General features: G+C 39.9%; 1 protein-coding gene across 11 annotated transcripts; it reads left to right on the forward strand.

Moving 5' to 3' along the window:
- Nucleotides 1-12360: 12360 nt before the first annotated feature.
- Nucleotides 12361-32466, forward strand: LOC131218885 (70 kDa peptidyl-prolyl isomerase-like). 11 transcript variants are annotated; one of them, XM_058213749.1, is made up of 14 exons: nucleotides 12361-12919; nucleotides 13855-13938; nucleotides 14481-14738; nucleotides 14922-15002; nucleotides 15185-15265; nucleotides 22316-22510; nucleotides 24359-24448; nucleotides 25345-25520; nucleotides 25854-25979; nucleotides 26241-26387; nucleotides 26830-26957; nucleotides 27404-27524; nucleotides 29574-29731; nucleotides 32342-32466. In XM_058213749.1, the coding sequence occupies exons 1-13, from the start codon at nucleotides 12706-12708 to the stop codon at nucleotides 29694-29696; spliced, it is 1824 nt and encodes a 607-aa protein (XP_058069732.1). In that variant the 5' UTR covers nucleotides 12361-12705; the 3' UTR covers nucleotides 29697-29731; nucleotides 32342-32466. The 11 variants fall into 11 exon arrangements, 10 of the variants coding, with proteins under 10 accessions (XP_058069732.1, XP_058069733.1, XP_058069731.1 ...); XM_058213750.1 differs by lacking the exon at nucleotides 32342-32466 and adding an exon at nucleotides 29979-31292; XM_058213748.1 differs by lacking the exon at nucleotides 32342-32466 and having other exon boundaries at nucleotides 29574-29899.
- The last annotated feature ends 39623 nt before the right edge of the window (nucleotides 32467-72089 follow it).

Consider the following 72089-nt stretch of genomic DNA (forward strand, 5'->3'; position numbering starts at 1 on the left):
CAAAATCAGGCTGATATTTATGAGTTTCCAGCAAACAGTGTAGCTGGACAGTCCAGAAAAATCTGGACCGTCCACCCTCCTTGGCCCACCCTTTTGGGTGATCAAATAGGGACATTTGAAGCTGAGGTTTAGCATACTTTTAGGTGGGGTCCATACCTCAAAGAGAAGTCTAAGAAATCAGGAAAAAGGAGACCACAGACAAGTCCTACAACACATACATTACAGCATAAAAAAAAATTCCAGCAATCTGGACAGCAACATGTTGCTGTCTAGATCAGCCCAAAAATTTAATAAATGGGAAATAAATCATAGATTCCACAAGGTGGGGTCCACCCTGATGTGTCACACAACTCCCAAGCCCAGCACCTCCCCAAGAAAATCCATAAAATCAGGCCCAAAGGCTGTCCAAATCAAGCAGCAAAACTAGGCAGCACAGTTGGGCCTGGGTGTCCAACAACTTGGGCCTGGATGTCCAAAAAATTTAAAAATTCTGGTTGCATGGCACATCAGGTGGGCCACATAATCATTACATCCAAACCATAGAAAGTGGAGAAGAGAAGGATAAAGGAAATCTCATCAAGATGGGGTCCATGGAGAATGGCCCCATCAAGATCACATGCATGCAAGTGATGGCTAAAAAAAACCTTATCCAAGGAGTGGTGGACCTTCACCATTGATGTGGTGAGTCCTACACTCTCCATATGAAGCAACAAAAGATCTATGAAAATAAGAACCATGCAATCTATCCTACATGCTCACCCACTTGTTGGATCTTCAAGATTCTTCAACCACCATGCTCCTTAAGCTTCAAGGAAGGAGGTTCAATGGTGATGATGGATCTTTGATGGTTAGATCTAGGGGGAAAGAAGAGGAAAGAGGGCTGGAAAAATTCAGCAATGGAGGACATTTGCAAAGAGGAGAAGAGAGAAATGAAGAAAGAGAGAGGGAGATGAGAGAGTTTCTAAGGTTGAAATGATTGCTTTCTTAGAAAAAGATGAATTTTTGAAAAGAGAAATAATCATTGCTCATGGGATAGGGTGGCTCATCATTGCCTAGAGAAGCTAATCTCATCATGGTTTTCTTGAGAAAAGAAGCCATTATTGCTAGGCAAAAGGTGGCTTACATGGGGAATAATGCACATGGGGAAATGTGCAATCAGGTGGGTCCCACCAAAAATGCAATCAACGGTCCAAATAATGTGCGGCCCATAACTTTTGATGGACATGCCGGATTTACGCATGAGAAGCGGCGCTGGAACCGCGGCGACGATGCGGTCACAATGGCATAGGTCTTGGGTTAATCCGAGTCGGGTCTACGTGACTAAACTCAAGGGTGACCGCAATCACTATCCGAAGGTCGCGGGTCGCCGAAATTTGACCGGTAGGACCGCAGGACCAAAATACATGAGATGCATACTCACACACACAAATGCACACATGCGAACTCAGGACAGGTCTCACAGTCGGCCATTAAAAACATTTTGGGGGCCATAGAAGTTTTAGATCAAGCTGATTTTTGTTTTTTCCTTTAATCTAGGCCTGTATGACCTAATCAACAGATTGGATGTCAAATAAACAGTATAGTGCCCTTAGGAGGATTTTAATGGTGGATATCCAATCACTATTGTTTTCATGTGGTGTGGTCCACCTGAGATTTCTATCCCTCTAATTTTTTGGATCAAGCCCTAAATTATCAGTAAAAATGGATGAACGGAATGGATGAAATACATACATCATGGTGGGGCCCACAGATGGCTGGTGGTAGGGGGAGTAGCCAATCCGTTTCCGAGAGGGAGAGAGAGCACTGACGCTCCGCGAGCTCCGAGTTGCACGAACGGTTTAAAGGAGATCAAAGTTAAATGGGCCTCACAATGATGTATTTATCATATCTACACCGTTCATCACTTTGGAGAGATCATTTTAGATCGTGATCCCAAACATGAGTAATTTATAATTATTAAATGGACCACACTAGCATTATTGTCCCACTGTTTTCTGTGTTGAGGTCCATTGGAACTTTGGATTTAACTCGTTCTTTGGACGTTGCCATAAAATGATCTCTCCAAATGGATGAAAGGTGTGGATACAAAACATACATCATGGTGGGGCCCAAAAATGAGAGGTATATAAATCTTAGGTGGACCACACCACATGAAAACAATAGTGATTGGATATCCATCATTAAAATCCTCCTAAGGCCCACTTTACTGTTTATTTGACATCCAATCTGTTTATTAGGTCATACAGGCCCCAACAGAGCTCTTTGTTGCCCAGCTCCTTTAGCCTGACCTCAACCAACCTGATGCCAGACTTGACCTTGGGCCTACTTTGATTTACATATTATATATCCATTATGTATGTCCCACTTGGATGAGGAGTCAGACTAAGTTTCATATGCATCAAAATTTCAGGTGGGTCCCACCAAGTAATTTTATTTGTTTAAGGCATTTCTTCACATGATTTTAGATGGTATGGCCCACCTTGAGGGGCTTCATGGGGCCCATTGAAATATTTGTGTTTGATCTAAACCGCCCATCAATTCTAATATATAATTTTAGTGCATGAGCCAAAAAATTATATAAATTAAAGGTCTAAGTAGACCACACCATAAGAAATAATAAAAAAATAAATTTCTATCGTTAATATGTTATGTAGTTTTCAACCAAGCTAATATATATGTTTTCCCTTATTCCATGTCTATATTAACTTATAAACTGGTTGAATCTCAAATAAACATCGCAGCGGGCCCTAAGAAGGTTTCAATAGTGGGTGTCACTATCCCACTCTTTTCTATGGTGGGTCCACTTGAACTTTGGTTCTGCCCTGTCAGTCAGATGCACCATTCCATGGTGGGCCATGAGCTTAAAAATAAAGTCAATCCATGACTTGGGTGGGCCACACCACATACTATAGTTGAGAGGGTTACCCTCCCATTAAAACATTCATAATCATTTATTGGGCCCACCTAGATGTGGTTCATAGATCCAGCCCATTCATTATGTGTGTCCCACTTGGATGAGGAGTCAGACCAAGTTTCATACACATCCAAAACTCATGTGGGCCCCACCAAATTCTTTTATATGTTTTAGGGATGTCTTCACATAGTTTTAGATGCTACGGCCCACCTGAGTTTCGTATACGACTGATTTTTGGACTTAAAGGGGACACATCAAATGCATGGTGTTGATGTTCTACACACATCATGGTGGGGCACACACAGATTAACCTCATGGGAAGTTCCCATGAGGTGACCTTATAGTACCACTTCACTATTTAGGTAACTCCTTCATGGGTGTTACTCTAACCGTGTAGGGTCCACCTTGATATATTTTATGTATATCGACACTGTCCATATATTTTTCCATCATATTTTAGGATGTGATTTCAAATCATAAGAACTCAATAATCTCAGGTGGGCCATACTAATCAAAACAATGATGAATAACTATTAAAAACCTTTTGAAGGCCACAAAAGTTTTGGATCAATTTGATCTTTGTAGTTTACCTTCATCTAGATCTTCTTTACATTATCAACAAGTTGGATTGCAAATAAACATTACTAAAACCTTACGATGGGCTCTTTATAATTTTTAATGGCGAGGTACTATATTATCATTCTTTCCAGTGGTGTGGTCCACTTAAGATTTAAATCTACACAATTTTTTATACCCGGCCCAAAAATGGGTTGGAGAAACATAGGGGCGGAAAGGATATATAACACATCATCAAAATCTCACTTTTGTTATGTTACTTTTCAATTTTTCTTGTCAAAATGCAAAATCTAGTTTTCTTTTTTAAAAAATATATTTTTTTACAATTTGTCAATTTTTTCATAATTTTGTTTAATTTCTTAAATTTTCTTTTTCAAAATATCATTTTTTTTTTAATCTCACTTTTGTTATTTAACTTTTCAATTTTTCTTGTCAAAATACAAAATCTAGTTTTCTTTTTTTAAAAAATATATTTTTTTTTTACGATTTATCACTTTTTTTATAATTTTGTTTAATTTTTTAAATTTTCTTTTTGAAAAAATCATTTTTTTTATCGAAATCTTTTTTTTTTTCAAAATTATCAACATTATTCAAAGTTCTTTTTTTTTTTTTTTTTCCAAAATCTAGATTTTTATAAAATCACAGTTTTTTTTTTCAAAATTTAAAATTTTCTTTAACGTTGTTAATTATTTTTCTAAGCTTCTCAACTATTTTTTTTTTTTTTCAAAATTCATATATTTTTTTAGCATCTTAATTTTTGACTTGAGCATTAGAGACGGTTTAGGACTATCTCTAATAGAGACGGTCATTGATAGTTTCTAATAGAGATGGTCGTTGACAGTCTCTAATAGAGACGGTCTTTGACAGGGTTATAAGACGGCTAAGGATCATCTCTAATAGAGACGGTCTTTGACAGTCTCAAATAACAAGTAAAAGACGGCCAATGACCATCTTAGATGACCACATATAAGACGGTCAAGGACCATCTCTAATGCGGACAGTCTTTAACCGTCTCAGGTGACCACATATAAGACGGTCTTTGACCGTCTTAAATGATTTGTGGACGTTCAAATTTTTAAGACAATATTAAGAACGGTCAAGGGCCGTCTAAAATTTTAGAGAGGGTTTACAGCTGTCTCTAAAGCATCTTTAAACCAAGCAATTTTAGAGACGGTCCAAAACCGTCTCGAAATCCGTCCTTTTTTTTTTTCCATTTTTCACGTAGTGCCTTTTTAGACCCTTCGAGTACCTGCACAGGAAGAAGACAAAGAAGACTCTGACTAAATGCAATATCAGGACAGCTTGCAGTTAGATACAACAAACTACCTATCATACTGCGATATAATTTAGGATCAATTCTCTTACCTGTAGAGTCTTTTGAAAGTTTTAAGGTCGTACTCATAGGAGTATCAAAATTCTTCCCATTCTCAAATCTGAACTTTTTAACTAAGTGCAGAGCATATTTAGTTTGGGAAATAAAGAAACCAGCAGGTTGCTCTTTAACTTGCAACCCTAGAAAATAATTCAATTCCCCAACCATGCTTATTTCAAACTTAGATTTCATAAAATCTGCAAACTCAATAGTCATGTTAGCATAGGTAGATCCATAAATAATATCATCAACATATATTTGCACTATTAAAATGTGATCATTATGTTTCTTTACAAACAAAGTCTTATCAACACTTCCCATTAGAAAATTATGACTTAGCAAAAACTTAGTCAATTTTTCATACCATGCCCTAGGAGCTTGTTTCAAACCGTAGAAATCCTTTTTTAGGTGATAGACATGATCAGTATTCTTAGGGTCTTCAAAACTCGTTAGTTGTTCAACATACACTTTTTCATGTAAATCGCCATTTAAAAAAAAGCACTTTTTACATCCATTTGATATATTTTAATTTTTTAAAAAACAAGCAATGGATATAAATAGTCTGATTGATTCAAGACGAGCTACTTGGGCAAAGGTTTCATCATAATCGATACCTTCAATTTGAGTGTACCCATGTACAACCGATCTAGCCTTGTTTCGAATTATATTACCAAGTTCATCAAATTTATTTTTGAAAATTCATTTAGTTCTGATAATGTGTTTATCTTTAGGTCTATGAACTAAGTACCAAACATCATTTCCAACAAATTGATTAAGCTCTTCTTGCATCGCAACTATCCAGTTTTTGTCAGTAAGAGCTTCTTTTACGTTAGTCGGCTTTATCTGAGATGTAAAGCACATGTAGTTACATATATCTTCAAGTTGTTTATGAGTGGGTACACTAGTGAGAGGGTTTTCAAGAATTTGATTAGTTGGATGGTCTTTAACAGTTCTCAGTTTATAATTATTTTGACTTGATGAAGAATCTGGTTTATCAATTAGAAGTACTTCATCATTATTTAAACTCGAGATAGGTGTATTCAGGTGATCGTCAATAACCACATTGATAAATTCTTGAATCACACCGGTCCTCTTATTAAGAACTCGATATGCTCGACTATTCAGAGCATACCCTAAAAATACCCCTTCATTACTTTTGGTGTCAAATTTTCTTAGATTTTCTCGGTCACGTAAAATATAGCACTTGTTGCCAAAAACTCGAAAGTATTTGACAGTAGGCTTTTTATCAAACCACATTTCATAAGCCGTTTTAATATTTGATTTTCTTGTATAAACACGGTTAATTATACAACATGCAGTATTTACGGCTTCAGCCTAAAGATTTTTAGGGAGCTTCATACTATTTAACATTACATTCGCCATTTCTTGAAGCACTCTATTTTTTCTTTCTACTATTTCATTTTGTTGTGGTGTTTTGGGCGTAGAGAATTCATGTGATATTCCCTGATCACTGCAAAACTTCTCAAAACTGCTATTCTCAAATTCTGATCCACGATCGCTACGGATCTTACAGACTTGAGTCTCTTTTTCAGTTTAGATACGCCTAAGTACCCTTTTAACTTCATCGAGAGTTTCTGATTTGTCTCTTAAGAAGATTACCCAAGTATATCTGGTAAAGTCATTAACGATTACCAAAATATACTTTTTGCCACCTCGACTCTCCGTTCTAGTTGGTCCAATAAGATCCTTATGGAGGAGTTTGAGTTGTTTAAATGTGGCATTGGAGTCCACTTTTTTGTGAGAGCTCTTAGTTTACTTGCCAATCCGGCATTCATCACATATGTTATCTATTTTCTGTATTTTGGGTAAGCCTTTTACTAACTCTCTTTTGTTCAATTTATATAAGTTGCGGTAGTGTACATGTTCAAGGCGTTTATGCTATAATTTAGTCTCATCGGTATGGACCATGTAACACGATAAATTAGATGAGCTAGAATCACTTACAATATAGCAGTTTTCAGAAGTTCTACGACCAGTTAATATTACAGAACCGTCTTTATTTAAAATTTCACACCCTAGGTTGGAAAATTTTATGCTATGATTTTTATCGTATATTTGAGAAATGCTTAATAAGTTATGTTTTAAACCTTCTACATATAAAACATTCTTAAATAAAGGGACATTAGAACGTTGAACCGTACCTTAGCCAATAATCCTGCAGATGCTACCATCACAAAATGTAACTGAACCATCAATCATGTCTTTAAGATTGGTGAATAAACCTTTGTCACTAGTCATGTGCCCGTAGCATCTACTATCTAGGTACCACTCTGAATGGCTTGAAGCTTTGAAAGCAGTGTGGGCAACCAAGCAAGTAACCTTAGGAACCCATTTCATTACAGTTTTGGGTTTAAGAGTATACTTGGTCTTCTTGTATTTGTAGTTGATATAAGACCGACCCATTAAGTTAGATTTTAAGAGCTCCTTAAGTAAATCAACAATTTTCTCAGCTAAAGAATTACAATTCTGATTTTTATAGTTGATATGGTTGCTTTTAGGTTTTAAGGATTGAAAATTTTTAGCATTTTTAGGAAAATTTTGATTAGAACTTTTCCCTTTTGAAGTTGAAGATTCTCCTTTCACAAACTTAGGAGGAGTATTTTTATGTTTGGGAGGAATATTTTTGTCGTAGCCCAAACCCGATCGGTCGCTATATTTTCTTGATATAGATAAAAGTTTTTCTACTTAGGATCACCTTGGGCATACCTCCAAACTCAAAAGAGAAGAGACTTCAAGTTTTAGTTTTTCATTCTCAGATTTAAGATTTTCAATAAGAGAGGTTTTTAAATCTAAATCACACTTAGATTTTTAAAAACAATCTGAAATGTGGGATTTTTCTAAAACAAGAATATCAAAATTTTCTTTAAGTTTCAAAAACTTTTCATTCTGAAGCTTTAGTTTTACCGCAATCTTACAACTCTCCTTGTATAGGGCATTGTAAGCATATTGAAGATCTTCTTCATTTTCATGATCATTATTCAGATTTTCTTTACTAGTTGAATCATCACGATCTGAAAAAGTAAACTTGGCTAGAGTCATAAGGGCTTTAACTTCATTGCCCGACTCGATTTCAGAATCTTCTGATTCAGAATAGGCTTTAGTTCTAGAAGATTCATTCCAAGTAGCCAACATATCTTTCCTTTTAGGTTTGTCCCTTTTAGGACACTTGTTCGCTAAATGCCCATATTCATGGCAGTTATAACATTGACTATCTTTTAAAGATTTTCAAGTTTTAAATTTAGATCTTTTCTTATCATTAGATTTTTGAAAATCAACCCTCTTTTTACTTTTAAAATTTTGGTAAAACTTTTTAGCTAAAAGGGCCATATCATCTTCAGAATTTTCTAAATCAGAATTACTATTTTCTTGAGAAATACATTTAGAAGATTTAAGGGCGATAGATTTACCTTTAGGAGCTTTAAAAGTTAACTCATAAGTCTTTAATGACCCAACTAATTCTTCTACCTTCATATTGTCCGTATTACGAAGTTCCTGGATCGCAATCACCTTTGAATTGAACCGTTCAGGTAGTAAGCGTAGTATCTTTGCACAGACTTTACTTTATGGAATTTTATCCCAGAGACTCCACATAGAGTTGACAATGTCATTGAATCTAGTATAAAAGTCCATGAAAGTTTCACTTTCCTCTATACGTATTTCCTCAAATTTGGTTGTGAGGATTTGGACTTTAGATTTCTTGACAATTGTTATTCCCTCTGTGTCATTTCTAAAATATCCCAAGCTTGCTTTGCAGTATCACATGATATAATTCTTTTGAATTCATTCGGTGATAGTGGGTAAGTGATTGCATTTAGTGCTTTTGCATTGGCACTACTCTCATTTTTTTGAAGTGTAGTCTAAGAGAAGTATGGTGTAACTTTCATAGTTTTGGATCCATTGATGCCAGTTACATCAGTGGTAGGAGGGGTCCAATCAGTCACTGTGGCTTGCCACACGCTCTCAACTATGAATTTTAAGAAAATTCTCATCCTGGCTTTCCAATAGGCATAATTGGAGCCATCAAATGGTGGAGGCCTAGTGACTGATAGGCTATCAAAATTTGACATCTTACAAAGCTCAGATCGATTAGCTCATGAAATAAATCTAAATAGAATAATTAAAAATGAGCTATAAGTCTCTGATACCACTTGAAAAGGCCGAGCTATATGTCCTAGAGGGGAATGTTGAATTTAAAGACAACTTCCAAAGAACGATTATTGAGAGGTTAATACAATTGTTATTCTAAGGACAACCTTGCACTATAAAAACCAAAGGTTTATGGCAGGACAACCTTACTAGAACGGTTTGTGTATCAAAAACTCAAACTGATATAGAGGAATAAAGAAATAAATAGCAAGGAAGGAAATCTAAGCTATTACAACATTCTCCACAATTGCATAAAAGAAATTACAACATTCTCCACAATGCAAAAAGGGAAATTACAATCATTCATAAAAAGAAATAAACATTCAAACCACAAGACCAGAAATTATAGTAGTTCGCTTGTGTGTACACCAACTATTTAGAAAAACAACAACACAACTACTCCACTCCTAATATCCTCACACAGTAGATATTAGCATTCACTATGAAAATAGGTTTTTCTAGGTTCACCTAAAACCCTCACAATTGTGTTTTTCAAGTGGGCTTACACAATTTAAAAACCCCACACTTTGAGTTTTCTGGATCACCTCGGACAAACAAAAACAGAGATTTTTCTAGCACAATCTCAAAAACCAAAACAGAAATTTACAATAATGTAAAATACCTGGATATTCTCTTTTTGATGTCGCCCAAAAGAACCAAATCGAAGTAGAATTTCAACGTAGAAGTTCAATGTCCAAACTCACTTATGAAATGGTTCTAGGTTCGAAATTGATTTTAAATTAAATCAAGTTAGGTTAGCTCTATTTGATTTTGATTCCAAGAAAAGGGCAATCTCAATCCTTCTTCAAATATGATTGGAATATAGAATACAAAATCAAATATAATAAGGCTATAATAAGAGAATATTAAATGAGCACAATAGCTTAAAAAAATGACCAACTTATCTCTCAGAGTGACGTATTGATTTAGCTTGAATTGAATGAAAAACTCTGAAATTCGTGCTCTATTTACAGGTGAAGAAATCACGTTCATGAATGGTCCTGTGGACACCACGACTGGTCGTAGGACCAACAGATTCTTGAAATTTTGAGCGAGATAAGATAAAGTCGTTCCACGACTGGTCGTAGGACCTTCACGACCCGTCGAGAGATCTCCACGACTGGTCTTGTGGAACCTGAAATAGTCGATGGGCTTTGAGTCGTGGGCGCAGAACTGGTTGAGCACGAGTCGTGCACTGTTCACACGACTGGTCGAGTAGTTTTCAGGACTAGTCGAGGCTTAACAAAAAAATTTCAAAATTTTACAACAAACTTAGGACTGGTCGAGCCAATGGTAGGACTAGTCGAACAGAGTCCAAAACTAGTCGAGAAACAGTCTATTCACTTATAAAATGAGTCAATTGAATTATGTATTCAAAATGACCTACCCTAAGGTCAATTTAGGGTCATTTATACCTTGTTAGTGATGTATGAACACTGAGTCTTCTTTTTCTTCAGTTGATAGTCATTATATGAAGTTCGCGAAGCTTGAGATCTTGTCATGGGATGAAGCTTGAACTTGAGACTTTTGAAGCTTGAAATCGACTAACATTGAAGCTTGAACTTGAGTACCAAAGTCTATGAACATTGTCTTGACTTGTACGAAGTTTTGGAAATCTTGAACTCTTGAATCTTGAAAGCTTGAATTCACAATTGATGTTGTACATAAACATGAACTAGTACACTTACCTTTGAAGTTCTTGAACAAAAGACCCTTGTTCTTGAGAGATGCATAACTTCATTACGTAGATGAGCTACACAAGACACAGATTTCAAGAGAGGCATTACAAAATTTGATAATTATAAGAGCTAAGAACCATAGCACTTGCACAACCCCTCGAGAACAGTTCCGAGTAATATGTAACACCGAGCTCCTGCTTGGAATCACCCATCAAAGGCCAAGTGGCTCATCAAAATTAAGAAGCCGCTTAAAACAAGCAGGCCAGACAAAGAACTGCACCCGAACTGAAGTCCCTGCTAGTAGGGCTGTACATCGAGCCGAGTTGAGTCGAGGTGGGCCAAGCTCGACTCGACTCATCCATGCTGTAGTAGAGTTTGAGCTCAAACTCAACATTAAAGCTTGGCTTGTTTGCCAAAGTTGTCGAGTCGAGTTCGAGTCGAGCTAGTGGTTCGAGTCGAGTCAAGTTTACCTCGAATCAAGCTTGAGCTTGTTCATATGTTAAACCCATCGCTTAACCCGACCTAAACCCATTGCCTAACCCAACCCAAATGACCAAACCCCAACCCGACTCAACCTATTGCTGCTGCTGCCCAACCCGACCCAACCCATCGACCATCATCGCCCAACCCGACCCAATTAATCATATTAAAAAAACAAATCTACAATCATATATTCATTATATTAATATAAATAAATAAATAAATATTAATCAAAATTACCTATCTTTGTGTTTTGTGGTGGCTGAATGGGCTGGGTGGGTTGCTGGGTGTGGCCGTGTGGGCTGCTCAAAGTCGCCGAGTTGGGATTGGGCGTGGCCGTGCAAGTTGGCTCGGAGAGATCAGGACTTTAGGAGAATGAGAGAAAGAGAGAGATAGAGAGGGGTAGAGACGACGACCGACGGGCTGCTAGGTGCGGCCGTGCGGCATGCGGGCTGCTGTGTGTGGGCTGCTAGGTAGGGTTAGGATAAGAGTAAGGGAAAGAAAGAGAGGGAGAGAGAGAATGGGTCGGGTAAGGGTTTTTTTTTTTTTTTTTAAAGTTATATATATATATATATATATATATATATATATATATATATATATATATAATTAAAATATATTACTCGAGCCGAGCCGAGTTGAAATGCCCTATGGTCAAACTCGGCTCGAACTAAACTCGAGTTTCAAAAAATTAGCTTGACTCGGCCCGAATCGACCATTCAAGTTAAGTTCATCTGAGCTGACTTGAGCCAAGTCGAGCAAGTTTTTCAAGCTAGTTCGACTTGTGAACAGCCCCACCTCCTAGTCTCATCCTGACCAAGTCAGTTTGTGCTGTCCTCAGTCAATTGACGAAGCTCGGTGTGTATAAGCTTGGATTGGGTCATCCTCGGTAGCTCAACGAAGCCCGGTTGAGGTAAGCTCGGCTCGGATAATCCTCAGCCAACTAGCGAAGCTAAATCCACTCTAGTAACACATGACGAGAATAACTACCTTACACATAATTATAGAGTAACTGACAACATCACCGCTCACGCATTTCTCACCTAATGGTTGAGATCATCCCTAAATTCAGGGCCTTTCACGTTTCATCGGCACTATAAATAAGTAACCATCTACTCGAGGAGGTACGCATAATCTCTAACCCGGAACACCTTTACACGATTAGACCGTGTTCCAGGCATAACTTTGGCATCAGAGGGTACCCGCCTATGGCCAGTGTTTCCTCTGTTCTCCTGCTGTGCAGGTGCTCCGAGCTCTGCGAAGGTGAACCGGATTTTTCATCAACATTGATCATGGCCCCAAATATTCGACGGCCTGGATTGGCGTTCATGTATGCCACGTGTATAGTGACCGGAATTTAATACTTGCCGTCGCTCTTAAAAACCAAAACACCTCTCTCTCTCTCTCTCTCTCTCTAAAAGGCTATTCAATTCAAATATCCAAATTCCCATCTGCGAACATCCCAGAAAAAAAAAAAAAAAAAAAGCTTTTCTGCTCGGGGATTGAGATTGAGAAAAATGAAGATTTCAACAATGGAAGCCAGACGCACCAACGTCTCAGAGATTGTAGACTCAGACGAGGTGGAAGAAGAAGCAGGAGAGGAGATTGAGTCAGCTCCCCCTTTGAAAATAGGAGAAGAGAGGGAGATCCTCAGCTGCCCAGGACTCAAGAAGAAGCTCCTCAAGACCGGCCTTGGCTGGGAGACTCCCGAGCTTGGTGACGAAGTTACCGGTCAGTATCCAAGAACCGAATACTGCCCAGAAATCCAATTCCATGTTTCTCTTCCTGCTTTTTCTGCCTGATTTTCGGTTTCCTGGGGGTTTTTGTTTTGTGTTGGGAAATGGAGATTCTGGTTAGTAGTGTGCCGGACATGGACCGTAATTGTTGTCCATTTTGGCTTCTGCTGCGCGTGGGAATGACAGAAGCGATTGGAACTGGTTATTTGGTGAGCCCCATCTTGGACTGCCTAGTGTGAGGAAATGGCACTGATTGGAGAATCCTAGTTCCTAATCATCCAGTTGATTGAATGCTGCTTCTAATTTTAGTTTTAGCCGTCGTTTTGACGACATGGTGCAGCATGCCAGATGGACCAGTCAATTATTTTTATTTTTTCTTCACTATGATACATCAATGCGGTGCCACCGGTTGGTTTTTCATCAGCAAGTGTGGGACCCAAGGATGGCAGAGGGCTCAATTGGGCAATTTTAGTGATCAGATTTGTTCATCTGCTAGACCTTGTTGCAGATGAGCCAGTGTGCTAGTATCCTGATGGTTGGGTGATTCTAACCATCTTACTGTGAAATGTTGCATTTTTTTTATTTTTTATTTTTTGGCATTTAGTTTTAACCTTCTATTTGCATCATGTGGTGGGTTCCAATTAATTGCCTAATGGATGTTGATTTTGCACCACCATAGGTGTGGGGCCCATTGGATGAATGGTTATTGATCGGCAAGTGTCGGTCACATGTATGGTGGAGGCCTGTGTGTACGGTAATTTAAAGTGGTCCTGCTACATGTCTCACTCCTTGAAAGGATTATGGATTAAATAAGCAAATCTAAGACGACCCAAGAAATTCAATTCCATGTTTCTCTCTTCTTTCTGGTAAATTTTGGGTTTTCTGAATTTTTTTTTTTTTTCTTGTATTGAAAATTCGATGTGAATGCAGTTCATTCTGTGGGCACTTTACCTGATGGAAGCAAGTGTGATTCGAGTCGAGACAGGGAGCCTTTCACTTTTAAGCTTGGGCAAGGTGAGATTTCACTTATGTTCTTGAACTTTTTTAATTTTCCTTTTGGCGATTTTTTCAGGATTTGTTACTCTACGGGTTTGTTTGGATGCACTTGTTGAATTGAGCTTGAAATGGATGCACTGTTGATTTAAACTGTATGATTGTAGTTCAATTCACCTGTGCATCCAAATGCAGCTTTGATGTTTACTCTCATGTGTTTGTTTGGATATGTGGATTCACCATTTGGATTCCGTACCCAATGATAATTTCCATGGTCATTGTAGAAAATAGGATGCTGAAAATGGGGTGCCTGTTTGGATAACAAGTGGAATCATCAAATTCATTAGACAATGGTCACCTTATTTCTTGTGCCAGAGAATTATGATCATAGATTAGTCATTAGAGTAATGATAATTGTGTGGAATTCACATCCAAACAGCTCAACTGTCTTGTCAGTGGAACACAACTTCCATTTCTGCATGACTTCAGTTATCCAAACACGCCCTTCTGTGTTAGTTTGTTCTTGTTTTCATTTGTTATTTTTGTGTTGTTGGGTTTATCAGGTGAAATTGTTACTGGATTGGATCATGGGATAGTTACTATGAAAAGGGGGGAGTGTGCATTATTCACTATACCTCCCGAGTTGGGTTATGGAAGTACCGGTGTGAATGGCGTTCCGCCTGACTCAGTTCTCCAATTTGAGGTTGAACTTATTTCTTGGATTCGGGTGGTGGATGTGTGCAAGGATGGCGGGATTATCAAGAAGATTCTGTCAAAAGGGGAGAGAGATGAGCAGCCGGGTGATTTAGATGAAGTCACAGGTATTTTAAACAACTCACAGGTATTTTAAACAACGGTTTTGCATTTCAAGTTTATCTGAATTCAGTTGAATTGAACATAGTGCATTGATTTTGGTGAAATTGGTTATTATTGACTGTAGTTTGTTTTGCTTTTTTCTATGGAAAATTCTTTTGGATTGAGTGATCTTGTTGTTGTTCATTCAGTGAAATATGAAGTGAAGCTGGCTGATGGGTCGGTTGTTGCTAAAACACCTGAAGAAGGACTTGAGTTTTATATCAAAGATGGTAACGTGCCTTGAACTGTAATCTCATAGATATTTGAACTATGAAGTCCATTCTCATTCATATTCAAACTATGCATTTTAAATCTCATTGATATGAAACCGTGAAATATCTCTCACTGATATTTAAATCACATCTTGCATACATTATTTTGATTTCACAAGAACGATTCTTGTTTTGTGCAGGTCATTTCTGTCTGGCATTGCCAAGGGTTGTTAAGACGATGAGACGGGGAGAGAAGGTCATTTTAATAGTTCAATCTCAATGTATGTCTTGTTACTATAATCACTGACCTAATGTGCTGCTGGTTTTGATTTTGAGGGTCTACTTGTTTCACCAATTGCCCCGGTAATGCAAAGGAAATGTATCATCATTATGATTTTACCACTGCCAAACCAAACACTGGAAGCATTAGTCAAATGTAGATATATTTAGGAGATAAGTAAAAGAATGTGTTATCACTGCACTTTTTCATGGTATCACTATGAAAATCTCCAATCCAAACAACAACATCAATTTATTTTGATGATGATTTGATATTGAAGTAATGTAAAAATGTCATCATTTCATTTTTACTGTAGATAAACCAAACATGGTAATCAATAGTCAAATGCAACCATTGTTAAGAGACAGATAAAGTGATTTGTAATCATTGCCCATTCCCTTTATATTACTGTGACAACTGGTGAAATAAATAGACCCTTAATGTAATTAAGTCATTTTTCTTTTAAAGATATTCAGCTGTCGAACTGCCCATTGCTTGTTTTTAGTAAATCGCATTACTCCCACTTTTAGGTTACTAACTACAACAATTTGGATGCAAAGTTTTTGCATTTCTTGAGAAATTGCATTCCATCCTAGATATTTTATTGATGAGTTTTATGTTTTCTATTTGAAGATGGTTAAGATACTATATATATCTACTTATGTCTTTGAAGCTGCCACATATCTATGGGGAGAGCTTAAATGGTTCGGGTATCTAGATATTGTGGAGTGTGCATGACATCCAACCCATCCAACATGTGTGACCGTAGATGATGTGCGCCCAACACAAAAGTCAGGCCAACACTGAAATTAGATGGGCTTTACCGCAGTAAACAATGTACCACCACCCGAAAACCACCAAATTTGAGTGGTGGGGCCAACTTTGTGTGTGCATGATATCCAACCGTTCCAACAGCTGTGCCTCACCATGATGATGGTATACCCCAAAGAGCAGGCCAGTCCAATCATCAAGTGGGCCCTAGTAATTGAATTTGGAGGTTTTCTTGGAAGTTTTACATCATTTTTTATGGTGTGCCCACCTCATGGTTGGATCGTCCTGATATTTGGGGTGTCTGCCCATCATGATGGGGTGCATCTTTTGGACGGGTTGAATGTCATGTGCTCACCATGCTGGCTCCGTAATAGCTCGGTAACACCACTATTAGTGGTGGTACTGGTGCTATGTGATCGTGCCCCTATATCTATTTGCTTTTGAAGTTTTTTTTTTTTTTTTTTTTTTTTTTATAATAATCCATCATTCTCATGTCTACCACCAAGAAACTTCTTCGTACTCAAATCGTGAAAGACACTAATCATGGTAAAAGATCAAATTGCAATTCAGATCCTTCGTAACCTTATTAACCAATAACAAATTAGACAAAATATTGGAAACCAATAAGACAAAGGACAATGAAAATGACAGAGAAACATAAACAATACCGTTTCCTCCAATAGCTGTTAGGGTACCATTTGCTAATTTCACATAACCTAAATGTGGATTAGGAGTCAATGAAGAAAAAGAACCAGGTGTACATGTCATTTGATCAGTAGCCCATGAATCCATTACCCAAGGGCTTAACGCATAAGTAGTGTGAAGAGCAGTGGATGGATGACCTGTTTTAGCCAAAGAAGTGGATGATGAAGCCTTATTCTAAGTAACATTTCTTAACAATGCATTATACTCAGTTTTTGAGAGATGAACCATATCACCATTTGATGGAACCACAGGTGAAGTTGTGTAAGATATCGTGTCCCTGACAATAGTTTGAGAATCTTTACTATTAGAGGCAGCAAAATTGTCCCCTTGACCTAGAAGATGAATATGAAGAACTCAACAATAGTTAACAGTGTGTTAGTGTTTGCCATAATTAGTACATAGTGGATCCATTCTACAATTATGACTAGGACCACGTCCACGACCTCTACCACCATCATGACCACCTCTTCCTATACCTCGTCCATGGGCAACAACGGTATTATCAAAGTATCTAAATCCTATCACTAAATCTGATATCTCAACCACAAGTGATCCCATAGCTGTTCGATGCTTTTCATCACGTAATATTAAGGCATACACATTGTTAAGTGATGGTAAAGAGGGTGATCTAAGAATCTGAGTGCAAACAGGTTTGAATTTAGTATTAAGACCTGCCAATAACTTAAAGATCTGTTTCTTCTCCTTTATATGCCTTTGCATCTGTAGAACACACAAAGTGAAGATCATCTAGAAAAGATAATTTCTACCACAAACCATGCATCTTGGTATAATAATCAGACAAATCTCTATCACTGTTGCAAATGTATAATCTCTTGGAAGATATTATAAATGCGGGCTATATTGTTCTAATCATCATATAATTCATAGGCCGTCAACCAAATCTCCCATGTAGTGGATAGCAAAAAGAGACCTCACTAACTTATGGTTTTATAGAGTTTAAGAGCCAGGATGTAACCAACAAATTGTTTTATTTCCAATCAGCATACGAGGGACCGGTTCTAGGGATTTTGATATACTATCATCTATATATACTAGGTTTTGTTTGCCTCGAACAAACATTTCAAATGTTTTAGACCACAGAAGATAATTGCTAGACTTCAATTTATGTGTTGTAATTTTCAAGCCAGGGTTCTTAGAATGAAGAACTAACCGCTCCATTTTGAAGTTGATGGGGTCTACAATCTCAGTTGTGGATGATGAAGCCATTAACAATCTCAAACAATTAGGAGAATATCAAGTCAATGTTATAACCAGCAATAACAAGAAGTGCGAATATCCTAAAAAAATCGAATGAATGCCCAAACCTGACCGCATTGACTCTCAAACTAAACCTCCAAAAATCTATAGCACAGTACTATAGTAGGCGGTATAGCACCTACAAGAAAATGAGAAAGAGAAGAGAAGAGGAAAGAGAGATGAAGAAGAGAGCTTTTCTTGCTCTGATACCATGTTAGAGAAGAAAAGAGTGCTTAGGGTTAGATATCTAACCCTTATTTATAATAAGTGGTACAATTACATGTATGCCCTTAAGACAAAAGAGACTAAAGAGAGGATAGGGCCAATAAGGAAATAAGAAATAAATTACCAAAGCCTAAAAAAGCCAAGAACTAAAGGCCTATAGCTCACTAGCCTAACAAGGCCACACATCGGCCCACGCATGCATAGGCCTACAGGTCCTAAGCCTAGCATATGAATATTGGCAAGCTTGAGTAGCACTCCAGCTTGGTTGAAGATGGGACCTACCTTTGGTCATGGCTCAGACTAGGCCCTATTTGTTCAAAATGTGACATTAAGTTGTGCACGGGCCAGGCTGGGTCACACGGTCAGGCTCGGGTCCATCTAGTTGATTCCTTGACTTAATTGATTGAAATATCAAGGACTTGTTGGATTTTGAAAAGGCTCTAAAAGGGCAAGGGAAAGGCCCAAAAAGATGTGACTGGAGGTGGTAAGAAAAGACTTGATGACCTATGGTCTAATTGAAGTTATGGCCCTTGATAAAGTGGATTGGCCAAATGGGATTCATGTAGCCGATCCCAATTAATTAGGATAAGGCTTAGATGGTGACGATGATGAAAAATTTAACCTAAGCCCAACTAACAGGACCGTGAACTAATCTTGGCCCTAAGACATCAATCCATGAAAGCTTGACTCTATCTGTGTGTCTGTGTCTGTCTTTGTCTATTGTATTTCAAGTCTCACCAATTCACACTTCTACCAATCTTTCCTTCTATAGATACTACCACATCTATCTTTACATCCCTTTCTCACCAATTATAAACTCATCTCTATTAAGTTGAATGGTTCGATAATCACTTATGGCTGCAATATTCATCCTTTTAGTTATGTGGATGGTGATGTGAAGCCAACTCATTCCTGTTCCTTCCAATCCAGAGAAACATACAACCCTCAGTCATAACAATTTTTGGTGGCTTGAAGTAGGCCAACCTAACCTCAGTTGAATGATTGCCACCTTCACTGAAGATATTCCATGGTCAACTAGTTTAGTTACTTTTTGTTGGGAGGTTTTAGTCTCTTTGAAGGAAATCTTTGCTCAATAGGCACCTGAACTTTAGAGTGGTACTCAAATACAACATTGTGACTTGTGAGCATGGGTTTAAGTAGCAGTTTCGAAGTGTGCATCACTAGGGACTGAAAACGGAATTATTTGCCCATATCAGTCAGATTCGGTCCTGTTTCAGTCCTGTATTGGTATGGTCATGTGATATGGGGTGAATTGTTCTGTTTCAGGAAAAAAGAAAAGAAAAAGAAAATAGAAACGAAAGAAAAGAAAAAGGGCTGTATCGGCTATATACAGCTCGTATTGGCTGATGCAGGTTGTATTGTTGCTGATATGGGGTCGATACAGGCTGATACGGCCATAAAGGCTTCATTTCAAAATTTGTTTTCAATTTGTTTTTGTTTTTTTTTTTTTCTATATTTTTACTTGTTTCTTCATGTCAACTATGAAGAACAGTAGCCAATTTAAATGAGGATGATGAGGTATTCAGAAAGGAGGTGCCAATGTTTTGAATTTGCAGACTTGCACCATTTCCTACAAGAATTTGATCCGGACCTTGATATCTGTGGAAGAAGATTATTCAGATCAGCAGTGACATGGTGTGTAGCTCCAGAATCTGGATACCGATTGAGATCGGGTGGATTGGAAACATGATGAGGGTGAGTAGCATGATTCACAAACACTGATGCTGAGATTGCATGGACTCAAATCTCTTTTTCGGAAACTTGGTGTTTTTCTTCAAGATCTACCAATTCTGTGGTGTGATAACTTGAGTGCCACCTATATGATTGAATCTGGTTTTTCATGGCCTCAGCAAATGTGTTGAGATTTACTACCATTTTATAAGGGAAGGAGTTGCAAGAAAGGAAATAGATGTTCGTTATGTCTCAAGACAGGATCAAGTGGCTGCCATAGTCACCCAATGACTTAGCATTAATGGATTTTGAATGTTACGGGACAAGCGCACCATCATTGATAAGTCGGTCTGCTTGCAGGGGAGTATTAAATGATACCCACAGCTGTCATCATCCTTATCTGTTTGTAACCAAATGAGCTGCTGTAACTGTATATCCTAGCTGCCATAACCGTATATCTTGGATTGTTGTAACTGGGACCGTTTCTCTATCCTTTTGTATACTTTCATATGTTATGTATATGTAGACATCTCCTCACCATGATTAAATGGGAGAGAAATTCATTCACTCAAAGTAGTTCTGTTACATATGAGCATGATCATTAATTGTTGACATGGCAGACTTTGTTGTGCTATACATGTCATTATTTGCACTACCCTGGTCATGCCTATTCACTTGAGTTGAGGAACTTCATCAAGTTCTTGCAGCCACATGCATCACTTGTTTCATTGGGCCCCAACGGTTGTCCTGATATAGGTACCATGACACCAGGAGCCTCAGGTATGTTTCACATATGTTTTTATACTGGATATGATGCAATTCATGCTGACGGCGACTGTTCTCTTTGAAGCATGGATTTAAGTAGCAGCTTCTGAGTGCGATTTTGCCCGGGGATTGAACCTAGCACGACTCGCCCTGTATCTGTCCTTGGCACAGTTTCCCATAAATGTTCTTTTAGTCACAAACAAATATACTACACACATATATATGTATATATGTATCTACACGCACAAACCTATATGTATGTGTGTACGCACATATACGCGCACGCACGCATGTATGTATACACACATGCATGCGCGCGCGCACACACACACCCCTCTTAAGTCTAACCAGTTGGAACAAGTTAGTCCACCCAGATGATAACTTCCAAGCTATTAAATGCATGTGACATCCAACACTTTCAATAGTTTGGCCTCACCATGAAGATCTCCTAGTGAAAAAGCTATCCCTATCTACTCATCAAGTGGGCCACACCATTAAAAAAAGTCCAGCCACTGAATATATAGCAGGTCCACCCAATGAGTGGCTGTTGCTGTGTTTTCCAAAAAGATGATCCTCATGATGGTGAAAACCTATTGGATGGGTTAGATGTCATATACACATGAGTTGGAAGTTATCTGCTGGTTGGACCATAACTTATAGTCCAACCGGTTGGAATTTAGACCTGCGTGATTGTATGGGCTAGATGTTGTATACAAATGAGTTGGAAGTGACCCACTTGTTGGACCGTAACTTATAGTCCAACCGATTTGAATTTAGACCTTTGCCAAATATATTTACATCAAAGGACGGTGCTTGTACATACAAGCTTTGGTTCCTGTCAGGATGTCTAGTTCTTTCATAAGAGGCAATTTTTGGGTGCTAATGCATCAGGATGTGGAAGTGTCCCACTGCACCCATAGAAGCAGGAACCATTCACTGATTCAGACCACGAATGCTATAAATGGACAGCTACCGGCACAATGCAGATGGGGTCGCCCAATGACTTTCTGGATTGTGAGATCCTAACACTTTGGTCAGTGACCTACAAATGGACCACACGGATAAAGCAACGGAAACAATCCAGTTAAAAGGCGATGGTCAAGGCTATGATCTTCCAAATCTGGGTGATTTTTGGAGCATCCCATCCATGATGAGCCCCATCAGATTAACGGTTTGGGTCGCGGAACGATGGGTCCAACTTGTACAGAATAGGTCCTTCAGTGGCTTGATGCAACGACAGCTGGCAATTCCTCATCACTAGATTTCCATGAGAAGTTGAGGAATTTTTATTTTTATTTATTTATTTATTTATTTTAAATTGAAAGTTGTGGATTTATTATAGAAGGTATAATTTTTTATATACTGCAGAATGTCACTCAGATATCTTGTGTCAAACTACTCTTCAAGTGTGAATTTTTCATTAAGTGGCATGGAGTTCTCATATGAACCCATTGACTAGCTCTGAGTTACTGCAATTCCAGCATGCTTCTATCTCAAGAGTTTAAATTGACATCTTTTCATCCTTCTCTGAAACTGGTTTTACAGTACCTGCATTCATTTATTTATTATATTCGTTTGTCACAAGTGCTCTCCACCACAAGTGCTACACTCATTGTATAGCCGTAGTTGCCTGCAGATGCCTTAGGGGAGCATGGGAGAGATGCTAATGATGGATTTCCCTCAATTCCTTCAAATGCCACATTAGATATTGATCTTGAATTGGTATCCTTCAAGCCTGTCATTGATGTTAATGGAGATTTGAGTGTCTTGAAGAAGATTCTGAAGGAGGGTGAAGGCATACGTAGTCCAAATGAAGGAGCTGTTATTCATGGTATGGATGTTAGTATTCCTTGCAATGAGGTTGAAACGTGCTCCTGGCACTTCTCATTTTGATGCTTGAGATTTGATTTCACATGGAACCAATTCACTAAACCCAGACTCGACCTAAACTCATTTTGTGGGTGGTTCAGTTCAACTGCTGGTCCAAATGGTCCAACCTGTTTGACCTGGGACATCTACTTTGGGGTGCATTAGGTTGCACCAAATATCATGAAATTTCAAAATTCATGATATTTGGTGCCACCAAACACATAAGGGTATTACTGAATAAAGAAAGAGAAATAGCGGAGATGAGCAAACAAAAGGGCTTGGCATGATAGATAGGACATCTGATTTTTAGGAGGTTGTAGGTTTTGCTATCTGCTGAGCAATGATACATTTTATCATGAGAAACACTAGGCCACCAGTGGATCCTGATTTTTGATGATCCAGCCTGTTGTGGCTGGTTCTGTCCAAACTGGCCTGACCATCGGGTCTGGTCTAGGTTTTGAATCGCTGCATGCCACTCTAATATCTATTTTACTGCATGTAGCCTTCTCAATATTATAAAAATAGCCCCGCGAAAATTGCCTGCGGGAATCCTACTTTTATCACGTGGCAATATGGGTGTGTGAGAGATCCAGGACAGGGCTCCACTGTGTGTGTGTATGGTCGGTGTCATCAGGTGGGCCACGTATATGTCGTGTCACATGTGTACCTTTTTTCAATTGGTTTTAACCATCTACTTATTTTGCACAAATGGCCATCTGACAGCTGGACCTTAGTTGCACGATCCTTCTAACCAGGTGTCACTCCTGCTTTGAATAGTGCCTTTGCTCCCGCTTCCTAGCTGTTATATTGCTAACATTTTGAAATAAATGCTTCCACACTCCCACACCAGAACCTGTTGCCTGTTCTCTTCTCATGTAACTAGGGCTGTGAATGGATTGGATTTGGAGCGGGTCTGTGTATATCTGAATCCGATCTGATTAAGAATAACAAGATCCAAATCCAATCCGATATCCAATTGATCTTGAAAAACCCTATCCAAATTTGATTTTGTTAAAGATTCGCAAATCTGAATCCAATCCGAATTAAATTCAAATACATTGTTAATGCATTTTTGTTCCTTTTTTTATATATAAATCTACCCTCACTAATTTTCAATTCCCTTTGCAATTTGCATGGGTAAAATCATCATGATATTATCTATATTAGAGATATGTCGGGTCAGATCTTTATTGAATTGAATACGGGTAGATCCAAATCTGATCCAATTATAGACGGATCCTGTTTTCATGACCCGAATTTGATCAAATAGATCCGGTTATTGATCTGAATCTGATTTAATCAGATCGAATTCAAATCAGGTCTTTACCAACTTCAAAATCCAAAGATTTTAGGGAAGAAAAAAGAGGCAAGGTATTCTTCATTCTTCATTCAAAACTAATTAACATTGGGTCGGGGTTTTCCGTCTTGTGATAAAAAAGGGGAGGAGTTGGGTAAAGCAAACAAAGGAATGAGACACTGCCCAGACTCCTAGGGGAGGGGCAGTGGGGAATATTTTACAATGGGAAAAAGCCTGAGGGAGAATTGCCTCATGGAGGTAGAAGGCCCATGGGTTGTTGAGTGGGAGGTCGGGTGGAGGGCTTTTGGGGATGCATTCCATTGACAGCCCTACATGCAACTATACATTGACCAACCTTATTTTCAGATCATGCCACATAATTGGTGGCTCCCAACTGACAAATGCCCTATCTCTCACACACACACTGGTAGGCTTGAACTAACGTGTCTTAAAAGTTATGAACTGGGACACATTTATTGATGTCTGATTCCTTGAATACAAATCTTTTTGCAGTTAGGTATACTGCTATGCTAGAAGACGGCACTATATTTGAAAAAAAAGGTTTCAATGGAGATGGGCCCTTTGAATTTGTTGTAGATGAAGGTGAGCTCTATTCCATTTTATTTTCCGTTGTGTATTTTCTTTGAACTCTGATCAACCAAAGTTTCATAATATATTGATATAGGAATCTCTGCCAATCCCAGATGCATGTATTGCCCAGATAATGCACATGCCGGCACCAGCAAGGTGTTCTGTAATGGTAACAGTGGCCGTAACGGCCACCACCGTTACCTTTACAATACAGGTCATAACGGCTGTTACGGCCCCCATAACGGCCATTACGGTCTCTCTCTTTTTTTTTTTTTTGAAAAAAATCCTGAAAAACTTGTATTTGCCTCGTAATGTTGATTAAAAAGTATGGAAAACCTATATCTGCCCCATAACAGACAATTACGGGGTTGTTATGACCTTTATAGGGGATGTAATGTGCCATTAATGGTAATTACTGGTTTTTTTTTTTTTCCATAATGGTTATTACGGTCGTTACAACCCCATAACGCGTAACGGTTGCCACTGTTACCTTTTCATAACGGCCTTTACAGCACACCATGGGCACCAGTGCCTTGTGGCACACACATGAAATCCAATCTGTCCATAGCTACTGTCTAAATACCCCCCCAAAAACAAGTCCAGCCTCTCATCAGGTGGGCCACATCATTACAAACCAAGTGGATTGCTAAATCTCATTTTTGCTTTCCATGTGTTATGTACACAATGGCCCACTGATGTCTTGAAGAGTCTGCTATCCAGCATAGGGCATATGCAGCATGGCCCACCTGATAGACAGATTTGATGTTCACCATATGTGCTAGAGCCGGTGAGTCAATTGTCTTGGTTTATACACACATTTGAGATTAGCAAACCTCTTAAGATAGAAGCAGTGCCTCCTATTTAATTACTCTCCATTTCTAATGGTGTTAGTTTGTTTCTGTTATCAGAACAAGTAACTTCTGGGTTAGACCGAGCAGCGGCTACAATGAAGAAGGGCGAGGTGTCTATTTTGACAGTTAAACCAGAATATGGTTTTGGAAACATTAAAGTTGAACGGGATCTTGCAATTGTTCCTGCAAATTCAACTCTAATTTATCAAGTCGAGATGGTAGATTTTATTCAGGTGATGATCCAAGTCTGATCAAATTGTAGAACTACAAGATCTAGGGACTCTGAGGATTTCCACCCTGATTTTGGGGACGGTGATATTGTTGCTTTTGGGTTGATTCGGAAATCCAAAACTGCGCTGGACAGGTTTTCACCTTTCGTCCCTTTCCAGCTCAAATCAACATCTGTTGCATTACGGCTCCCATCTGAAATCATCCCACCTGCCCCACATTACCCGGGGTGTCCAAATGGGCCCTTGAGCTGGATGTGGCAATTGGATTGGCTTGGATAGATTTGTGCAAACATACCTCATCCCACAGTTATTCATTTCTTTCTGCTATTATTACAGGAAAAGGAACCGTTTGAGATGGGTAGCAATCACGAAAGAATTGATGCAGCTGGTAAGAAGAAAGAAGAAGGAAACAGGCTATTTAAGAGTGGAAAATATAAGCAAGCTGCTAAAAGATATGACAAGGTAGTTCAATCATGGGTGGCTGAAGTAATGTTCTCTTGGTTTATGGTTAATAGAGGAATGATAATACACATGACCCATCACAAACCTTATTACGCATAAGATGCCATGATCCAAATGCTCAATTGGTGGGGCCCAACCATGAACTGGCCCAAATGAGCAGTCTGGATCTCGTATATGCTGGTCTAAGTCTGCAATAAGATGTGCTACTGACCTCCTATAATTATGATCTTTGATCTTATGTGTTTATATCTCTACTTTCAGGCTACAGATTATGTTAGTGAGGATCGATACTATGAGGATAGTGAGCAAAAGCTAGTCAAATCTTTAAGAGTGTCTTGCTGGCTGAATAATGCAGCTAGCAGTCTTAAGCTAAATGATTTCCAGGGAGCGATCAAGCTATGTTCGAAGGTATGGTAGAAACAGGCATGCTACTTGCATTACATCAGATCAATAGAAATATACGAAGACTCACAAGTGCGAGACAGAATCCTAGTTCCGGTGTAGGTGCCAATGTGGCACAAGTTTGTGTCATCTTGCTGTTCAGAAGGATGGGCCCCACCATCTATGTACGTCGGCCAAAACTTCACGCTGATCTTCTTATCAGGTTGACTATATGTGTGAAGAAAACGGACAGTTAAAAGAAGATTGATCAATGGCGTACATGCATATGCCATAGGCCTACTAATGAGCCTACCAATGTGATTTTTGGCCTCGGGCATCTGCATGATGGATCCCTCCTAATGAATGGCCCACATCTCACAGTCACGGGCGATGTTTGTATGTGTGGTATGAGTTGGATTCTCAACCTTACTTGTTGCTTCATAAACTTATAGCAGTTGAGCATTTTCAGGTGTTAGACGTTGAGTCGCACAATGTGAAAGCATTGTATAGACGAGCACAATCTTATATAGAAACTGCAGATTTGGACTTGGCTGAATTGGATATCAAGAAAGCCCTTGAGGTTGATCCACAGAACAGGTGAGCTGGAATTATATCAATCCAATAACAAAATTCTAGAGTGATTTTGATGTGTTGTGGCACTCGTGCCACCTTGGCATGCACATAAAAATTGGAGCCACTTATCAGGTGGGTCACACTGGCGATGCCCTGCTCAAAACTCAGGCCTGTTCCACTCATCAAGTGTGCCACATGTGTATTTTGAATTTAGACTGTTGATCATCCTTTTTGCAACCACCAATTTATTTAATCATGCGTGATACATGTGTCCCACCTGATGAATGGACCAGTCTGATCTTTTGAACCCATCTGCTGTTTGGCTGGATCTTGCACATGTGCTGCTTTTCTGCAGGGTCTGCCATGAATTGCCTTTGCACTTCCAGAATCCGATTGTAGAGGACTTATCTGATATTATTGTTAGCCATTTTAAATTTCACCTATGTAAAATGATATGTTTTAACTTTCAGGGAGGTGAAATCAATACAAAAGACACTGAAACAACATCAGGCAGAAAGCAATAAGAGAGATGCCAAGCTCTACACTAACATGTTTGCACGGATGAGAAAGGAGATGATGGTAGAAGCAAAGGTTAGGGTTGGAAGTTCTTAGTTGTTAGCTATAACTATTCACCAGTAGGATCTTGTGTGTTAGTCCCAAACACTTGCCAATAAAGCAGGTGTGTGGGATCTAGGTTGTTCGTCACCTATACTCCACTAGTGTTCAACTTGGTTTAGGCTCAACCAGAACCTGACTGGCTCAACTTGACTTTAGATGGGGTCAGATTGGGTTGGGTTGAGGTTGGGCTTGAAATCCTCAACTTGACCCTAGACAAGGTTGGGCTTGGGTTGAGGCCTGTGGGCAACCCGAACCCGACCCCATATCTCTACTACATACAACTAAGGCTGTCAATGGGTTGGTTAGGTGGGTCCTATAGTACCTGTACCCAAGCTAACTGCGTTTCAGTCTTGTCAGGTCTGGGCCTTGCTCTTGAAGACATGACCCGGACCCGATTGGGTCCTGGTACCCATCGGGTCTTTAGATCCTGGTTTTGGTTATTTGGGGTCAATTAAGAACATTTTCATGGTTAAGCCTGCTTGATGGATAGTGTTAGGTCACACATGCATGTGCCACTTTTACACATGTGTGATGTGTTAATGGGATCCCTTATGTGCGTATGGCTTGGGAAACTCTTACATGCGTTTGTCTTCGGAAACCTTGTTCCATTGCTAGAATAAACTTTGTCTGTGTGCGTGTGCGTGCGTGCGTGTGTATGTGATGCTGACACTTAACTAATTGTACATCCAACTAGTTCTCTAATTAAAAACTAATTAATGCTAGTAAGTGCATGGCAGAGAATTCACGTCACTTTGCACAAAACCAGTGGTCGGCTTGGCTTGGATGGGCCCCAGGTTAGTGTTAATGTAAAATCCACCCATCCATCAAGTGTGTCACCATATGTTAGACCTAAGGCCCGGAAATCAGCCCCATGCCTGGTTCAGATGGGCCCCATGGTTGGAAATGGTGTATATGGAAAGCTCAGCCTCCAAACTTTTTTCCTTGGTGTAGTCCACTTGAATCACATATGGGCATGCTTTTTGGGACCCAAGCCTAGACATTGCTGTGGCATCTATTGGTTGGAGTGGATTTTACATACTCATCATGGTGGGCCCTATAAAAAATCAAGGGTTGACGTTTCTCTCTTAATTGTTCCATTGGGGTGGCCCACCTAAATCACAAGTCAGCCTGATTTTTTTTTTTGCTTCGGGTCTAGAATGAGATTACACATCTAATGGACGGAGTGGACCTCACATACATATCACAGTGACCCCCATAAAAAATCAAGGTTTGGATCCGTCTCTCATGTCTCTCTTACATGTTGAAACAGAAGCTTCCCCGCTCTCGCACCTGAATTTGTTGCTGCTTTGCTTCACGATTTGTGCAACTATCGTTGGGTCCTCTTGAGGTTCCACCTACCTGAGTTGCACACCAACACTTGATTAGTGGACCCCGCCCCGCAACTACACAAGTTATGCTTTGCGTTTTTTCTTTGGAAATGACTGAAAATTTCCTTTTTCTTGGTAGTGAGTAGAATGGAGGGGTCCTTTTGTAACTTGTACTAAGAATGAAAATAACCTACGGAAGAAAATTTCTAACCTTTTGGTTTTAGAAGCTTTGAGAACTTTTCTTCTGTTGTTCTTGCCAACTGTTTTAGATTACCCCTTATATAAATATATATTCTAGATTTAACTAGCAGCCAATTAGAGGTATAATGGGGTCTATGATGCTTCTTGTCTTAAAGGGTGGTCCTTAATTTGGTGATCCAGACCATCAATCTCATGGGCCTCAGCATGGATGAGGGATGCTCCAAAGCTTTCTAAGAGTGGAAGATCCCAAGTCTTCAATCAGTGGCCTACAAATGTGTGGTTAAGGGGGAAAAAATGAAGGAAAAGCTGCAGAAGTCATGAAAGAAGTCTAAATATTGGATGGCTTGGATCTTTCAGGCTGGAAGACTTTTGGGGCATCACACTTCCATGATGGGCCACTGAATTGTAGGCCTTATAATTCCTGGGCCATATATTTGCAGGAAGCTACTGCTTTCTTTTCTATCTCAAAAACTATTGTTGGATTTCCTTGCAGAGAATGAAGGTTGAGAAAGCTCCGGTAGAGAAGAAAGAAGAGGATGTTAAGGCATTGGATGTGGAAAACCTTGTGGTGAATGTGGGTTCCACTAACAATGAAATGGTGGTGGATTCCTGTTGATGATCACTTGAAAAGTCACCATCTGAGACGCACAGGTACTTCATCTGGGCTTTCTAAATATTCTACTATAAATAGCTAAAGCTCATTACTAAGCTGCCAACTGTAATTTTACAGACTAGCCATGCAAAGAGAAAAGTGGGCCCACATCAAATGGTCCCTTTTTTTAAAAATAAAATAAAATCATGACATAGCTTTACACAGCATTAGTCTTTGGCTGATGGTTTTGAGAGAATTGGAGAATGAGAAGCACAAGGCTTTTGATTTTAGTTTTTCTTCTCACAGCTTAGCATGGTTGGAAAAAATTAGGCTCCCCATTAAAGATCGTCTCATCAGGTCTTCCACTTGTATATATTGAGTCAATCTCTTGACTGTCTATTGTTTGATCCACCTGCTTCTTGCACTTGGTGATCATTATGATGGCGCCAATGTTTTGACGGCTCCAATGTCATATACACGGCACATGTCGGCTGTCTGTGCCAAGGTAGACCCTTTGAGATTTATATCATTCCTAATATCCAAGAGATCCATACATGGGATGATTAGAGCTGTACACGAGTCGAGCTTGGCACAACTCGACTTGGCTTGGTTCGGTCAGCAGCTCAGGCCAGTTCGAGCCAAGTTCGAGCCCGTGTGGCGTTTTCTCAAACACATGGAGTGCACCTGCAATTTCTCATATTATGCAAAACAACAGCAGCAATTTACAGGTATTTCATCAAACGCTCAGTTGGCAGCATCAAAATCAAGATACAAGGGTAGTTTTATCATGTAATGTTTTTCTTTTTTTGGTAGTGATTTGTTTCATATCTATACCTTCCTCACCACCAGCCGATCCCGCGAAGAATCTATGCACCCGAAACAACACTTCGTTGATTCATTTCATCAAACACTTGGTAAGCAACATCAATATCAAAATAATCGAGTCACCAAACTGGTTCGATCTGAGTTCGATCCGAGTTGAGGTTCGATCCGAGTCGATTCGAGCTCGGACAAACTCGAACTCGGCTCGAAATTTTTTCGAGCTCCAAAAATCAGCTCAACTAGGCTCAAACTCGATTTCGAACTGAGTTGAATGGAGCTTTTTTGAGTCGAGTCAAGCAAGTTAATCGAGCTAACTCGGTTTGCATACAGCTTTAATGATGATGGGAGATGCTCACATCCAATCTGTTGGAGGTGACATACTGACCACCCAGCAGATAACTTCCAACCTTTCATATCCGTGCGACATCCACCCCATTGAATAGGTTGCCCCCACCATGAGGATCACCTTATGCAAAAATCAACCCCATCCACTCATAAGGTGGGTGATACCATGGAAAATAATTTAGCTGCTAACGAATAACAAAATACGAGTATGGGCGATGGGCCTGATTCTTGCACAGGGCGATCCTCATGTTGAGCCAACTTAATGGGTGGGGGTGGATCTTGCATGCACTTGATAGGTTGGGAGTTATCTGCTAGGTGGACAGTAATTTATGTGAACATTTCTCTACGATGATGTCTCATATGTAAGAGATCAATGCTTCTTCACAACATAGAAAACCCAGTTTTGTCATCTATCCGGCTCTAAGTTGATTAGATTGGATCAAGACTCGGTTTTTTTTTTTAATTAAAAAAAACTACTCTGGTCACTACTCATTCCATTCAGTCAACTGGACTTGAAAAAACTTTGAAAGACTATCAAAGAACTCAATGAAATTCCAGGGATAAATGTTTATATGATTCCAAAAAGGATTGCTACCATAACGTCCAATCATTGGCCTGGACCGTCCATTCATTCATATGGTTGGGAGCAATTTATGGTGGAAAAAATGATGCTGATTGGATGATTCTAACCTTCGGATTGATAACGGATTGATAACTTGAAAAATATGTAGTTAAGATCAAGCGGAGAAATAAAATTGGTCTAATCATCATATGGAAACATCCATTGAATGGATTCCACATGGCTGCTGATTAATTTTAAAGAGAGCACTTTGGTTTTGTCATTCTAACTAGGGCTGCAACTTGGGTTCTGTTAGTTCGGGTGGGGTTTGCTCAAGTTGTCAAGGTCTTCGGCCCAACTTGAGCAAAATCTGGTTGGGTTGGGAATGATCACATGTATTTGGGTCAGGTCGTGCTAGGTTAGGTCGGTTTAGGGTCGAGTATGGAGGAATTTGTGTTGGATTCAGGTTGGGCATCTCGGTTCTGAGATTAAGTTGGATAAAAAAAAGGTTGACTAACTTGATTTGATTACAAAGTGATGGTGTTAGCTGGCATAAAATGTGACGTTTTATGCTTGTACAAAGCATGTAGAGGTCCATTAACACGGAGGTCTTGGTATCGATCCCTAGTGAGGGTGGCTAACAGTGAAGTGTCAACTGACAGTGGGAGTTGTACTAACAAGCTAACCAAAAAAAAAAAAAGGTCCATTACCACTTTATTTGTGAGAAGGTCAGGAGTAAAAAGGTAGCGCTGATATACTTTTCTGCAAATTACCAAGCAGTGAATATTTTCTTCTTACGGTTTTAGTTGTAGTTTGATTGTGAAACTTCTTCCCACGGTTCATGTCACTATTTAAGAGGTAAATTTGTTTTTGAGAATCAATCAATTATTTTGGAATTTTTAGAAATTATTTTTTATCTTCTTCTTTACCTCGTGGCTTCAAGGTATCGTTATGAGGAGTCTAGAGAAGCTCCGTAGATTCAGAGTACTTATCCGGAAGACGTGCTCAACCTCAGCATGTCCTTCCCTGCATCACTATGATTTGAGTCAGATCAACCAAAAATCTTGATTATATGAATATAAAGGTTTTCAAAGCCAACTTGTCCAAACACAGCCTAAATACCGTATAGTCCAAATTCGGCATCCAAACAGGACCCAATCACTTATGAGACTTCAAGTGATGATAGGTTGCGCAAATGTTGTATCGAAATCTTTTTAGAAGATCTACATACTTGCGCAAATATTGTATTGAAATCTTTTTAGAAGATCTACATACTTCTGCATTCTCTCGACCAACCATGCATGGAAATCATGTGATATGAGCTCTAGAAGGGTAGGTGATGAAGTAATTAATTATAGGGGATTATGGGAAATCCACCGTTGGAGCATCGCAAAGCATTCCCTGGGCTTGAATTCTGCAGCCGTGTGGCCCGCTCCCTGCATCCAAACGAACAAGGCCCATACTAGATCAGACGTCTTTCTTGTATTCATGCATTTTTTCTTGTTTTGCGTGAGAATGACATCCAAGAGCCAAGATGAGGAATTTCTTGCCTCTAAAGTTGCAAATGTAGTCCTTGGAATAGGTCTTCGTGTACATGTAAGATTAAGAAAAACCAAGTAATTCTCCAATGGTAGTAGATTAGGTCCACCATGGGCTAACCTAGCCCAAGACCCTATTAGAATCAAACAACATCAGTTGTTTTTGGGCTTTACATCAGGCTGACAGGAGTTAGGGGTTTCGGCCCCTAAGTTGGAGCCAGGATGAGGCCAGTTTATGTTGATCATGGTCTTGTGTTCAAATAGGCTGAACCATGTTTTTCTTTTGGGTCCAAAAATAAACACACCTTGTTTGGGCATATCTGGATTCTAACCCTGGATTTTACTGATCTAATCCATTAAAAAGGAGGGACTGACCTGGCAATTTGGCCATCAACGGACCATGGTTGCCAATCATCAACTATTCAGAGATTGAGCGATCGTATCCATGTTTCCGTGCCCATAAACAGCACCATTAAGTCGTGATCACCGCTGTGTGGAGGAAAATAAATTAAAAAAGAAAAGAAAAGGAAAGAATATATCCTTTATGTGTTATTATTTTGTTAAAGAAAAGGTAAGAGGTAGAAGGAACGTTCACCTATATATCAGTGCTCGGTAACCTCTTGTGATTAGGTTGAGATGGTATTTTACACTGCTCTTGACATCTTGAACATAAGCCAGCCCTGTGTTGCACCGTAGCCATTCACCGATTGTGCCTTTTTTTCATCATGGAAGTTTAAAATGCTACCATCATCGTCACCATCATGATACAGCAGTCCCAGGTTTGGGCCCGGAATGAGACGTGGGTAGGCTCAGACCCCAAAAAAAAAAAAAATCAATGTAAGGGCTCGTTTGGCATCTCTAGTACTCTAGTTTAATACGAGCTTTTTCAATAAGAACTTAATTTTTTTTAGAAATAAGTTAATAAACTAATTGTAAGATGCCAAACGATCCCAAGTGATTGTTTCCTCTCATCCTTGAATTTGTTACTGTTGTACTTTGATGGAATGAGCTTTTCTACATGTGACCACACGTGTGAAACTATCATGCATGTGTGATACACGAACTCATAAATCAGCTGGGCCCCATCATCCAGATGACCAGGCCTGGCACCGAAGCTATGGTAGGCAACAGATGCATTGATAGAAGCAATGCAAATTCCCATCGGTCTCCACTCACAATGTATCTGTGCTGCCATGACCGATGAGTGGACTAAAGTGATTTTTGGGCCATGGTTTCTACAAAGTGGGGCCCACCTAAATATTTGGGTCCAATGTCCCAAACGTGTCGACACATGTGCCTGACGTAGTGTGCGTGAGTGCTGAGGAAGAGTTGCACCAAAATGCATCATAACGGTCGGGAGAATGTACCGTACGGACGTGGAGAGCCTTTCTAACACGCGCATCATTTGCCCAATAATAGGAGAACAAATACCAATATTCCTGCACAGAAATGGTGGTTAGTTGCTGCAAGATTCCTTAAGAACTCTTTTCATCTGGTGAGGGCCACATGGTGAGACTGTCTGGTGATCGGAGCCCTCAATGTTCTTGATGCTACGAACTTACGTTGAACTGATGGTTCTGATCATCACTACGTGTAAAAGAATGTGGTACGCTGAAAAGAAATGTTTGGTGGCCCCCATTGAACTCCGATGATGAAGCATCTATACCATCCTTGCTCATGTATGGTAGCACCGAGAGCACGGACAATTCCAATCAAAAGTCCATCTCTCCACGTAGGTCCGTCCAATGGGGTGGGATACGCTGGCTATCGAACTTAAGGTAAGACATTGTTCAGACCTGTCAAGTAATCGGGTCGGGTTGGAGTTTCAACTTAAGGGACCCGGTTAGAGTCGGGTGCAGATTGGTTCGGGTCGGGTTGGAGTTTCAACTTAAGGGACCCGGTTAGAGTCGGGTGCAGATTGGTTCGGGTCGGGTTGGAGTTTCAACTTAAGGGACCCGAAAGAACCAGTATATATATATATATATATATATATATATATATATATATATATATATATATATATATATATATATATATATATAATATCATTTACTCATCAGTTCGCATGTCATTACGTGCGAATATTGATGTCAGCAGTAGGATCTGACATACAGTTTGGATGAAGGCGCGATAAAGTACGAGTTTCGCAACCGGCCACGATCTCTTCGCACAACATTGGAAAAGCTCTCTTGGCATGAACAATAACTTAGGCAGCAACATTGGGCGAGGCCGCAGCCAGCGCCGCTTTCGAAAGCATTCAACGTGGGACAAAGGCGTGTCACCGAGCATCCTTCCTCAAGTTCACCTACAGAAACCTTGTTACGACTTCTCCTTCCTCTAAATGATAAGGTTCAATGGACTTCTCGTGACGTCGTCGGCGGCGAACCGCCCACGTCGTCGCGATCCGAACACTTCACTGGACCATTTAATCGGTAGAGTTTGAGAGTGAGTTTTCGTCACGTGCACAACTTGCGGAGAGAGAGCTCTCCTACTTTTAAGCCTCCCCATGTGGGTTTCCCGTGAGAGCCTTTCCCAGGAAGTTACTGCACTGAGATGCTAGGTGGGGCCCACCATGATGTTTGTGAGAAATACTCGATTGTGCTACACAAGAGGAAACAATGAGGATTTAGTGGCTGCCATTGAAACATTCATTCGGCCACAAAAGCTTCTTATTAGTTTTATTTTTTTTTTTTTTTTTTTTTTTTTTTTTTTTTTTTGTGATTTTACTTCATCCCATTAGGAATGACCTTATAAATGGTTTGAATGACATATAAACATCAACGAGAAGCCTAGGAAGGTTTCAATGGTAGTAAACTCTTTCTCCCGTTTTCTATATTGCATGGCTCATTTGAGTTTTGAATTTGTCTTATTTTTTGTCATAGGTCCTAAAATGATCTCGCAAAACAGAACAGGGCGGATTTCTCACAAACATCACAGTGGCCCCAAATAGCATCCTAGCATAGAAACTTTTTGTGACAAGCTTTTTTAGGAAACCGCGTGTAAGCCCCGTATCTTAGACCGTACCGTTTCGTAGACTTCCGCGGTTTTTCCGGTCAAATTCCGGCAACCTTCGACCCTTAATCGGTATTTGCACGCGACCCTGAGTCACACGCCGTCAACCCGAGTCGACTCAACTCAAGACTTTTACCTTAGCGACCGCGCCGTCACCGCGATTCCGATACCGCGTCTCGCGCGCCGAGGCGATACCCAGGCCAGGAGATGTGGGCCGGCATTCGGTTCGAAGAAAACGCCGCACGTTGCAAAATTCAAGAGAATCTCTACAACATGTCACCTCAATCCATCAATCAATCCCATCAAGGGTCAAGTACATGCCAAGTACACATTACCTCTCACCCTTCCCCAAACAACCCCTAAAGTCAAAAGTTTCTTATAGGCCTATACTTTTCTTACACCATCTACTACAAAAGTCAAAAAGTTTCTTACACATCCATCACCCATCTCTCTCTCCCTTTACAACCCTCTCTCTCTCATTCCTCAAATCACTTTTCCAAGCGACAAAAAAAATATCCCACGTATGAGCTTCCCAAGATCTTATGGAGAAACTCTAGTATGGCCCCACTTCCCACCTTCTTATCTCCCATCTCAACCATCCAAACTCCATCTCTTCCGTTAGGATCGAAGCTAAGGAGCAAAGGAAGCCAAGGGACCAAGAAGTGGATGGTGGGTGATCTTGGATCTTCATTTCTTTATCTTTTTGTGATGTAAAGGCCCACTTATGGTGGGACCCACCTTAATGTAGGCTTTGTATCAAAGAGGGCCTATAGTGGCGGGGCCCTTCTATCCTCGCCGATGTCTCTCTCCTCTCTCTCTCTGTCTCTTTCTCTATGATGAATGGCCCACCTATGATGAGTGTATTTTACCCATGCCGACCAACTAGTGGGCCACTTGATCCCGATTCGGGGTCCGCATGACCGGATCATCACACAGACCCGGATGAATGGGAAAATACGTATTAGCTTGATCCATATCCGATGGCCCAATACGTGGTACCACCGTGAAGTTTGAGTGCGGTGGGCTGGACACGTTGGAGATAGGACCCACCATGGGAATCGGATTGGCTGGTGCACATCCCCACTGGAGTCACCAGGTTCTGTGGGACCCACTTGTATGGATTTCACCCACAACGTCCATCTGTTTTCATACAGACAGACCGTCTGATGGACGGTAGCCAGCATGCAGCTGGCAGCTGCAGCGTCAGCAGGCCAGGTGGGCCCTGGCCATGGGGTGTGGTTTGCATCCACACCGTTCATAATATGGTGGGCCTTCCCATGGCTGCACGTGTGGATCCTCACCGTCCATGGCTTGGACGGTGGGCCACATTAATGAATGTATTTCATCCAGCGTCCATCACGCTGGGTAGTTTATAAATAAATAAAAATTATAATAATAATACTAATAATAAAATAATATATATATATATATATATATATATATATATATATATATATATATATATTGGGCCCCACGTGGGACCCACCTGCGTGAGAAAAATGGTGTGGCTGGTGAGTATGTCGCCAGGTTCTGTGGACCCACCGTATATGTATGGGTCTTATCCACCGTACATCTGTCCAGACGGTGGGACCCACTTCAACTCGTGTATCCTCCATCACCACCGTCCAGAATGTCTGGACGGTGCAGTGGGCTCCAGCAAGATGCATGTGCCTCAAATCCACACCGTCCAGACCTCTGGACGGTGGGCTAATCACCAGGTATGTATTACATCTAACCGTCCATCCATCATGACGGTGGGAACACCTAGATGAGGCGCTGCATCCACCGTCTAGCCCATGGACGGTGGATCCCAACAATGATGTATGTGTTTTACACATGCCGTCCATCTGTTTTTGATGGTGGAACCCACTGCCATCTGTCGACTGCAAGTTCAGTGGGTTCCACTACCAGGGACCTCAGCGGGGGGGGGGGGACCCCACCGTGATGTATGCTTTGTATCACACCGTCCGGATGGCTGGACGGTGATGTATGCTTTGTATCACACCGTCCGGATGGCTGGACGGTGGGCCCGTGCTTAATGTATGTGTTACATCCAAACTGTCTAGCCATGGGGTGAGCTCAGTCTAAGGCTTGAGACCAAAATAAGACAAATCTAGTTATCGAGTGGACCACACTGCCAAAAACAGTGGATATTGGACGTCTACCATTGAAACCCTTTTGGGTCACAGGAGTTTTAGGCCAATATGATATTTGTTCATCAGGTTGGTTCAAGTCCTAATGACTTATGAATAGACATGATGAAAAACACGTTATGTATATGAGGTCCATGTGCAGGGCACACCTGTGGTATGTATTAAGCCCATTGTGGTATACTTGAGGCCCACGGGCGAGGCTTATTGTGATGTGTTCAAGGCCCATGGGCAAGGCCCGATGTGATGTATTTCCGGCCCATGGACATGGCCCATTGTGAAGTATTCAAGGCCTATGGGCATAGCCCATTATGATACACTTGAGGCCCTTGTATGAATACCAATGCGATGTATGTGAGGCCTATGATTGAGGCCCAATGCGATGTATGTGTGGCCGCTACGTTGCGTATAAATCCCTTATATGGGCCACTCCTCGGGAGCAATGTTGGTTAAATGTCCACATTGAGGGGCAATGATGGTTAAATGTCCTTATTGTGACCTTCCTTTAAGCCTTGTTAGACCCATTATCTTCATGGGTTAACCCAAATAAGTGGACCCCATTCGCCGTAGACGAATGACTCCGTGCTATCGGATTTGATATAACCACGGCTGAGTGCCAATCTTTATACTATGGTTGATCGGCTGATCATCTATGGACCCCGCTTTGTTTATCTACTGATTATCAGTGCCGATTATCAAGGCCAACGCCGATTATTAACCCTGATGATCGGTGCCGATTGTCGTGATCGATTTTTCGATTCCGATTGTCGTGACCAATTGCCGATTAGCGATCGAGGCCGTTTGTCATGACCGATTGACGATTCCGATTGACTTGACCGATTGCCGATTAGCGATCGAGGCCGTTTATCATGACCAATTGCCAATTTCGATTATCGTCGCCGATTTGTCGATTTCGATTGACGTGACCGATTTGCCGATTTTGATTATTGACCGATTGCTGATTAGCGATCGAGGCCGATTATCGTGACCGATTGTCGATTTCCAATTGACGTGACCGATTTGCCTATTCCGATTATCGATCGATTCCGATTGTCGTGACCGATTTGCCGATTAGCGATCAAGGTCGATTATCGTGACTGATTGCCGATTTCCAATTGACGTGACCGATTTGCCGATTCTGATTATCGATCGATTTCGATTGTCGTGACCGATTTGTCGATTAGCGATCGAGGCCATTTATCATGACCGATTGCCGATTTCTATTGTTGTGACCGAGTATCAAAGCCGATTTCGAGTGTAGATTCCAATTGTTAACTCCGATTCCGAGTGTTGATTCCAATTGTTAACGCCGATTCCGATTGTCGAGGCTCATTGTGATGTATTCGAGGCCCATGGGACGTGGCCCATAGTGATATATTTTCGACCCATATGGTGAGGCTCGACTTGATGTATATTAGGCTCGTGGGATCGGCCCATTGCGATGTATATTAGACCCGTGAGATGCGACCCACTTGATGTATATGTGACCCATGAGTGAGCCTATCGCGATCTGTATTAAGCTCTTGAGTGAGGCCTATGGTGTTGTATATTTGGCCCTGGTGTGAGGCCATAGTCCACTATATGTTAGGATCTATATGGGCCATTTCTTGGGGGCAATGTTGGTTAAATGTTCACATTGTCGAGGTTGATTGTCGATGCCGGTTATTGATACCGATCATGAGTATGTGACCGCATAGCATCATGATACATGCCCATACGCATCATCTACATGTTTGTTATGAGATATGGTTGACCATTGCATATGTCATTGAGCAGGTTGTCATGAGACTTCCTGATAGGCGGATGTTATCTCACATGAGGGCACAATATGCGTAGGATTGGTACATGACTGGATTGTATGACTCATGCATCTTGCATTATGTGTTGTGATTACTGTACGCCCTAGCGACATCAGAGCTGTAGCCTCCACAGGCATATCGTGGATGGCTAGATGGGACACCGAAAACGTTTGGTTCGAGCAATAGGCTGCCATAGATAGCCTTGGGTGAAAATCCCTAAAACCCTCTTGGTACTATAGGACGCCCCAACGTCGAGACCGAGTGGATGTACTGAGCGCCCGAGTGCCGAATACCAGGTGGCCGCATCTTCCACTATGTCGTGGTCGGTTGAGAGGGGGTGTGACCTTACCCGCCCGAGGGAGTAGGCATAGCTAGGCTGAATTTGACCAGCTCGAGGAATGGGTCCGCTATCGACGAGCCGGGTAAGTATTGACAGACTACTGGCCAGGCGGATAGTGAGGTCTCTTCCACTTACCCAGTTGTGTGCTTGATGGGGCGGCAGGTAATGTGGAGTGTACTAGACCCCGGTGATGATCCCAAAGAGGAACCGTACTGATATGTGGACTTATTGAGTAGGAGTTGCATGCTCATTCATTCATTCATTCACTATCCACTTGGGCTGGTGGTGTGCAGCTAGTTATTGTATACCTTCGCATGGCCAGGATTTCGGTTAGGCTCGCGACTAACTTGAGATCAGGAATCTACCACATTGTGTCTGACTATCCAAATTTAGGTATGAGACTGGTTTGGATAGAAGTCCTTTGTGATAGACCCCGTAGCTTACGATACTACGTACTATCATCCTGACTTCACTCCAGCTTGGTCATTTCATTCGCACCGCATATTACATTGCATCCGCAGTACTTAACATTTTGGGTTGCCATGTTTCTGCATTGATATGACCATTAATACTCATGCCTTGTATCGTATAGCCTTGGTACGGCTGATGACACTCATAGACTTATCAGTATATTTTCGATTATTTCGATATTGTATGATTTATGGCATTATATCCTCGACACCTAATATTTTGCTCGCTTTAACTCATCATTTGCATAACTGATTTGCATCGTGTACCCTAATATTGTATGACTCATGGACTTGTCAGTACTTCCGCTTAATCTGATATTGCTTACTTGGCACTTACCTTGTGTACACACTTTCACCACTCACTAAGCTTTCTATAAGCTTATGCACGATAGATGCGTGCAGGTGGCGTCAGGTTGCAACAGCATTGAGCTTGGAGCGTGCAACGGACTTATGGAGCTTTGATTTTTGACATATGTATTTTCCTTTCAGCACTGTATTCAACTGTTTATATTAGTGGATATGTGATGATGATGTTGCCTTTGTGACTTGGGTAAACTTGTGGTTATACTTAATATGAGTTAAATGTACATTGAAAAATCCTCCTTGTAGGATTCTGGGATCGGAATTTGGCGTATGGGAGCCGAGAATGGGGTACTACGGAAGTTGTCGGCACTGAATTCGACGATTGAGAATTTTGTGAGCCCGGTTTCTGAGTTAGGGGCATGACACCGTGTTCCACACCTCTCCGAATTATCGAATGCAGATTGCATAATGACAATGTAGTTGCGAGGTGGCCACTGACAGTGTTTCATGGCCCTCGTCATGATGTATGTATCCTATCCAAGCCTTCCATCCAGTTTCCAGACTATTTTATGGCATGGCCCCCAAAAATGAGTAACATCCAAATCTCATATGGACCACACCATATGAAAGAGGGTGATTGAATACTTACCATTAAAAACTTCTTAGGGGCCACAAAAGTTTTGGATTAAGCTGATATTTTTATTTTCTCTTTATCCAAGTGTGCGTGACTTAATCAACAGGTTAGATGACAAATAAACATTACAATGAGCCTTAGGAAGTTTTTAATTGTGGGCATTCAATCGCCACTCTTTTCTTGTGGTGTGGTCCACTTGAGATTTGGATCTCCCTCATCTTCAGGCTATTAATCTATAATGATATGAAAAACTAGTTGGAGGACTTTGATAAAACACATATATATCATGCATGCAGGGCCAACAGGGCACTCTCAGTAGCCACCTCGCCACATATGCTGTTAGTACGCAATCCCCCCAACACCCCACACCCCCCCCCCCCCCCCCCCATACGCACATCATCTATGTTAATGACGACCATCCAAATCATGGGGCCATTCGAACATAGACTGTAAATCCAACTGGTAGAATGTTATTGGACCTGTAGATATAGAATGTTATTGGAGCGGTGGATATAAAATGGACAACAGAAACAATGAAGTGGTTCATGGTCCACCATGAGAGAAACAAGATGGTTAAGGTCATTCCATAAGCTCAGTTCAAGGATTGTCCAAGAAGTTGTCCAGCATTATTAGATGGGCGACATGAGATATAGTTTACCAATAAATTTTCAGTACCTTTAAATTTTCTCAATTTTATTGCCAAAATCATCTGAAGATAATGCCAAAATATTTAATTTTAACTAATTTAGTATATAATTATGTATATAAATTTTTCAAAATTTTTTTTCTTAATTTATAATAAATGTGTACCACTCAAATTGAGAGGAAAATTGTAGGATATTTGTAAGACTAGCCATGATTACGTTGGGCAGCTAAGGAACAACATGTCCCTAAATTGAATGTATTTGAAGTGAGGATGTAGGGATGGATGAGTAGCTAGACGAAAAAGGATATAATTAGAAATTAACATATTCAAGGGAAATTAGCACCAATGGATGATAAGATGAGAAAAAGTAGTCATAAATGGTTTGTTCATGTGCAATGTGGACCAAGCACTGTTCCTGTTAGAAGCCCATTGGTATACAATGAAGGCTCTTGAAAAGCAAGGGGATGTCTCAAATGTGGGCAGGGGTAATATGAAAAAGAACTAATGAGCTTTGATCTAGCTGAAATTATGGGCCTTAATGGAATGTAATGGTGGAGCAAGATTCATGATGCTATTCCATTAATTAAGATATGGCTTAGATGACAACGACGATGATGAATTTCTAATAAATAATTTAGAATTTTTATTTTTAGTAAGATTTCCCAATAATATCCAGAGAAAAACCCTAAAATTTGAGAGAGAGAGAGAGAGAGGTACCCTACACCCAAAAGTAGGAACGGGATCTAGGGGGAGGAGCTCTCTAGAATTCTCTTTAAGAAATCTTCCATGTCCCATTGTATCTTTTGGCTTTGGAGATGCAATGGGCATTTCGGCTCCAGAATATGAGCTAGATTAATTCCTGCAATGCACTGTACACCTCAAAGATCAGCTCCACTGTCCTTTCAAATTATAAGCAAAACGAGAATTGGAGGTTGATTCAAGACCATTACCTCATTTATTGCCTCAAGATCCTTTGAACATTTAAAATTACTTGGCTTTGTATAAACTCCTTTACAACTTTTCTTGGTTGACCGGCATGATGAAGCAAAATAAAGAAGACATCTTAGAACCAGTATGTGTGCACACTTTTTTAAAAAAAAAAAAAAATTTGTGTACACCTAATTTTAGAAATTGTGAATAGGCACTCATAACGACTTAATGTAGATGAGATCCGGCACATCCATCAGTGCGCCACCCTATGTTAGGTCTTGATCCCAAACTGATCCAAAAATCAGGTGGGCCTCACCATATGTAAAATATGTTTGAAACTGTTAAATTCACACAGTGTGGTCCATCTTTTTTTTTTTTTTTTTCTTTTTTTAAGAAAGGAAATTTTACATGAAGAAGGGGGCAGCTACTCAACCCCTTGCAAAGCACTATACAAAATAATGGAACCTCCTTAAAAAAATATATATTAGAGATTCCCAAAGTGACTACCAACAAGCATATCTTTAAGCACAGTCTTTACATAAAACTAACAAGAAAGGGAACGCGACTCATCTCAAGTGTGGTCCACTTGAGCTTCAGGGTAGAATTATTTTTAGACAATACCTTTATCTTGGTGAGAACGACCCCACATACAACTAACAACGAGTGTCCCATCCTAACTCTTTCTAATGGTGTGGCCTACTTGACCCAATTTTTTGTTCCAAAGGTGAATGTGAGTCAGCAGCGCACCTTATTGACAACATCACTAACGCCATTCATAAAAGAATACCAATATATTAGACAATCCTTTTAAGTGGTACTATTTCAATTTTATCAATGATAAGTTAGTAGCTTGTTAAGCCAATATAGATGTTTCCCTATCAAATGTGCATAATGTTAACATTCTTGTTTATGACTATCATGTTTATCTGTTGGTCAACGTGAGTTTTGTAACATGGTCCCATCCACAATAAGGTCCATAAGAAGAGTTGAGAAGTAAACTTAATTTTATAGTAGTACAAGTTTGTAAGAGCACTTTTAATAAAATATGGTAAAAGAAAAGACAATTGTAGAAGTTTCAAGGGAGAAAGTTCATATGGTTAAATTCATATGAAAAAAAAAATTATGGATAGCTGGGATAGGTAGAAACTCATTAAATGCGAAGATAAGCATCTAAAAAGATCTCTAAATGCCTATATATACATGAAAAGACTACCTTATAATTTATCAAGTAAGAAATACTCAACAATAGCCGGATTTATCCACCATATATCTTCTCAAGTAAGAAATACTCAATAATTGGAGAATTTATTCACCACATCCTCTCAAGAGCCTCTTCCTCTTGTCCCGCTTCTTATTTATATAGTGTGAGAGTGACCAAGTATCTTTAATATCAAGATGGTCACATCATAGCTAAAGATCCATGAATGGAATGATGCTATTTCAAGTTCCTTGGCTCACCAAACATAACTATGAGAATTGATGTATTCAAATGAAGCAGTAGCTTGATACTTAATATTGTAGGAGATCATTGAGAAATGGTAGGTTGAGCACCAAGATGAACACATGTTAGCTTAAAATCAAAGAGAGACTATATGAGATGCAAGAAAGAAAAATAAGAAGAATCTTTTTCTCATCTATCAAGGAATAAATGGAGCAACTTTTGAGATCTTGTGCAACACCACATCAAAGTAAATATGGAGTATCTTGAAAACTCATATAAAAGAGTTGATAAAGTGAACAGTACTGTATGTTTCCAAACTCTTAGAGGTAAATTTGAAGCTTTACATATGAAAGTATTGTAATTAGTTTTGCATTAGTTTAAATTGCATATTATTACATATGAAAGTATTGTAATTAGTTTTGCATTAGTTTAAATTGCATATTATTTTAAGTAGAAAATTGTATTTTAAAAGTGAAATTTTTATTTGGTCCTAATCACCCCCTCTAAGACACAACCATCATTCCTTAGCTTCGCCAAGCTTCCGCTTGTCGTGGCATCTTATTCCACACAATTTCACATCCTATTCCTCTAATGAATTCTCCATATGATCAATTAATACCTCCACAACCGAGGGTCAACTGGTTAGATGAGAACCAATTTAATTTGGCCGAAATTGGCAATAGAAGAATTGATTAAAAAGGCCGACTCTATGGTTAATATAACCAAGAAGCCTTAATTATGGAGCCCTTGGGTGCCAGTTCATCTTAGAAACTAAATAACTTGGGGGGCAACCTCATGTGCCTTCGGTTCCATCAACAATTAACCCGACAACTCGAGAACATTGAGTGCCTGTTCAAGTGCCTCCAATGGATTGAGAGGATTTAATCAACCTTATTAAGAGGTTATTGGCTGCTAATAAAGTTAGCGCATAAACAGATTGACATAGAGAAAACCCTATCCAGAATAGATAGATTGGCATTATGAACTACCAAGGGGATATAGACCTCCCGAGTTTACTGTATTCTTATTAGAATATGGTCAACTGACCATTGAACATATTGGTCGATTCACCATACAATATGGTGAAGTTTCGACTCACGACTTTATAAAATTATGGCTCTTTGAAAATTCTCTAACCAACACGACCTTCATATGGCGTTGAGGTGTAAAAAGTCATAAATTCTAATGTTATTGAAAAATGAACAACACACATGACCCGAGTTCAAGACAGTGAACAGAGAGAAAAATATCTAATTGAAGTGATTCTAGAGCTATCAGAAATGTTATTAAAAGTGTTTTCATATATAATTTATTTCACCACAATCAGAATTATAATAAGAGAACTACTCCAAATACTGAAGATGTATGATGTTGATTAGAATGCTAAAAGTGAGGACACCTCTATTGTACTACAGACCAAACAATATTTAATCGGTTTAATTTTAAGCGTTGATAATAAGTTTTCAAATTATCTTTCTAATGAGTATAAAATTACTCCGATTTGATCATTAATGAAAAAGTTACCGCTATTTTTGTGTAGAGTATGAAATGCGGTAATAAAATAAAGTGTGTGACCTCGACCAATGGTGTGGTGCCATGTGCCGACCCTACTTAGTTGACTACAACTGTTTCGATAAGAAACGAATGTATTTCGATTGGGGAAGATCTCATTCAATAATTAACAAAGAAAATAGAAAAACATTCATTATTATAGATTTCATTAATTCTGAGTTTCAATTACATCCTTATGTTTCCTTTGATTTTGAAACAAACTACAATGAATCCATGCAATGAAAGAAATGATAATGAATTCAATAGTGATTTTGGCAGCATTTCGGCGTATTTAGTGTCTGTCAGAGTGACAGAGGGGTTGTGTGGGTCCAAGATCCTTTGCTTCGAGCTGACACTCGAGAGGTATATGCATCAAAAATCGAACTGCGAAGGGAACCCACAAAACTGTAAAGCACAGGGCTGTGGAGGCCTTTTACTGTGCAAGCACTATTCACGCACGACACTATTCACTCCTCTCTCTCTCTCTCTCTTGCTCTCTCCTCACTCCTTGCACTTCTCTGGAAATTCTCCTTAAGTAGATCTATCATAAGTTGTCATGCGGAAGCGCCCCCCTCTCTCTCCTTGCTTATAAACACAATGGGGATTGGGTACTACACCACCAGGAGCTAGTAAGATGGACGGTTTTGTTAGGGGTTATGTGGGGCCTACCGTGATGTATATGTTTTATCCACACTGTCCATCCATTTTTTTGTACCATTTTAGGCCATAAGATATAATGCGAGGCAAATATAAGGCTCAAATGGACCACACTACAAGAAACAATGGGAATTGGGCGCCTACTATTGAAAACTTTTTGGGGCCACGGCAGGGTCTGATGAAGCCAATATTTGTTTTTTCCCTTCATCCATATTTTTGTGACCTTATGAAGAAGTTAGATGGCAAACAAACCTCATAATGGACCCTAGGAAGGTTTCAATAGTAGTTGTTGAATTCCCCCTGCTTTTTGTGGTGTGGTCCATTTGAGCTTTAGATGTGACTCATTTTTTGGACTTACACTCTAGAATGATCTTGAAAAGTTGATGGATAATATTGATATGCATTGAGTAATTATTTTTTTCAGCGTTAATAAATAGCCTGAAATGTTGCTAGGTTTGAAATGGGGGATCTCTTTTGTTTCTAAGAACATGAATTGTGTCCTACCCCGCCCATTTCTAGCTGGGAACGGGCACAAGCTTTGAATGGCCATTGTGATGTATGGGTCTCATTCAAACCATCCATTCATTTTTTCATATCATTTTAGGATATAAATCCAAAACCGAGGCAGATATAAAGCTTAAGTGGACCACACCACAGGAAGCAGCTGTGATAATGATTCTCACCATTGAAACTTTTTCAAGGCCCACTGTGATGTTTATTTGCCATCCAACCTATTTATAAAGTTACACAGAGCTGGATGAACAGAAAATATAAATATCAACATCATCCAAAACTTCTCTAGCCCTAAGAAGTTTTCAACAGTAAGAGTTTAATCTCGATCTATTGTGTAGTTCACAAATGTCTTGGATCTGCCTCAACTTTGGGCTCATTTCCTAAAATGATATGAAAAAAAATGGATGGACGGTGTGGATAAGACCCATACATCACGGTTGTCACGCTTCAAACTTAGAAATCGGGCTCACAAAATTTTCGATCACCGAATCCGGTGCCAACAGCCTCCGTAGTACCCCATTCTCAGCTCCTAGTGCCCACACGCCAGATTCCAATCCTGGGATCCTATAAGGAGGATTTTCAACGTACATTTATCTTGTAAGAAGCATAACCATAAGTTTACCCAAATCACAAAGGCAACATCATCATCACATATCCACTAATATAAACAGTTGAATACAATGCTAAAAGGGAAATACATATATCGAAAATCAAAGCTCCAGAAGTCCGTTGCATGCTCCATGCTCAATGCTGCTGCAACCTAATGCCACCTGCACGCATCTATCGTGCATAAGCTTATAGAAAGCTTAGAGGGTGGTGTAAGTGTGTGTACAAGGTAAGTACCAAGTATACAAATATAAGAGTAAGCAAAAATACTGACAAGTCTATGAGTGCTATCAGCCGTACGAAGGCTATACGATGCAAGACATAAATGCTAACGACCATATCAAGACTATGAGATGCAAAAAAACATAATAAGCCATTATTAGATGCCTACGATGTAATACAATATGTAAATCCTAATGAGCCATGAATACCATCAACCTCATCTAAGCCATATAAATGCAGAAACATAGCAACCCAAAATGCTAAATGTTGTGGATGCAATGCAATATGCGGTGCGAATGAAATAACTAAGCTGGAGTGAAGTCGGGATGGTAGTACGTAGTATTGCATGCTATAAGGTCTATCATATGAGACTTATATCCAAACCAGTCCCATACCTAAATTTGGATAACTTGACTCAATGTGGTAAACCCCTGACCTCGGGTTAGTCACGCGCTCCAATCGAAATCTTTGCCATTGCGAAGGTATACAACAATTAGTTGCGCACCACCAGCCCGAGTGGATAGTGAATGAATGAATGAATGAGTATGCAACTTCTGCTTAATAAGTCCACGTATCAGTATTGTACATCTCTGGGATCATCACCGAGGTCTAGTACACTCTAAATCAAATTGCCACCCCATCGCGCCTGGCCAGTAGTCAACCAATACCTACCCGATACGTCGATAGCGGACCCATTTATGAGCTGGTCAAACTCAGCCTAGTTTTGCCCACTACGAATTGGGCAGATAAGGCCACACCCTCTTCCCACCGACCACGACACAGTGGGAGACGCGGCCTATTGGTATTTGGCACTTGGGCGCTCATGTAATCCACTCAGTTTAGACATTGAAGCACCTCTGGTACCTAGAGGGTTTAGGGAATTTCACCCAGGAATATTTACGGCACCTCATGTAGAAACAGATTTCCAGTGTCCCATCTGGCCATCTATAATATGCCTATGGAGGCTACGACCATGATGATGTTAGGGTGTACAATAGTCATACCCTAAAATACAAGATGCATGGGTCACACAGTCCATCCATGCATCAATCCTGCACATACTGCGAGCTCATGTTGGGCAACTCCGCCTATCAGGGAGTCCCATAAACAACCTGCCCTATGGCATATGCAATGACCAACCGCTTCTCATAATAAACATGCAGATGATGCGTATGGCCATGTATCATGATTCTATGCTATCACATACTCATAATTGGTATCGGAAACTAGCATTGATAATCGACCTATCAAAGGGCCTAAGGGAAGGTCACAATGTGGACATTTAACCATCATTGCCCATCAATGTGGACATTTAACCAACATTGCTCCCAAGGAGTGGCCTACATAGAGCCAAACATATAGTGGGCCCATGGCTTTATACAAAGGGCTAATATACATCGCAATGGGCCTTACTCAAGGGCCACATATACATCACTATGGGTCGTATCACATGGACCTAATATACGTCACAATGGGCTGCATCACATGGGCCTAATACGAATCATGATAGGCCGCATCACATGGGCCTCGAAAACATCACAATGGGCCTCACCATAGGCCTCATATACACAAAAGGTGGGCCTCAGATACATCACATGGGCCACAACCCATGGACCTAATGCAATCATAATGGGCTTCATTAAATGGGCTACAAAAACATCACAATGCCATGATACATGGGCTGAAAATACATCTCATTGGGCCTTACCAAACGGGCCGGAAATACATCATAATGGGCCTCATCATATGAGCTAAAAGTACATCTCATTGGGCCTCACCATCTAGGCCTTGAATACGTCACAATGGGCCATGACCCATGGGCCTCCGTACATCACAATGGGCCGCAACCCATAGGCCTCAAATACAATAAGTGAGCCGCACCAATGTGCCTCATATACAACAAGTGGGATACATTAATGGGCCACACCAATGGGCCTCATATACAACAAGTGGGCCGCATCAATGGGCCGCACCAATGGACCTCAAATACACTACAAAGGGCCTCAAGTGGGAGCTTGGATTACACCTAAAATCATTTCAATAGATGTAGGTGTAACATGTGTATCACTGTACACTATCATACTATGGGGCACATGGCTCACAAATGAAGATCAGCACTGTCCAAACATTGTCTATGTAAATCAGCACTGTCCAAACATCGTCCATGTAAGTTAGCACTATCTAAACATTGTCCATGTAAGTCAGCACTGTCCAAATATTGTCCAGCACCGTCTAGCACTATTTGGACGGTGTGGATATAGAATAAATAAATCAAGGTGGGCCCTGTAAATGAACGGCCTGCATGAGACACATAAATCACGGGTGGCCCACATGACTGCTGACGTCCTACAACACCTAATAGCTGGTGTGGCCTGCTAGCCCACCAAGCTTACTGACGTTTTGCAGCAGCTAATGCTGCTAGCCATCCAGATGGATGGCCTAGATATGAAATAAGGATGGACGACATTGATAAAACACATGCATTATGGTGGGACGTTCATGTCTCAGCTGGACGGTGGAGGTCCCACACATGCAGAGTGGGTCCCACCGTCCAGCAATTGGACGGACGGTTGGGATATAATGTATACCTCATGATAGGGCCCACAGGCCCTGCTGATGTTAATACACAACTACATAGCTGGTGTCATCATACACCAGCCAATCCTTTTCCATAACAGGTGGGTCCCATGTGGGGTCCACCATAATATTATAATATTAATAATATATGTATGTATATATATATAATATTATATATATATATATATATATATTATTTTTGTTGTTGTTGTTTAAACGTTTATGACATCTGTTGACGGATGGCCTGGATATGGCATGCACAGCTGGCCCCACCGTCCCTGCCTTTGTATGGTGGGGATACGACCCATATATCATGGTTGGTCCCACGCAGATATGGCCCACCCATTTTAGATCAGCTGACATTTGTGTTTTCCTCTCAACTAGCCTTGTCCAGATGGACAAGCAGCAAGGGTGGGCCCCACATGTGGACGGTGGAGATCAAACCCATATGTCACAGGGGGTCCATGTATGTGGGCCGCTTGGCTAGGATCAAACCTATATTTGTGTTTCCACTTCATATAGTCCAAATGGACAGCAAGGTGGGCCCCACCAATTGGACGTCCAGAAAAAGATCTGGACGATCTGGATGTGGCTGAACACATTAGGTGGGCCACACACCTTATCATTACTATAAAAAATGAAAAAGAGAGAGTGAAACGTGAGAAGGGGAGGGACCCCGCCATTATGGGCCCTCCCTATACAATGCATACATCAAGATGGGTCCCACCACAAGTGGACCATCAAATTGAAAATCAACAGTAAATCACCCACATAATGGTCTTCTTCTTTAGCTCCTTGGACTCCTAGACTCCTTAGCTTGCTCCTTGATGAAGGATGATGGACATTGGACGGTTGGATGGTAGAGATGGGAGGTAGGAAGATGGGCCACACTAGCTTCTCTCACGTGGATGTCCACCTCTCTCATAGTTGCTTGGGAGATAGAGTTTGAAATGAGAGAGAGAGAGAGAGAGAGAGAGAGAGAGAGAGAGAGAGAGAGAGGTGATGTAAGAGAGAGGGATGGGTGTGAGTGATGGAGTGATGGGGAGTGAGTGATGGTTGTACTTGATAGGTAAGGGTTGTAAGAGAGAGAGTTGACTTTGGGGATGGTGTTGTACTTGACATTTGATGTGTGATGTGTACTTGATTGATGGGATATATTCTCTTAGGATTAACAAATGCGAGGTGTTTTCTTGAACTGAACACGGGCCCACATCTATTTGCCTGGGTATCGCCTCAGCGTGCGAGATGTGGCGTCGGAATCGCGGCGACGACTCGGTCGCTAGGATACAAGTTTCGGGTATCTTCGGGCTGTAACTTAGGATTACGCACAAATGTCGATTTTAGGTTGAGGGTCGCCAAAATTTGACTGTGAGGACCACGAAAGCCTACGGAACGGTACGGGCTAGGATACAGGTCTCATAATGATGGCCACTCAAATCTTGTCCCCATTCCCAGCTGGAGACATGAGAGGTAGGACACAATCTGCCTCCGCTAGAATATTTCTTAGTGTGTTGCACATAGAGGTGTACACGTATCGAGTTAGCTCGGTTAGCTCACTTGACTCGACTCGAAAAAGCTCAAATTGACTCGGTTCAAAGTTGAGTTCGAACCAAGTCGAGCTAATTTTTTGAGCTCAAAAATGAGTTTAAGCCGAGTTCGAGTTGGCCCCAGCTCGACTCGACTCGGATCGAACCCAGCTCGAATCGAACTTAGATCGAACTATTTTGGTGACTCGGTTACTTTGATATTGATGTTGCTCACCAAGTGTTTGATGAAATGACTCAAAGAAGTGTGGATGGTGGCAAGGAAGGTAATATGAAACTAACACCCTTTTTTTCTTCTTGATTTGTATGTTGATTAGAAGGTGTTTGATAAAATACCTGTAAAACCATTACTGTTGTCTCAAATACAGTGAGATTTTGAAGGTGCAGTTCAGGTGTTTGTGAAAATGTTGCAATGGTGAACTCGGTTCGATCTTAGCTTGAACTCGGCTCAAACTAGTCCAAGATGTTGACCAAACTGAGTCGAGCCGAGTTCGAGCTAAGGTCAGCTAGTGGCCCAGCCGAGTTGAGCTGAGGCCAGCTCGACTCGGTTCGACTCGATGTACACCCCTAGTTGCGCACCACCAACTTACTGGGTATGTTGACGTCATCCAGTTCTGTGGGCCCCACCATGATATATGTATTATATCCATACCATCAATCTATTTTATGAGATATTTTTAGGGCATGGCCTAAAAATGAGGCAGATCCAAAGTTCAAATGGAGCACACCACAAAAAGTAAGGGGGATTGAACGTCTACTATTGCAAACTTTTTGGGGCATAGAAGTTTTGAATCAAATATGATATTTTTTCCCTACACTCAGGTTTGTGTGACCTCATGAATACGTTTGATGACAAATAAACATCATGCTGGGCTCTAAGAAGGTTTCAACGGTAGAAATCATTGTCCCCACTTCTTTCCATTTTGTGATCTACTCGATCTTTGGATATGCCTCATTTTTTAGCTCATGGCCTAAAGTGATGTCTCCAAATGGATATATGGTGTGGATAGAACACATACATCATGATGGGCCCCACAGAACTTGATGATGTCAACACACTACCGAGCACACCACGCAATCCGCTTGCTGTGGTTATTGGGCAAATGTGACAAATTAACAGAATCTAGACATTTTAAATGTTTGTTAATAAACAAGTTTTTTCATATTTGATACCTAATTTTCAAACTTACCAAACAGGTTTTCCAACAGATTCAGTCAAGTTCGAATTTTAGATTCAACTGATCTCATCTCCTCCAAATTGCCGAAATTTTAGATCTTCACCGTAGATCAGCTCACAACTAATCTATATCAAATAACTATCGATCTTCATCAGAGAAGTGTCATGGGTTTCCGTCAGCAATTGCTTCTTCATTTCCCACTGCTTTCTTCATCCGATCTATTGCATTCGTCCAATAACTGAAATGATCACAAGAATTGCAGACCAAGACATCTCTAATTTAGATCTTCCTCTTTTTCTTCTTCATTTCTGATCTAGAACGTGTCACATATACATTCCTAGCATGGTTGGGCCAAAAGAAGGTGGACCATAAATTGACCGTAACTTTTGATCCGGGTATCGTTACAGGGCGTGACCTATCAATCTTTACTGAAACGGGCCATCCGAGGTGAATGAACCACAACATGGGTCACATCTATCCGTTTCGTCAAAAAATGCACACTTTCAGCTCAAAAACGAATATTTAGGAAAAATTACTATTTTTAATAATTCTGAATTTTTTAATATTTTTCTATTTTATGAATTTTAGATTTTTTTCCTTTTTAGAAATAACTTTTAATTATACTAGGACTCTTCTAAAGAAAGTTTACTTAAAATTTTTATTTTTAGAAATTAGGCTTTATAAGAGTTTTATTAGAATTAGGATTTTAATTATTAGAGTTAGAATTTTACTATTTTTAGTAATTACGAATTTTGGTTTATTTTTTCTTTATTAATGGTGTAAGGAGACACATTAGAGGATTATTCATCAATCAATTTCAAATTTATTAGAAATTATTTCTATTTTCTTGCTTTCTTTCCTCATGGATTTGAGAAGTCTCTGTGAGGAGTTTAGAGAAGTTCCGTAGATTCGGAACAGTTATCCTCTTGAGGAAGACAGTGCTCGACCTCACGTCCTTCCCTGCATCAATTTCCATATTAATGACCCATAGCTCATTCATCAGTCCACTTACATATTTACGACCCAAGGCCCATTCACATGGCCTACGGCCCATTTTACTAGCTCATGATTCAATTAATCAATTAATAATTCATTTTACTTAATTGTTATTTAAATTACACAACTAATTTATTTTAATAAGCTAAGTAACTCAATCAATAAGAACTAAATAGCTCATGTACTTGATAAGTAGCTTTCTCAGTGCCTTATTAATAGTTACGTTAGCTGATCGATAAACATGCCATCTAATTGAAATTATTGCACTTCATTTTCATTACAGCACATTCCAACATATGCATCATAGTGCATTTGAAAAGCATCTTAATGCCTCCCATTTCATTATGATACTTTTATCGCTGGTGGCAACAGAACTTAGGAACTATACTCGGATCTTTTGATACCTCCGTTGCAATTAAAGCTCTTGTTTTTTGGCCTTCTTCTTGTCCTCCTCCTCCTCCTCCTCCTCCTTCTTCTTCTTCTTCTATGGAGTAAGTAGATTTCCAAACATGAATATCTCCCAACCATGTAAGTTTTTATTCTTGTACTTTGACTATTTTTTTTATTAGTTTTACAGCTCATATCAAGTAAGTATTTTCTATTGCATCTCAAGGACTCCACGGAATAGAGTCTCATTGACTCTTTTACATTTGGATTATCTTTATTCCTTGTAAATGATAAGCTTATTTCATTTATTTGTTTATTTATAATTTATTTATATTTTGCTTTAGAATCAAGGGTTATCCAAACTAAGGGCTTGTGGTTTGTCATGACTTGAAATTTAATTAAACCTAGAATATAATGAAAGACTTTTAAGTGTGTACGCTCTTATTTTTCTCATGTGAATGTGGCAATTTCATGAGAATACCTTACAGATGTCTATGAATGAATGACACTAAATGCGATCCCAAAGCATATGTATATTTATCCAAAAATGATATTAACACATGGTATATCAATTTACCACCCAATTCTATTAATACATGGCCATTAATGGAAGAAAAATGTCTTGGCTAGTTTTTTCAGATTGAGCCAAAAGTTTTTATAGCCAATTTATCCCATTTAAGATAATTATTAAGAGAAATTGTTGATAAATACATTGCTCGTTTCAGAAAGGCAAAGAAATGGTGCCTAGTCAAATTTGTGAATTTCATCTAAGAGAGCTTAGATGTCAAGCATCGAATGAAGTTCGAGGGCATGGAATTTAAAACTTGTTTGATATATCCGCTCGAGTGACTAAATACAAATGGCTCTCCAGAGAAGAAAGCCAATGAAAAAATCTTCGTATGAGACCGATTATTAGGATCGAAATTTTGAATTAGACATGGTGAAAGTAGTGAGCAGAAAGCCATTTATCTACCAAGCATTGACCAAGAAAGAACTATTTCTTTTAGTCAGAATACAATGATGATGGTATTGGAAGTCGAAAAACAATACTCCTTTGACATAACATGTGCCAATGAGGTTTTTTATCAAATTCATTTTTTTTCCTGGAAAGGTGCCCTCATCCCACCTGAAATTCATTAAAATAAGGAGAGATTTACAACCATTTGGGCGGGACCCAACCTGGACAAAGATGGAGCCCGCTTATCATATCGATGATTACGCAAGACAACTCGGGAGAAAAAACACCAACGGGAACCTCCGGCAGCACCTTAGCAATAAAAAATCAGACAGGCGCCCCGACGACAAGGAAGCCATGCTAACCTTCCCTATACAATAAACAAAAAGCCAACTAGATAGGAATTGGGACAACTCGAATGGATCCCAGGTCGATCCTGTCGAGGAACAACAAACCTCTAATCAGCCTAGGAAGATCACGCTCCTGATCGAAGATGAGAGAGGATTGGCTGTCGCTTCCCTTTTGGGCCAGACTGTAGGCTGGCCCATTACCTTCTCTATGGATGAGCTTGATTGACACCGTACCACACCTCATAAGAGATTTAATCCTGGACACCCAGTGTCTCCAATGCCAAGAGCAAGACGATCTCCTTGAGATGGTGTCAACCACGAACTTGGAGTCAGATTCTATCTCGATGCGGTTGTACCCCTTACTCAATGCTAGATGGAGCCCATCATGCACAACCCTCATTTCAGCAATGTTATTTAAGGCAGGCTCGTAACTTGTCGCAAAAGCGAAGAGAAAAATGCCCGTATGACTTCTATCAATTCCGCCCCCTCCAGCCAAGACTGGATTGCCTAAGGACGAGCCGTCGAGTAAGGTCCCTATAAACCAAGGAATCCTATTCGTCGAAGAGATAAAAAAGATAGAGTATTGCTAGTGGCATAGTACCCATTTTCATTCCATAAAATATAAATAAATTATTGCTGAAGTTCCTTAAGAAGAGAAGGAGACCATGATGGTTGACACTGACTCCTTCCCGCAAGTGGCCGAAGTAAATATCGTCTCACCCAACTTATGAAGTTTAGATGATTCGAGGTTGAAAGTAACCAATCAGCAGCTACAAATCAGTAAATTGTGAGCTAAACAACAATTACGAGAGAAGGATCAAAGCTACCTAAGACACTTATGGTGGTAAGGAAAGGAAGTCTTATGGTTTTCTATTAAAAAACCATGTGAATACCTGTTCTGCAACTAATGCAGCTGAGAAGTTCTATTTTACTTCAATTGAATGGTCAAAGAAGAAAGGCAGTGGAGATCAATTAATCTTCGTGTTGATGATCTCATCAAATGCATTCAATACCATGTATTATTTTGTGGTCTAAGAACTGGGCTGCAGTAACAGCGGTCAAGCACGACCGTTCTAACAATTGTTCAAGGATGGTCAAACCAGTTGATGTAGGAGAGAATTGATGGACAAGGATTATTCATCCAAAATTCCCCATGATGGGCACTGCAATGACATCAACATAGAAGTATTGCTAGTAAAGACAATAGGCAATGTTGAGACTTTAAGAGGCAGATAACAAGAATCTCTGAAGAGGTATAGGACGATGATAGATTTGGTATAATTTAAAGCTATTGTGAAACAACAACAACATGACTAGTTAGGACAGGTTCAACTAAAGCCAAGCCAAAACTAGAGAGGCTAGTAAAAAATAATTAGGAATAATGTGGAAACATGAATGTGAGCTTAAAGGACCTCATGACTAGGTTCGAGGGCGATGCCGCATCCGATGACTTTCTAAGCGACTAAAAGCACCTTGAAGATGAGGGACTGTTAATTGAGGAGCTAATGGCTAATGACATGCTATTGAGATAAGAGGTTGAACCTCAACAGATGGATGTTGATGAGGCCGAAGCCACTGAATCGATAAAATGAAGAAGAAGATGCCAAGAATTTGGCCATGGCTAACTAAGAGAAAATATTTAATCATAAGATTTGACATCTTGCCACCAATCACGGTGGATTGCAATATGGTTTTTGCCCTTTCTTTATCCTTCCAAACGAAACCCGACTAGCCTAATAGGATGGAAGGGGACGTAGAGGAATATGAGGCTAAAGTGGATATGCAAGCTGATAGTCCTATCAAGCCATCTAAAAGCAAGCCTATTCCTCTCATCATGGTGGAACTAGGTAAAGACTTGAGAATGTTATTTTAGAGAAACCAAATTACAAGATGACTTAGCATTTGAAACCATTATATATCACAACATATTTTAACAGATGCCTTGTAACTAGAGTCTTAGTTGACAATGGTGCAGCTATGAACATACTGCTATAATGAAGAAACTATCCAAAATAGAGAAAGATCTAATTGAATTGAAGTTACAGTTAACAATTTTGCTAGAGGTCTCACCGATACTTAAAGAGTCTTACCTGTTGAGCTATTGCTCAACAACATAAATGGTTTATCAACCTTTTCTGTTATTGAATATTATTTAAGTTATAATGCTTTAATTGAAAGAGATATCCCTTCTTCCTTGCAATAGTTAATGATATTCTCGAATAAGGACAAGGTTGAAGTATTGTGGGTTGATAGTTGTCCTTTTGTGGTTGAATCCAATTCGGTCGTAGCCTATTTATATGGAGATGAAATAGGACTGTTGTACTTCATGGGTTGGGATAAAATTGGTTGACTTACTGGCATTACCACTTCAAATTATCTGTTATTTCTTACAAAAAGTATAACGAAGATTCTCAAATCGAGTCAACTTATTATGATCATCCCTATTCAGCCGATGTTGAAGAAATCCATCATCTAGGAGATTCCATGACCGATGAAGCATCACAAGTCAATGCTTTAGTTGAAATCATAACAATATTAGAAATATTAAAAAAGCATCTGCAATATGAAGGTTTGCATAAGATGTATCTCGTAAATATGGCCAAATGCATCTTAGAAAGGGTGAGGTCACTAATGACGGAATCGTCTTTTAAGACCAATGTACATCAACGACTAGAGCAACATGTACATGTAGAAATTACTACTCTACTAATAGCAATCCAATTGTGTTGCCTGATATTATCATAAGATTCCAGGGCTTGATAGAAAACTAGTTGAGCATCGACTCCCAATTAAAGAAGGTTATCGACCATTTAAGCAACCAACGTGATAGATGACCGACAGGTGATCTTAAAGATCAAGGGGGAGGCCAAAGGACTATTGGAGGCTGGATTTATTCAACCGATTAGGTACACTGAGTGGATCTCTAAAATAATATCCATCATAATAAAAAATGGTAAGCTAAAGATATGCATTGATTTCAAAAATCTAAATCAAGCGACTTTGAAGGGTGAATATCCAATGCTAGTGTAGACCAATGGATAGATAGTGCAGTCAGGCATAAAATGGTATCTTTTATGGATAACCATTCAAGAAACAAATAAATATACATTGTGGATTAAAATATCCCAAAAACAACTTTAAGTGTCCAGGAGGAATAGGGATGTACTACCGGGTTATTATGCCTTTTGGTTTGAAAAATGCTGGAGCAACTTAGCAACAAGCAATGAATGCTATCTTCCATTACATGATTGGCCATTTCATTGAATTCTATCAATGATGTAGTGGTTAAATCGGCCGACTTGAGTAATCATCTGATGCATTTAAGAAAATCATTCAAGTAGATGGGACTGCATGTGTTAAAAATAGACCCGCTCAATTATGCTTTTAGCTTATCTGTCGAAAACTTTCTCGGATTCCTAATGCATCAAAGAGGAATCAAGGCAGATCGAAGTAAGCCTTCGGCAATTAATCCTTGAAGCCTAACCGCAACGAAAAAGAAAAAAAAGAAAAAAAGAAAGAATTGTAAAGGTTTATTAGTCAAATCAATTTCTTATGCTGGTTTATTTTTAATTTAGTAGAAAGAATTACTACTTTTCCACTTTTGGTAAAATTAAAAATATATAAAGAATTCAAATGGGAGGTAGAACATCAGTTGGGTTTTGAGAAAATCAAAGAGTACCTGACAAAGCCACCAATGTTAATTCTGCCATAAAAGATCGACCACTTTGGCTATACATTTTAGTGGCCAAAGACTTTGTCGGAACATTATTAGCACGGTAAAATGATGAATGAAAGGAACACACATTCTACTAAGTATGACTTTAAACAATGTCGAGAGGCGATATTTGCCGAACAAAATTATATTTGGCATTGTAGTTTTTGGTTATAAAGTTGCGACGTTGTTTTTTGTCCAACACAATCCATCTAATTGCTTTAACAAATTTAAAAATACATGCTAATATGGGAGATTTTAACCGGTCGTATCGGCAAATGGATCTTGGCAATGTCCAAGTTTTAAGTACATTCTCTAGAGGGTTGTAAAGGGACAAGCCATAGTAAACTTTTTGGTCGATCACCTTATTAACAATCAGATTTCTCAAGATGTGGTTAAGCTTTATTTAGTTTACCTCACACTGTCAAAATTGATTTTCGATGGGTCATGAGCCGACAAAACTTCTGGAGTAGGGATTATTTTGATTTCCCCATCTTGAAAATGACAAGAGTATGTGTTCCTGTTGGAGCTCGAATACACCAACAATCAAGCCTAGTATGAGGCCCTAATTATCTATCTTGATATTTTATTAGAGCTTGGAATAAAAAGGACCAAAGTGGTAGGAGATTCCTAGTTGGTGATAGCCAAATCATTGGTTCTTATAAATGCATGAGTTTGGCTTTGATGTCATATTATACTATGATAGTTCAACTGTTGAATAATTTTAATCAAGTGGACATCAGGTTTGTCTCTCGAGAATAAAAAGAACACGCCAACGAAATGACACAACTCATAACAAGACTTCGTTTGTCCAAAGGAATGGGCGAAAGGTGAGCGTTAGTTTAGAAGTGATATTTACCGTCAGTTTTCAAAGAGAGTTGTTGCTAGAAATTTGTTAGTAGGAAGTACAGGAAGAATATTGAAGGTATCCGATTTTCAAGTAATAAAAATATCATAGGGGAGCAAAAGATCAAACAATTAGAAGGATTGCATCAAAATGCATTTTATACAACTATGATCTTTACTAAAGGGGTGTAACGACATACTTTTAAGATGCCTTGGCCAATATAAAGCAATGATCATTTTGGGAGAGATGCATGAAGGAATATGTGGAGCTCATTAAGCTAGATTAAAGATGAGAGAGCCTTGACTTGATGCCATGGTTATTTTTAGTAGAAAATCACAAATGATTGTATAAAGTTCACAAAGGGGTGTGAAGCGTATCAAAGACTTGGATCACTACAATGCATATTGCCTGTAGAATTTCATCTCATTGTCAAATCATAACCATTTAGAGGATGGGCCATTAATTTGATTGGGAAAAAATACCCTACGTCAAATCTGGATAGCTTCAAATCATTTCGAGTGATTACTTTACAAAAATAGTTAAAGCTAAGCCCATGAAAGGAGTCAGTCTACTCGAAGTAATCAAGTTTACCTGAGAAAACATTGTTTAATTTGACATCCCTAAAACTATTACAGTCGACGATGATTCTATAGTTTCGAGAGGTTAAGGCTTTTGTTGAACAATACAAATTTAAGTTCCTTAAACTCGACTCCTTATTATGGTTAGGCTAATGGATATGCTTAGTTTACCAATAAGATCCTTAAGAACATTTTGAAGTGAATAATTGAAGATAATCCATAATCGTAGTATTATACCTTACCAGAAGCGTTATGGGCCTATCAGTCTTCTTAAAGAACTAGCACTAACGCTAGTTCATTCACCCTAATGTGTAGACATGATGTTGTGTTACTAATTGAAGTATATGTACCATTGTCTAGGGTGGTGTTTCAATCCCGATTGACCCTATCTGAATTCACTAAGGCCATGTCAATTGAGCAATAAGAACTTGATGAAATTAGACTTAAGGCTTTATATTCATTGAAACTTCACTAGTTAAAAGTGGCTAGAGCATACAATAAGAGTGTTAAAGGGAAGTCATTCGGTGAAGGATCCTAGATTTGGAAATGCATTCTTTCAATCAGAATGAAAAATCATGAATTCAAGAAGTGGTCCCTAATTTGGGATAGACCGTATAGGATTAAGAAAGTGCTTCTAGGAGGATCTTACCTCTTTCAAGATCTAAATGGACAATTGTCTAAAACGGCTATAATCAGTCATTTTCTAAAGAAATATGTACCTACTATATATGTGGGAGGCAATGACGAAGTGAAAAGCAAAGGCTTGTGATATGGTCGAATGATTAAGTGTTAATTATCACATTACTGGCCAAAGTACGCATGCATGAGTCATTTTGTTGTAAGAAATTAACCAAATGGCTAATTTTTTTATTATTATCCAAAAAGCGCCGGAATGCTTGATTAAAATCCAACCGTAAAAAGGGCTATTCTGAGTGTTTTCTTCTATACCCTAACAAGAGTGGCCAAATGGTTGAGGCACCTTGCAAGAAAAGAAATGTGCATAAAATAAGGCGAATGACCGGAAATATATGCATGGTTAAACATCACAAAAGGTTATACAAAAGGGGAGTAAAAAGTTCAGAGTGGCCCATCAACTGTATTTGCACAAATTTAAACAATCAATAGAAAAAAAAAAGAAACGGTTAACTAACTAGCCCTATCAGCCCAAAGTGAGAAGGCATCTAGAGACCTTTCCCTTAAGGGGAAGCATATTGAGGAGAAGTTGATGTCATCTTGTTCGAGGTTTTTATTATTATTATTTTTTTATTTTTTATGATTTAACCTCCATGAGTAACCTTCAAGTAACACCCTCTCAAGGAATTCAAATGATCTGCCAACACATCTCCCTATGACAACAATTTGGTGCTCTAACTCTCACAACTCCTTAATAGCTCCTTGATGATATAAGAATTCTTGAATTTTTCGACTGAGAATAGTAATTTCTCAGAACAAATGATATACCTGCACATGGTTCTGAGCACGTCATTAATCTTGTATCTCTTAAAACACCTATCATCGGTGTTGTCATTCTTCTCGAACAAAGCTATTAATGCTGACGACCTCTTTTTGACAATGGTAGAGCAATTCCCTACATCACTCATATTCTTGGAAGTCTCTTGACTTCTTCCTGAAAGAGTTGGTATAATAGTACAGTGTCCGTATGACCATGTTCCCATTTTTTCACTTTGAATTCACCCACAATCGTTGAAGCTTTGTCTAGATATTGTAAAATTGTCGATGCATCAAGAGTAGTTGAAGATATGTTTCAAAGATGAGTCGTTAACATGAGAGTGTCATAGGGTCATGAGAAATGATTAAGTTGGATGAACTCACTGTGCCCTTTTACTTGACGAAGTTCTAAAGGAGCAAAAGCATCTATCACCATTAGAGAAGAGAATGATAATGGTGTGAATATAGTGTTTGAAAAGAAGGGTGAAGAGATGAAAGGATGACGATTAAGCATTCCTTAAATAGAAGAAGATCCTTAAGAGACTATGCTTACGTATAATATGGAATCATGCCTTAAAGAAGAGACGGTGTAGGCGATCAACGAAGCAATGAGGTAATGCCACTTTGGAATATAGGATACAACTCAGGGTTGCGCGCAAATGCTATCTACGCGACGCGGGGTACCGGAATTTGACCGGGAGGACCGCAGAAGCCTACGGAACGGTACAGTCTAGGATATGGGTCTTACAGCTCTCCCCTCCTAATAAAAATTTCGTCCTTGAAATTTAAACCATAACACAACCAATACAGAGCTCACCAAGGGAGGGAAAATCCCATCACTATAGATATAATCAGAACACAACATACCAACATAATCAAACTCCTAAGAGATGGGGATAATGCCCACGAATCTCAGCCTCTTGCTCCCAAAATGCCTCATCGGCACTACGGTGACCCCACTAATCCTCGGATCCTGGATCAGAAACGATCGAAACTGGAATACTATGTAGCCTCACAATCTTAATGGTAGGGAACTATATCAGAAAATCTCTAAGTTATTCGAACTTGATGATCTAACCATTTTAAAATCTCAACAATCATAAAGTGGAGGGTAGCTATCAGCAGATATGTGATGTTATCCTCAAGTATTCCCAAGTTATGCTCTGATACCAACTTCTATCATACCCCAAACTTGGAAACTGGGCTCACAAAATTTCTAATCACCAAATCTGTTGTTGATAGCCTCTGTAGTATCCCATTCTCGGCTTCCAGCGCCCATACGCTAGATTCCGATCCTAGGATCCTACAAGGAGGATTTTCCAACGTACATTTATCTTATAAGAAGCATAACCATAAGTTTACCCAAATCACAAAGGCAACATCATCATCACATATCCACTAATAAAAATATTTGAATATAGTGCTGAAAGGATAATACATATGTCAAAAATTAAAGCTCAAGAAGACGGCTACACGCTCCAAGCTCAACGCTGCTGCGACCTAACGCCACCTGCACGCATCTATCATGCATAAGCTTATAAAAAGCTTAGAGAGTGGTGTAAGTGCGTGCGCAAGGTAACTGACAAGTATAAAATACAATGCCATAAATCATACATCATTAGAAATACTGGCAAGATCATGAATCATATGATATCAGAGTAAGCAGAAATACTGACAAGTCCATGAGTCATACAATATTAGAATATACAATGTGGATCGAATACGTAAATATGAAATCATAGATAGTCAAATATCAGATGCCGAGGATATAATACAATATGCAAATCCTGATGGGCCATAATACCATCAACCTTATCTAGGCTATACATCAAACCTGAGCGTATCGCGTGATCATGTGGGGGCAACTCCGTCTCACATGGAGTCCCATAAGCATCTTAACCCAATGACATGCTCTAATTAATTATCCCTCACAACATGCATACGAATGATGGGGTCCATAGAAGGACGATGGATCTAGTCCAAATATCAAGATAGACTCACTGATTTAAAATGGTCACGACAGTTAAGGAAGGAATCCAACTTATAGCCGCTACAACATCGGACGATGCTTCCGATGTAGGACAAAGTTTTGCCTTTACTGTGTGCACAGTAGCCTGCCAGCAAAGTAGCCTGCTAATCACTGGTTGCTCACCCAGGCCCTTATGCCCCGCCCACATCAGTGTCCGCCTATGTGCGCTCGTCCACATGTGATCACAGTGACAGGGCATCACAATATCCCCTACCAAGGGTAGAACTGAGTCTAAGTACAATAAGTGGGCTTCCTTACCCTCTCTATCACGCAATAAACTGGACTTATTATAAGGCCCAATAATTAGGGTCAACCCACTTCTCATAACAAATATGCAGATGATGCGTATGGGCATGTATTATGATGTTATGCTGTCACATACTCCTAATCGGTATCGATAGCCGGCATCGATAATCGGCTTCGATAATCAGCATTGATAATCAGCCTTGATAATTGGCCTAACAAAAGGCTTAAGGGAAGGTCACAATGTGGACATTTAACCATCATTGCCCATTAATGTGGACATTTAACTAACATTGCTCCCAAGGAGTGGTCCACATAGAGCCAAACATATAGTGGGCTTATGGCCTCACACAAAGGCCTAATATACATCACAATGGGCCTTACCAAATGGGCTACAAATACATCACAACGGGCCATATGCTTGGCCTAATACACATCACAATGGGTCACATCACAATGGGCCGCATCACATGGGCTTAATACGCATCACGATGGGCCGCATCACATGAGCCTCGAATACATGACAATGGGCCACAACCATGGGCCAAATATATCACAATGGGCCAGACATATGGACCAAAATTATATCTCATTGGGCCTCATCATATGGGTCAGAAATATATCACAATGGGCCACATCATATGGGGTGGAAATACATCACAATGGGCCACGACCCATGGGCCTCAAATATATCATAGGTGGACCTCAAATATACATCACAGGTGGGCCTCACTCAAGGGCTACATATACATTACAATGGGCCTCACTCAAGGGCCACATATACATCACTATGGGCCTCATTACAAGGGCTACATATACATTAAGTGGGCCGCATCCACGGGCCGTACCAATGGGCCTCATACATCCAAACATGAATCATATCAAAAGATTATCTGAACCACACCCTAAATAGCGGAGGAGATGATGATTGGAAAATCATCTGGACCATAGCATAAATAGCAGTGGAGATAATGATTTATCACCGTTAAAATTCCATAGGGCCCACCATAACCTTTATTTTCCATACAATCTATTCATATGGTCACAAAGACCTGATTTAAGTGGAAAAACAAATTTCATACTGATCTAAAACTTCTACACTCCCAAAAGGGTTTCAATGTAGGCGTTCAATCTCCTACTATTTTCTGCAGTGTGGTCCACTTGATATACAGATCTGCCTCATTTTTAGTCTTAAGCCTTAAGACGAGCTCACCGTTTGGATGGACGGTTTGGATGTAACACATACATCAAGGTGGCCCACCGTCCAAGCAATGGATGATGGATACAACACCTACATCATGCAGGGGCCCATGAACATGCTGGCTTTGGGCCCACAAAACTTAGGACGTCAATATAGCAGCTATATAGCTGGTGTATGCATACACCAGCCAATCCCCTTCAAGTGGGTACCATCGTCCTTCCACTGGACGGTGAGGATGCCACACATGTGGCATGTGGGTCCCAAATAGACGGACGGTTTGGATATACCACATACCTCATGATCGACCACAACACATGCTGATGTCACTGCAGTGGGCCCGTCGTCCTGAAAACAGATGGATGGTGTGGATATAAAACTTACATCAAGGTGGGTCCCACTTGCCCACACGTGTCACACGTGTGGGGCAAGCCCCATGTCCAAAACAGATGGACGGTGCGGCTGTAACACATATCACGGTGGTCCCTCTCTGCACCATCCAGACATGGACGGTGTGGATATTAGAATGCATACATCAATGTGGGTCCATGTGGTGTGGGCCACTAGAGTTTTGGATCTAGCTCAGTCCAGGGCCAGACCTGGATGGACGGCTGAAATATAACACATACATCATGTATGGGCCCCACAGATGGGCGGTGTTGATGAAACACATGCATCACGGTGGAGCCCCACGTGCTGGATGCAGCATGTCGTCGAGGTGGGCCCCACATGCTATGCACAGACGGCGTGGATGAGATTCATACCTCAAGATCAGACCCACGGACTTGCTATTTGATAAGACAACAACTATATACGGCCGGTGTGCGGTAGACTAGCCAATCTACTCCAAGCAGTGGGTCCCACGTCCTCATAAATCACGGTGGAGTCCATACGTGTGTGGGGCCCACACTGCTGGGTAACATGGATAAAATACATATATCATGTGTAGGCCACATAGAATTTGCTGATGTCAATACCACAGCTGTGGGTCCCACCTTCCCATGGATGGTGTGAATAAAATATATATATCTGGTGGATCCCTCGTCCAGTCCTATGGACGGTGTGGATACCACACATCAAGGTGGGGTCCACACGTGGGCCGCCCCACACAACGTGGATAAAATACATGAATAATGGTGGGCCACACATCAAAAGGGGGAGAGAGAGAGAGAGAGAGAGAGAGAGAGAGAGAGAGAGAGAGAGAGAGAGAGGTTGGATGGTGGAGGGACCCTAGCACTATGGCCCCCACATATGATCACAGAACATACATAAAATGGGTCCCACTTGTCCCATACATCAAAGGTCAAGATCTACTCTAGAACACCCACCTTTCCTTCTTCTTCCTCCCTAGTGGTCCAAGGCTCCTAAGAAGCTCCTTCAATGGTGGAGATGATGATCTAAGGGTTGGATTGGGTAGTAGGAAGGTGGGCCACACCTGGCTTCTCTCCTATGGAAGCTTGGACGGTTGCTTCATGGTGTTGCTTGGGAGAAAATAAGAGAGAGATGAGAGAGAGAGGTTGTAAGAGAGAGAGAGAGGGATGGGTGAGTGAGTGATGGGTGTACTTGAAAAGGGGTGGGTGGAGAGAGAGAGAGAGTTAACTTTAGGGGTTGCTTGTACTTGTGGATGGGATATGTACTTCACATGATTGATGTGATTGATGGGAAATGTTCTCTTGGGTTTAGCAAATGCATGGTGTTTCTCGAAATGAACGCGGACCCACATCTCCTGGCTTAGGTATCGCCTCGGCGCGCGAGACGCAGCATCAGAACCGCGGCGACGGTGCGGTCGCAAGGATACAAGCCTTGGGTTGAGCCGACTCTGGAATAGGGGATACAACTTAGGGTTGCATGTAAATACTATCTACGCGTCGCGGGGTACCAAAATTCGACCGAGAGGACCTCGGAGCCTACGGAATGGTACGGTCTAGGATACGGGTCTTACAAGTGATGAATTTGGCTATTGCATTATAGCATAATGTAAAAGAGATCCTTACAACCAAAGCCACTCAAGAAGCTATACAACAATGTAATAGCAACACCAAGTAACCTGCTTTTTGAAGAGGCCGAGCTAAGAGTCCTAGAGGGGAGGGTGAATAGGACTATTTCAAATTAAAAAATTAAATGTGGAATTAGACAGATATAAATAAAGATAACACTTAACAATCCCACAAAGCAGAAATGAATAACAACCTCAAATGTACAAGTATTGAGAGGTTGATACAGATGTTGTTCTAAGGACAACCTTACACCAAAAACCAATGGCTTATGGTAGGACAACCTAATTTTTAAAACGGTCTGTGTATCAAAATTCCAAACCAATACAGAGGAGAATAAAAATAGCAAAGAAAGCAAACTAAGCTATTACAAAAATCCCACACTTGCGTAAAAGAGATTACAACATTCTCGACAAAGGCTTAAAAAGAAATTACAACATTCACACAAAGCCACAATCAACCATCCACCACAACACCAAAAATTATAGTGGTTCGCTTGTGTGTACACCAACTATTTAGAAAAATAGCCACACAACTACTCCACTCCCAATATCCTCTCCCTCGGGATATTGGCGTTCACTATGAAATAGGTTTTTCAAGGTTCACCTAAAACCTTCACAATTGTGTCTTTCAAGTGGGCTTACACGATTCAAAAACTCCACACTCTGAGATTTTCTGGATCACCTCAGACAAACTAAAACAGAGATTTCCTGGCACAACCTCAAAAACCCAAAAAAAAAGATTTACAAAAATGTAAATATACTTATCTAGATATTCTCCTTTGATGAAGTCCGGTGGAACCAATTCGTAGTAGATGTTCAACGTAAATGATCAATGTTCACATCCACTTATGAAAGGGTTCTAGATGATTTTTAGATTAAATCACTTTGAGCTAACTTGATTTGATTTTGATTCCAAGAAAGGGAAAAAAACTAAAGTCCCTTCTTTAAGTAATTTTAGAATGTAGAACTCAAAATCAAATACAAAAAGCTAAATTAAAGAGAATATTAAATGAGCACTAAATAGCTTAAGAATATCACAAACTTATCTCTTAGAGTGGTATATTGATTTTGCTTGAATGACTTATTAAACTTTGAAAATTGTGCCCTATTTATAGGTGAAAAAACTGTTCACTCGACTGGCCCAGAGGACAACTTGACTGGTTGAAGGACCAACAAGAATTTATAATTTCAGGCGTGATAAGATAAGATAGGTCCACGACTGTTCGAGTGGCTTGCACGATTATTGAGTAGCCGGCACGACCGGTCGAGCCATGCACTCGACTGGTCGAGTGGAACCCTGAAAGGTTGCTGGACTTTGAGTTGAGCTTGCTTGACTGGTCGAGCACTGTTCACTCAACTGGTCAATTAGTCTCCAGGTCTGGTTGAGGATTCAATAGAAAATTTGATAAATCCATAACAGACCTTGGACTAGTCGAGAAAATTCTTAGACTGGTCGAGCCAGTGCTTAGACTAGTCGAACATAAGCCAAGACTAGTCAAGAAAAAGTCTATAAAATTATATCATGACCTAAGGTAAGAATATAATCAATATGACCTAACCTAGGGTCAATCTAGGGTCATTCATACCTTATAGGTGAAACTTCAACATTGAAACATCGTTCGCTTCAGTTGATAGTTTATCTTGAAGTACTTGAAGCCTGTTGTTGTATTTTCGAAGATGTGCTTGAGGTAGTGACCTTGTAACTTTGAGTTCCAACTTAAGAAGATTACTTGAGCTTTGAATTCCAAAGCAAAGCACATTGTCTTGATATAGTTGAAGCTTGAAAACTTGATCTATCATTTGATGCAGTACTTGAAACTCTTATTCTTGTACTTGAAGTTCTTGATATAAAAACTCTTGTTCTTATACTTGAATATAGGTAAGGATGATGTAAAGTTGAGCTACACAAGAAACATATTCAAGAGGTTTTTGACACTACAAAATTTGACAAATCTAGGAGCTAGATTAGATAGCATTCTCAATCTCCCCCTTTGTCAAATTTGTGACAAAACAAAATACATTAAAATAAGCATAATACGCACAATAAAGAATAATGCACCACCAGTTAAGGAACCAAATAACAAACCAAATACGCTCCCTCAATATATTACTACATAGAATTCAAGAGGAGAAAATTTTCTATACTTCTATTTTACACTCCTCTTCTCTACTCCACATCCTCCACATTTCATAAGATAAAAAAATGTTCCACTCTTCTCTTCTCTACTCCACATCCTCCACATTTCATAAGATAAAAAATGAACTAGGAATTTATCAATACAAATTCTTCCCCCTTTTTGTCACAATATGACAAAGGAAAGAACATATAAATGAAGATGGAAGTAAATAAATATGAAAGTAAAGAAAAGAGCAATGAGTACTGAGAGAAGATATGGTCAAGATAACCAGTTAAACATGTCCAAGCACATAAAACCAAGAGAAATTCAAGTATGAAAGTTATTACATATCAAATATTCAAATATTAATCTAAACCAGAAGAAGGAGCAGGTATGGATAGATCAATTTGATGAAGTCCCTTGTTAATGCACCTAAGATATTTGTGCATATATTTAAATTGATTTTCTTGGGACACATGCATGCCTTGAACCTTGTCCTCAAGAGTGCGCAGACGTGCATCAAAATCAGAAGGCTGATAATCAGGATCAGCCGCAGAGTCAGATTCAATCTCATCGAAAATGTCATCCATATTAATATCATCTGGAGGTAAAGCATCCTCCTCTTCAGTTGCTTCTGCTGCTCCACCAAAACCTACATCAACTTGGCCTGGAGCCAATCTCAAATTCATCTTATTTATGTTTGAGTTGTTGAATGATAGATAGTTAATAGGAGCCTCTCCAATAGGCATAGCCACTAGAATATGGTTAGCTAACACAGTCATAAGATAAGCAAAGGGTATGTCACTGTGACCTGGATGGAGATAGAACTGAATCATGATATAACAGATAAGCGAAAAAAGACATACAGGACTCCAGTAACAATAGAATGAAGAATACGAGCCATGAATGTAATAAGCTTGGTTTTATTATCAGATCGAGGGTAGACATTTGAAATGAAAATCTGATGGAGAACCCTATATCTGGGTAACATAAACTTGGAAGTGAGCGCATTTCCAGTACTCCATTTCACATCCATATTACATAAAACTTGAGTAAGCATTTTTGTAATGACCCGAAAAATTTCGTGCAAAGACCCGAGTACTACCTCTAATTTCTTGAGAAGTTAATGTGGGTTAATTAGCGCTATACTCGATTGCTTGTGAAATTAGCACCCATAACTTTAAATTTGATCTTCAGGACTCAAAACCTGTAGAATTGTTAGCGCTATGTTACCCTGAAATCTAGGATTCAACGCTAAATCCAGTTGCTCTCGGGAGTACTTGGAAACTTTAGATTGGACCTGGACCACGCGTCGAAAGTCCGATAGCGATGATCTTAGACATTTATGATCACCTTGTTGGGCTTGACCATCACCTCAAAAATCAAGTCCAGATGATGTTCTGGGTCGATTTGCTTAAGTCCGGAGTAAAGAGTGTGAGAAAGCTGAGAAAGTAAATATGATTTTATGAAATCTGAGTCGTGTCGCTTGCACGATGATTTTAAGCAATCTAACCGTTGGATTCTGACCCAAACTTACCCTCAGATCAGGGAAGATGGCCCAGGCATGTCATAGTGCTTGTGGACCTGATCGAGTTTCGGTAACCGTTGAATTGAGATTGGTCCGCCACGGCTGATTTGTAAATTTGATCGGTACAAAAATTCAGCCTGATCTAGATCCATGGTCAGTGAGCTTAAGTTCGACCGCACGTGGAAAAGGGACCAT

This window comes from Magnolia sinica, chromosome 11 (assembly GCF_029962835.1).
Source record: "Magnolia sinica isolate HGM2019 chromosome 11, MsV1, whole genome shotgun sequence".
NCBI lineage: Eukaryota > Viridiplantae > Streptophyta > Magnoliopsida > Magnoliales > Magnoliaceae > Magnolia > Magnolia sinica.

Excerpts from the sequence above, each read along its gene's own strand:
- LOC131218885 (XM_058213749.1), top strand. The coding sequence starts at position 12,706 with ATGAAGATTTCAACAATGGAAGCCAGACGCACCAACGTCTCAGAGATT. Across the intron at positions 25,521-25,853 it reads AGATGGTAGATTTTATTCAG|GAAAAGGAACCGTTTGAGAT; the intron begins GTGATGATCCAA and ends CTATTATTACAG. Across the intron at positions 26,388-26,829 it reads CGATCAAGCTATGTTCGAAG|GTGTTAGACGTTGAGTCGCA; the intron begins GTATGGTAGAAA and ends GAGCATTTTCAG.